At 43.0% G+C, this 72005-nt stretch overlaps 2 protein-coding genes and 1 long non-coding RNA gene across 5 annotated transcripts; all 3 read right to left on the bottom strand.

Annotated features, from left to right (window-relative positions):
- Positions 1-17796: 17796 nt before the first annotated feature.
- Positions 17797-34658, bottom strand: LOC100281183 (ATP-dependent RNA helicase DRS1). The gene is given in 19 exon segments (NM_001154102.2): positions 17797-17992; positions 18175-18455; positions 18730-18816; positions 18916-19011; positions 21293-21394; positions 21529-21571; positions 21645-21763; positions 22211-22307; positions 23082-23143; positions 23613-23675; positions 25025-25127; positions 25633-25728; positions 25929-26077; positions 26229-26402; positions 26955-27033; positions 31206-31312; positions 31394-31462; positions 33876-34049; positions 34230-34658. Coding segments are annotated over 19 exon segments (2313 nt in total). The 5' UTR covers positions 34623-34658; the 3' UTR covers positions 17797-17973.
- Positions 34659-42779: 8121 nt separating this feature from the next.
- Positions 42780-46448, bottom strand: LOC100502367 (ankyrin repeat domain-containing protein 2). 3 transcript variants are annotated; one of them, XM_035960707.1, is made up of 8 exons: positions 46151-46192; positions 45459-45503; positions 45049-45258; positions 44821-44969; positions 44562-44733; positions 43980-44072; positions 43202-43341; positions 42780-43118 (listed from the first exon to the last, which is right to left on the bottom strand). In XM_035960707.1, exons 2-8 carry the CDS (start codon positions 45501-45503, stop codon positions 43019-43021), a joined length of 909 nt encoding a protein of 302 aa, XP_035816600.1. In that variant the 5' UTR covers positions 46151-46192; the 3' UTR covers positions 42780-43018. The 3 variants fall into 3 exon arrangements, with proteins under 3 accessions (XP_035816600.1, NP_001183774.1, NP_001401377.1); NM_001196845.3 differs by lacking the exon at positions 46151-46192 and adding an exon at positions 46300-46448 and having other exon boundaries at positions 42787-43118; positions 45406-45503; NM_001414448.1 differs by lacking the exon at positions 46151-46192 and adding an exon at positions 46300-46448 and having other exon boundaries at positions 42787-43118.
- Positions 46449-47432: 984 nt separating this feature from the next.
- LOC118472977 (uncharacterized) lies at positions 47433-48894 on the bottom strand. Its single transcript, XR_004851535.1, has 2 exons — positions 48668-48894; positions 47433-47696 (listed from the first exon to the last, which is right to left on the bottom strand). It is a non-coding gene; the product is annotated as an uncharacterized lncRNA (long non-coding RNA).
- Between the last annotated feature and the right edge of the window lie 23111 nt (positions 48895-72005).

The raw sequence follows: 72005 nt of genomic DNA, 5'->3' as shown, positions 1-72005 counted from the left end.
CGACCACGAAGTGGTAAATGTTATTTTAAGATCTCTCATTTTTCTAAATCCCACTCAAGTTCAATTGATTCGTGGTAATCCTAGATATACTAAAATGACCCCCGAGGAAGTTATCGGGCATTTTGTAAGTTTTGAGTGCATGATAGAAGGCTCGAGGAAAATCAACGAGCTTGGCGAGCCATCCGAAGCTCAACCCGTTGCATTCAAGGCGACGGAAGAAAAGAAGGAGGAGTCTACACCAAGCCGACAACCAATAGACGCCTCCAAGCTTGACAATGAGGAGATGGCGCTCGTCATCAAGAGCTTCCGCCAAATCCTCAAACAAAGGAGGGGGAAAGACTACAAGTCCCGCTCCAAGAAGGTTTGCTACAAATGTGGTAAGCCCGGTCATTTTATTGCTAAATGTCCTATGTCTAGTGACAGTGACCGAGGCGACGACAAGAAGGGGAGAAGAAAGGAGAAGAAAAGGCACTACAAGAAGAAGGGCGGCGATGCCCATGTTTGTCGGGAATGGGATTCCGACGAAAGCTCTAGCGACTCCTCCGACGACGAGGACGCCGCCAACATCGCCGTCACCAAGGGACTCCTCTTCCCAAACGTCGGCCACAAGTGCCTCATGGCAAAGGACGGCAAAAAGAAGAAGGTTAAATCTAACTCCTCCGCTAAATATGAATCTTCTAGTGATGATAATGCTAGTGATGAGGAGGATAATTTGCGTTCCCTTTTTGCCAACCTTAACATAGCTCAAAAAGAAAAGTTAAATGAATTAGTTAGTGCTATTCATGAAAAGGATGACCTTTTGGACTCCCAAGAGGATTGTCTAATTAAAGAAAACAAGAAACATGTTAAGGTTAAAAAGGCTTATGCTCTAGAAGTAGAAAAATGTGAAAAATTGTCTAGTGAGCTAAGCACTTGCCGTGAGATGATTGACAACCTTAGAAATGAAAATGCTATTTTAAATGCTAAGGTTGATTCACATGTTTGTAATGTTTCAATTCCCAATCTTAGAGATGATAACATTGACTTGCTTGCTAAGATTGATGAATTGAATGCATCTCTTGCTAGCCTTAGATTAGAGAATGAAAATTTAATTGCTAAGGCTAAAGATTTTGATGTTTGCAATGCTACTATTTCCGACCTTAGAACTAAGAATGAAATGTTGCATGCTAAGGTTGTAGAACTTAAATCTTGCAAACCCTCTACATCTAATCTTGAGCATGTTTCTATTTGCACTAGATGTAGAGATATTGATGTTAATGCTATTCTTGATCATATGGCTTTAATTAAACAACAAAATGATCATATAGCAAAATTAGATGCTAAAATTGCCGAGCACAACCTAGAAAATGAGAAATTTAAATTTGCTCGTAGCATGCTTTATAATGGGAGACGCCCTGGCATTAAGGATGGCATTGGCTTCCAAAGGGGAGACAATGTCAAACTTAATGCTCCTCCAAAGAACTTATCTAACTTTGTTAAGGGCAAGGCTCCCATGCCTCAGGATAACGAGGGTTACATTTTGTACCCTGCCGGCTATCCTGAGAGCAAAATTAGAAAGATTCATTCTAGGAAGTCTCACTCTGGCCCTAATCATGCTTATATGTATAAGGGTGAGACATCTAGCTCTAGGCAACCAACCCATGCTAAGTTGCCTAAGAAGAAAATTCCTAATGCATCAAATGATCATGCCATTTCATTTAAAACTTTTGATGCATCTTATGTGCTTACTAGCAAATCCGGCAAGGTAGTTGCCAAATTTGTTGGGGGCAAACACAAGGGTTCCAAGACTTGTGTTTGGGTACCCAAAGTTCTTGTTTCTAATGCCAAAGGACCCAAAACCGTTTGGGTACCTAAAGTCAAGAACTAAATTTGTTTTGTAGGTTTATGCATCCGGGGGCTCAAGTTGGATACTCGACAGCGGGTGCACAAACCACATGACCGGGGAGAAAAGGATGTTCTCCTCATATGAGAAAAACAAAGATCCCCAACGAGCTATCACATTCGGGGATGGAAATCAAGGTTTGGTCAAAGGATTGGGTAAAATTGCTATATCTCCTGACTATTCTATTTCCAATGTTTTTCTTGTTGATTCATTAGATTACAACTTGCTTTCTGTTTCTCAATTATGTCAAATGGGCTACAACTGTCTATTCACTGATGTAGGTGTCACTGTCTTTAGAAGAAGTGATGATTCAATAGCATTTAAGGGAGTATTAGAGGGTCAGCTATACTTGGTAGATTTTGATAGAGCTGAACTCGACACTTGCTTAATTGCTAAGACTAACATGGGTTGGCTCTGGCATCGCCGACTAGCCCATGTTGGAATGAAGAATCTTCATAAGCTTCTAAAGGGAGAGCACATTTTAGGATTAACAAATGTTCATTTTGAGAAAGACAGGATTTGTAGCGCATGCCAGGCGGGAAAGCAAGTTGGAGTCCATCATCCACACAAGAACATCATGACGACCGACAGGCCGCTTGAGCTGCTCCACATGGATCTATTCGGCCCGATTGCTTACATAAGCATCGGCGGGAGTAAGTATTGTCTTGTAATAGTGGATGATTATTCTCGCTTCACTTGGGTATTCTTTTTACAGGAAAAATCTCAAACCCAAGAGACTTTAAAAGGATTCTTGAGACGGGCTCAAAATGAGTTCGGCTTAAGGATCAAGAAAATAAGAAGCGACAATGGGACGGAGTTCAAGAACTCTCAAATTGAAGGCTTCCTTGAGGAGGAGGGCATCAAGCATGAGTTCTCTTCTCCCTACACACCTCAACAAAATGGTGTAGTGGAGAGGAAGAATCGAACTCTATTGGACATGGCAAGAACCATGCTTGATGAGTACAAGACACCGGACCGGTTTTGGGCCGAAGCGGTCAACACCGCCTGCTACGCCATCAACCGGTTATATCTTCACCGAATCCTCAAGAAGACATCATATGAACTCCTAACCGGTAAAAAGCCCAACATTTCATATTTTAGAGTTTTTGGTAGCAAATGCTTTATTCTTGTTAAAAGAGGAAGAAAATCTAAATTTGCTCCTAAAACTGTAGAAGGCTTTTTACTTGGTTATGACTCAAACACAAGGGCATATAGGGTCTTTAACAAGTCCACTGGACTAGTTGAAGTCTCATGTGACGTTGTGTTTGATGAAACTAACGGCTCTCAAGTAGAGCAAGTTGATCTTGATGAGATAGGTAATGAAGAGGCTCCATGCATAGCGCTTAGGAACATGTCCATTGGGGATGTGTGTCCTAGGGAATCCGAAGAGCCTCCAAATGCACAAGATCAACCATCCTCCTCCATGCAAGCATCTCCACCAACTCAAAATGAGGATGAGGCTCAAAATGATGAAGAGCAAAATCAAGAAGACGAGCCACCTCAAGATGATAGCAATGATCAAGGGGGAGATACAAATGATCAAGAAAAGGAGGATGAGGAAGAACCAAGACCGCCACACCCAAGAGTCCACCAAGCAATCCAACGAGATCACCCCGTCGACACCATCCTCGGCGACATTCATAAGGGGGTAACTACTCGATCTCGGGTTGCTCATTTTTGTGAACATTACTCTTTTGTTTCCTCTATTGAGCCACACAGGGTAGAGGAAGCTCTCCAAGATTCGGATTGGGTGGTGGCAATGCAAGAGGAGCTCAACAATTTCACAAGGAATGAGGTATGGCATTTAGTTCCACGTCCTAACTAAAATGTTGTAGGAACCAAATGGGTCTTCCGCAACAAGCAAGATGAGCATGGTGTGGTGACAAGGAACAAAGCTCGACTCGTGGCCAAAGGGTATTCACAAGTCGAAGGTTTGGATTTCGGTGAAACCTATGCACCCGTAGCTAGGCTTGAGTCAATTCGCATATTATTGGCCTATGCTACTTACCATGGCTTTAAGCTTTATCAAATGGACGTGAAAAGTGCCTTCCTCAACGGACCAATCAAGGAAGAGGTCTATGTTGAGCAACCTCCCGGCTTTGAAGACAGTGAGTACCCTAACCATGTTTATAGGCTCTCTAAGGCGCTTTATGGGCTCAAGCAAGCCCCAAGAGCATGGTATGAATGCCTTAGAGATTTCCTTATTGATAATGGCTTCAAAGTCGGCAAGGCCGATCCTACACTCTTTACTAAAACTCTTAAAAATGACTTGTTTGTATGCCAAATTTATGTTGATGATATTATATTTGGGTCTACTAACGAGTCTACATGTGAAGAGTTTAGTAGGATCATGACACAGAAATTCGAGATGTCGATGATGGGGGAGTTGAAGTATTTTCTAGGATTCCAAGTCAAGCAACTCCAAGAGGGCACCTTCATTAGCCAAACGAAGTACACTCAAGACATTCTTGCTAAGTTTGGGATGAAGGATGCCAAACCCATCAAGACACCCATGGGAACTAATGGGCATCTCGACCTCGACACGGGAGGTAAGTCCGTGGATCAAAAGGTATACCGGTCGATGATTGGTTCATTACTTTATTTATGTGCATCTCGACCGGACATTATGCTCTCCGTTTGCATGTGTGCAAGATTCCAATCCGACCCTAAGGAATCACACCTTACGGCCGTAAAACGAATCTTGAGATATTTGGCTTACACACCTAAGTTTGGGCTTTGGTACCCTCGGGGATCCACATTTGATTTGATTGGTTATTCGGATGCCGATTGGGCGGGGTGTAAAATCAATAGGAAGAGCACATCGGGGACTTGCCAGTTCTTGGGAAGATCCTTGGTGTCTTGGGCTTCAAAGAAGCAAAATTTGGTCGCTCTTTCCACCGCCGAAGCCGAGTATATTGCCGCAGGTCATTGTTGCGCGCAATTGCTTTGGATGAGGCAAACCCTGCGGGACTACGGTTACAAATTAACCAAAGTCCCTTTGCTATGTGATAATGAGAGTGCAATCAAAATGGCCGACAATCCCGTCGAGCATAGCCGCACTAAGCACATAGCCATTCGGTATCATTTTCTTAGGGATCACCAACAAAAGGGGGATATCGAGATTTCTTACATTAATACTAAAGATCAATTAGCCGATATCTTTACCAAGCCACTTGATGAACAATCTTTTACCAGACTTAGGCATGAGCTCAATATTCTTGATTCTAGAAATTTCTTTTGCTAGCTTGCACACATAGCTCTTTTGAATACCTTTGATCATATCTCTTTTATATGCTATGACTAAGGCTTCTACTCCGTAACTCATACTTCGCCATCACTCCAAGCAACTCTCTATCCTTTGGGGGAGAAATGAGCATCAAAGAAAAGGACTTCATCCCTGGGGGAGAGAGTAAAAGCTCAAAAGCAAAAGGACCGGACTTCATCTTTGGTATAATCTTAACTCATTCATTTATGACCAAAGAGGAGGAACTTACTTCAAGGGCTCTAATGATTCCGTTTTTGGCGATTCATGCCAAAAAGGGGGAGAAATGAGCCCAAAGCAAAAGGACCGCACCACCACCACCAAATTCAAAAACTTAGTGCTTTCCAAAAGTATTTATCATTTCGTATCCTATTGTGTTCAAAAGGGGGAGAAAGGAGTATTTAAAAAATGGTATATCAAAACCCTCTTGAACACTAAGAGGTGGATCTCTTTTAGGGGGAGTTTTGTTTAGTCAAAGGAAAAGCATTTGAAACAGGGGTAGACAATTTCAAATCTTGAAAATGCTTTGCAAACTCTTATTCATTTACGTTTGACTATTTGCAAAAGATCTTTGAAATGGATTTACAAAAAGAATTTGCAAAAACAAAACATGTGGTGCAAACGTGGTCCAAAATGTTATATAAGAAAGAAACATTCCTTGCATATCTTGTAAGTAGTTATATTGGCTTAATTCCAAGTAACCTTTTCACTTACATTATGCAAACTAGTTCAATTATGCACTTCTCTATTTGCTTTGGTTTGTGTTGGCATAAATCACCAAAAAGGGGGAGATTGAAAGGGAATTAGGCTTTCACCTAGTTCCTAAATAATTTTGGTGGTTGAATTGCCCAACACAAATCTTTGGACTAACTAGTTTGCCCAAGTGTATAGATTATACAGGTGTAAAAGGTTCACACTCAGCCAATAAAAAGACCAAGTTTTGGATTCAATAAAGGAGCAAAGGGGCAACCGAGGGCACCCCTGGTCTGGCGCACCGGACTGTCCGGTGTGCCACCGGACAGTGAACAGTACCTGTCCGGTGCACCAGGGGACTCAGACTCCAACTCTTCACTCTCGGGATCTCTCGGAAGCCGGCGCGCTATAATTCACCGGACTGTCCGGTGTGCACCGGACATGTCCGGTGCTCCAAGGAAGCTCGGCCTCCTGAACTCGCCAGCCTCGGGTTCGCGCGGCAGCCGCTCCGCTATAATTCACCGGACTGTCCGGTGAACACCGGACTGTCCGGTGTGCCAACGGAGCAACGGCTCCCTGCGGCGCCAACGGCTCCCTGCGGTGCATTAAATGCGCGCGCAGCGCGCGCAGAAGTCAGAATCGCCCATACCGGTGCACCGGACATCAAACAGTACATGTCCGGTGTGCACCGGACACCCAGGCGGGCCCACAAGTCAGAAGCTCCAACGGCTAGAATCCAACGGCAGTGATGACGTGGCAGGGGCACCGGACTGTCCGGTGTGCACCGGACTGTCCGGTGCGCCATCGAGCAGAAGCCTCCAGCCAACGGTCAAGTTGGTGGTTGGGGCTATAAATACCCCAACCACCCCACCATTCATTGCATCCAAGTTTTTCACTTCTCAACTACAACAAGAGCTCTAGCATTCAATTCTAGACACACTAAAGAGATCAAATCCTCTCCAATTCCACACAAAGCCCTAGTGACTAGTGAGAGTGATTTGCCGTGTTCATTTGAGCTCTTGCGCTTGGATTGCTTCTTTTCTTTCTCACTTGTTCTTGAGATCACAACTCCATTGTAATCAAGGCAAGAGGCACCAATTGTGTGGTGGCCCTTGCGGGGAAGTTTTGTTCCCGGCTTTGATTAGAGAAGAGAAGCTCACTCGGTCCGAGGGACCGTTTGAGAGAGGGAAGGGTTGAAAGAGACCCGGCCTTTGTGGCCTCCTCAACGGGGAGTAGGTTTGCAAGAACCGAACCTCGGTAAAACAAATCTCCGTGTCTCACTTGCTTATTCGCTTGGGATTTGTTTTGCGCCCTCTCTCGCGGACTCGTTTATATTTCTAACGCTAACCCGGCTTGTAGTTGTGTTTATATTTGTAAATTTCAGTTTCGCCCTATTCACCCCCCCTCTAGGCGACTATCAGATGGCGTAGTAGGCGGTGTTGACCGCCTTGGCCCAAAACCAATCTGAAGTCTTGTACTCATCAAGCATGGTTCTTGCCATGTCCAATAGAGTTCGATTCTTTCTCTCCACTACACCATTTTGTTGTGGGGTGTAGGGAGAAGAGAACTCATGCTTGATGCCCTCCTCCTCAAGGAAGCCTTCAATTTGAGAGTTCTTGAACTCCGTCCCGTTGTCGCTTCTAATTTTCTTGATCCTTAAGCCGAACTCATTTTGAGCTCGTCTCAAGAATCCCTTTAAGGTCTCTTGGGTATGAGATTTTTCTTGCAAAAAGAACACCCAAGTGAAGCGAGAATAATCATCCACAATAACTAGACAGTACTTACTCTCGTCGATGCTTATGTAAGTAATCGGGCCGAATAGATCCATGTGTAGGAGCTCCAGTGGCCTGTCGGTCGTCATGATGTTCTTGTGTGGATGATGAGCACCAACTTGCTTCCCTGCTTGGCATGCGCTACAGATCCTGTCTTTCTCAAAATGAACATTTGTTAATCCTAAAATGTGCTCTCCCTTTAGAAGCTTATGAAGATTCTTCATCCCAACGTGGGCTAGTCGGCGGTGCCAGAGCCAACCCATGTTAGTCTTAGCAATTAAGCAAGTGTCGAGTTCAGCTCTATCAAAGTCTACCAAGTATAACTGTCCCTCTAACACTCCCTTAAATGCTACTGAATCATCACTTCTTCTAAAGACAGTGACACCTATATCAGTGAATAGACAGTTGTAGCCCATTTGACATAATTGAGATACGGAAAGCAAATTGTAATCTAATGAATCAACAAGAAAAACATTGGAAATAGAATGGTCAGGAGATATAACAATTTTACCCAATCCTTTGACCAAACCTTGATTTCCATCCCCGAATGTGATAGCTCGTTGGGGATCTTGGTTTTTCTCATAGGAGGAGAACATTTTCTTCTCCCCTGTCATGTGGTTTGTGCACCCGCTGTTGATGATCCAACTTGAGCCCCCGGATGCATAAACCTATAAAACAATTTTAGTTCTTGACTTTAGGTACCCAAATGGTTTTGGGTCCTTTGGCATTAGACACAAGAACTTTGGGTACCCAAACACAAGTCTTTGACCCCTTGTGCTTGCCCCCAACATACTTGGCAACTACCTTGCCGGATTTGTTAGTTAAAACATAAGATGCATCAAAAGTTTTAAATGAAATGTCATGATCATTTGATGCACTAGGAGTTTTTCTCTTAGGCAACTTAGCACGGGTTGGTTGCCTAGAACTAGATGTCTCATCCTTATACATAAAAGCATGGTTAGGGCCAAAGTGAGACTTCCTAGAATGAATTCTCCTAATTTTGCTCTCAGGATAACCGGCAGGGTACAAAATGTAACCCTCGTTATCCTAAGGCATGGGAGCCTTGCCCTTAACAAAATTAGTCAATTTATTAGGAGGGGCATTAAGTTTGACATTGCCTCCCTGTTGGAAGCCAATGCCATCCTTAATGCCAGGGCGTCTCCCACTATAGAGCATACTACGAGCAAATTTAAATTTTTCATTTTCAAGTTCATGCTCGGCAATTTTAGCATCTAATTTTGCTATATGATCATTTTGTTGTTTTATTAGAGCCATGTGATCATGTATAGCATTAATATCAACATCTCTACATCTAGTGCAAATAGAAGTATGTTCAATGGTAGATGTAGAGGGTTTGCAAGATTTTAATTCTACAACCTTAGCATGTAATATATCATTTCTACTTCTAAGGTCGGAAATGGTAGCATTGCAAACATCAAAATCTTTAGCCTTAGCAATTAATTTCTCATTTTCAATCCTAAGGCTAGCAAGAGAAATGTTCAATTCTTCTATTTTAGCAAGCAACTCAACATTATCATTTGGAATTGAAACATTACAAACATTTGAATCAACCTTAGCTAACAAATTAGCATTCTCATTTCTAAGGTTGTCAATAGTCTCATGGCAAGTGCTTAGCTCGCTAGATAATTTTTCACATTTTTCAACTTCTGGAGCATAAGCATTTTTAACCTTAACATGCTTTTTGTTTTCCTTGATTAGGAAGTCCTCTTGGGTGTCCAAGAGGTCATCCTTCTCATGGATGGCACTAATTAATTCATTTAACTTTTCTTTTTGTTGCATGTTTAGGTTGGCAAAAAGGGTTTGCAAATTATCTTCCTCATCACTAGCATTATCATCGCTAGAGGACTCATATCTAGTAGAGGATTTGGATTTAACCTTCTTCTTTTTGCCGTCCTTTGCCATGAGGCACTTGTGGCCAACGTTGGGGAAGAGAAGGCCCTTGTTGATGGCGATGTTGGCGGCGTCCTCGTCGGAGGAGGAGTCGGAGGAGCTCTCGTCTGAGTCCCACTCGCGGCATACATGGGCGTCGCCACCCTTCTTCTTGTAATATTTCTTCTTCTCCTTTCTTCTCCCCTTCTTGTCGTCGCCCCTATCACTAGAAATAGGACATTTTGCTATAAAGTGACCGGGCTTACCACACTTGTAGCAAACCTTCTTGGAGCGGGGCTTATAATCTTTCCCCCTCCTTTGCTTGAGGATTTGGCGGAAGCTCTTGATGACGAGCGCCATTTCCTCATTGTCGAGCTTGGAGGCGTCGATGGGTGTTCTACTCGGTGTAGACTCCTCCTTCTTCTCCTCCGTTGCTTTGAATGCGATCGGTTGAGCTTCAGACGTGGAGGGATCATCTAGCTCATTGATTTTCTTTGAGCCCTTGATCATATACTCAAAGCTCACAAAATTCCCGATTACTTCCTCGGGAGTCATTAGTGTATATCTAGGATTACCGCGAATTAATTGAACTTGAGTAGGGTTAAGGAAAATAAGTGATCTAAGGATAACCTTAACCATCTCGTGGTCATCCCACTTTTTGCTCCCGAGGTTGCGCACTTGGTTCACCAAGGTTTTGAGCCGGTTGTACATGTCTTGTGGCTCTTCCCCTTTGTGAAGCCAGAAGCGACCGAGCTCCCCCTCGATCGTCTCCCGCTTGGTGATCTTGGTTAGCTCATCTCCCTCGTGCGCGGTCTTGAGCACGTCCCAAACTTCCTTGGCGCTCTTTAATCCTTGCACCTTGTTATACTCCTCTCGACTTAGAGAGGCGAGGAGTATAGTTGTGGCTTGGGAGTTGAAGTGCTCAATTTGGGCAACCTCGTCCTCATCATAATCCTCATCCCCTACGGATGGTACATGTGCTCCAAACTCAACAACATTCCATATACTTTTGTGGAGTGAGGTTAGGTGAAATTTCATCAAATCACTCCACCTAGCATAATCTTCACCGTCAAAGGTTGGCGGTTTGCCTAATGGAACGGAAAGTAATGGAGTATGTCTAGAAATGCGAGGGTAGTGTAAGGGGATCTTACTAAACTTCTTGCGCTCATGGCGCTTAGAAGTTACGGAGGGCGCGTCGGAGCCGGAGGTGGAAGGTGATGAAGTATCGGTCTCGTAGTAGACCACCTTCCTCATCTTCTTTTTCTTGTCGCCACTCCGATGCGTCTTGTGGGAAGAGGCTTTCTTTTCCTTCCTCTTCCCCTTTTTGCGGGACTCTTCCGATGAAGCCTTCCCGTGGCTTGTAGTGGGCTTGTCGCCGGTCTCCATCTCCTTCTTGGCATGATCTCTCGACATCACTTCGAGCGGTTAGGCTCTAATGAAGCACCGGGCTCTGATACCAATTGAAAGTCGCCTAGAGGGGGGGGGGGTAAATAGGGCGAAACTGAAATTTACAAAATTAATCACAACTACAAGCCGGGTTAGCGTTAGAAATATAATCGAGTCCGAGAGAGAGGATGCAAAACAAATCACAATCGAATAAAGAGTGTGACACGCGGATTTGTTTTACCGAGGTTCGGTTCTTGCAAATCTACTCCCCGTTGAGGTGGTCACAAAGACCGGGTCTCTTTCAACCCTTTCCCTCTCTCAAACGGTCCCTCGGACCGAGTGAGCTTTTCTTCTCAATCACTTGGAACACAAAGTTCCCACAAGGACCACCACAAGATTGGTGTCTCTTGCCTCAATTACAAGTGAGTTTGATCTCAAAACGAATGAGAAAGAAAGCAATCCAAGCGCAAGAGCTCAAAAGAACACAACAAATCTCTCTCACTTAACACTAAAGCTTTTGTGGAATTGGGAGAGGATTTGATTACTTGGGTGTGTCTAGAATTGAATGCTAGAGCTCTTGTAAGTAGTTGGAAAGTGGAAAACTTGGATGACTTGAATGTGGGGTGGTTGGGGGTATTTATAACCCCAACCACCAAACTAGCTGTTTGGTGGAGACTGTTGTCGCATGGCGCATCGGACAGTCCGGTGCTCCACCGGACACTGTCCGGTGCGCCAGCCACGTCACCAGGTCGTTGGGTTCCGATCGTTGGAGCTCTGACTGCTGGGCCCGCCTGGATGTCCGGTGGCACACCGGACATGTACTGTAGAGTGTCCGGTGCGCCACTTCGCGCGTGCCTAACTTCTGCGCGCTCTGGCGCGCATTAATTGCTTCTGCAGGTGACCGTTGGCGCGAAGTAGTCGTTGCTCCGCTGGATCACCGAACAGTCCGGTGTACACCAGACATGTCCGGTGAATTATAGCGGAGCGGATTCCCGAAGCTGGCGAGTTCAGAGTCGCTCTTCCTTGGAGCACCGGACACTGTCCGGTGTACACCGGACAGTCCGGTGAATTATAGCGGAGCGCCTCTGAGTTTTCCCGAAGGTGCAAAGTTTGGCTTGAAGTCCCCTGGTGCACCGGACACTGTCCGGTGGCACACCGGACAGTCCGGTGCGCCAGACTAGGGCACACTTCGGTTATCCCTTGCTCTCTTTGTGGAACCCTTTTCTTGGTCTTTTTATTGGCTTATTGTGAGCCTTTGGCACCTGTAGAACTTATAGACTAGAGCAAACTAGTTAGTCCAATTATTTGTGTTGGCTAATTCAACCACCAAAATTAATTAGGAAATAGGTGTGAGCCTAATTCCCTTTCAAAAACATAGAAATTTATTATATCTAATTCAACAATAGCTAGTTTCACAGATTAGTTGTAATAATCAGGATTTTACACATTTGGATATAATCCAGCCTTTTACACATTATTAAAACTTAATGGTTCCCCAAAACAAAGAATGATGATTGGAGATGATGTGATTGTTGGCCCATTAAACATAACTAGCTCATCACGATGAGATGGCTCTCCACCGCTTTTCTCATCCATATAACCAAAAAAAGAACCATTTTCCACTACTGCTTCACCTGACTCATTTTTAAGATGGTTACAACAATTTTCACTAAAATAGCTCTTGAAATGAGAATCTGCTTTCGGAAAGACCAACATCACACATCCGCAAAAGCTGGAATACTGGGTGCAAGCTTGTCATTGCATGCGAGGCGTAGGAACATAACAAGCTGGTCGACGTTTCCACACAACAACGTCTGGCAAGTAAGTTTTGAGATAAGTACGACCTACGAAACCAGCAACGGCACATGTCGAAACTGAGGATAGCTCTCGCAAGATCAATGAGACATCAGAAAACGGTAAGTTTCAATACATGATATGACAAAGTTTACAACAAGCAAATGCATGGTAACTACTTTTGCGGGTCTATTCGGGTTCGGTTCCTAAAATTATTTTGAAAATTTTGGTTCTCATTTTTCATAATCCGAAATTTCACAAACCCGAATAGACCGAACCGAATTACCACCTCTTAAACAAAGGAGTACAATTTGGTCATTTTACATTATTGGCTTGTCATATACTACTTTTCTTTTCCTTTCCTTGGTAGAGTTGACTGCTTTCATTGAGAACTGGCTCCAAAGCTTTGCCTCTTCGCCTTTCGGCTCTACACACCACCCAAAGCTCCAGTTATGCTTCGTGATCCAAAACTTCGTTTATTGAAGCCTTGCTTCGATCATTACCCTACGAGAATACTCGGACGATAATCCTCGTTAGCTGGAATCTTCAGCCAGAGACCTTCCTAGCACAAGTCATGTTTAAAACATAGAAATTTATTATATCTAATTCTACAATAGCTAGTTTCACAGATTAGTTGTAATAATCAAGATTTTACACATTTGGATATAATCCAGCCTTTTACACATTATTAAAACTTAATGGTTCCCCAAAACAAAGAATGATGATTGGAGATAATGTGATTGTTGGCCCATTAAACATAACTAGCTCATCACGATGAGATGGCTCTCCACCCCTTTTCTCATCCATATAACCAAAAAAAGAACCATTTTCCACTACTGCTTCGTCTGACTCATTTTTAAGATGGTTACAACAATTTTCACTAAAATAGCTCTTGGAATGAGAATCTGCTTTCGGAAAGACCAACATCACACGTCCACAAAAGCTGGAATACTGGGTGCAAGCTTGTCATTGCATTCGAGGCGTAGGAACATAACAAGCTGGTCGACGTTTCCACACAACAGCGTCTGGCAAGTAAGTTTTGAGATAAGTACGACCTACGAAACCAGCAACGGCACATGTCGAAACTGAGGATAGCTCTCGCAAGATCAATGAGACATCAGAAAACGGTAAGTTTCAATACATGATATGACAAAGTTTACAACAAGCAAACGCATGGTAACTGCTTTTGCGGGTCTATTCGGGTTCGGTTCCTAAAATTATTTTGAAAATTTTGGTTCTCATTTTTCATAATCTGAAATTTCACAAACCCGAATAGACCGAACCGAATTACCACCTCTTAAACAAAGGAGTACAATTTGGTCATTTTACATTATTGGCTTGTCATATACTACTTTTCTTTTCCTTTCCTTGGTAGAGTTGACTGCTTTCATTGAGAACTGGCTCCAAAGCTTTGCCTCTTCGCCTTTCGGCTCTACACACCACCCAAAGCTCCAGTTATGCTTCGTGATCCAAAACTTCGTTTATCGAAGCCTTGCTTCGATCATTACCCTACGAGAATACTCGGACAATAATCCTCGTTAGCTGGAATCTTCAGCCAGAGACCTTCCTAGCACAAGTCATGTTTAAAACATAGAAATTTATTATATCTAATTCTACCATAGCTAGTTTCACAGATTAGTTGTAATAATCAGGATTTTACACATTTGGATATAATCCAGCCTTTTACACATTATTAAAACTTAATGGTTCCCCAAAACAAAGAATGGTGATTGGAGATGATGTGATTGTTGGCCCATTAAACATAACTAGCTCATCACGATGAGATGGCTCTCCACCCCTTTTCTCATCCATATAAACAAAAAAAAGAACCATTTTCCACTACTGCTTCGCCTGACTCATTTTTAAGATGGTTACAACAATTTTCACTAAAATAGCTCTTGAAATGAGAATCTACTTTCGGAAAGACCAACATCACACATCCGCAAAAGCTGGAATACTGGGTGCAAGCTTGTCATTGCATTCGAGACGTAGGAACATAACAAGGTGGTCGACGTTTCCACACAACAGCGTCTGGCAAGTAAGTTTTGAGATAAGTACGACCTACGAAACCAGCAACGGCACATGTCGAAACTGAGGATAGCTCTCGCAAGATCAATGAGACATCAGAAAACGGTAAGTTTCAATACATGATATGACAAAGTTTACAACAAGCAAACGCATGGTAACTGCTTTTGCGGGTCTATTCGGGTTCGGTTCCTAAAATTATTTTGAAAATTTTGGTTCTCATTTTTCATAATTCGAAATTTCACAAACCCGAATAGACCGAACCGAATTACCACCTCTTAAACAAAGGAGTACAATTTGGTCATTTTACATTATTGACTTGTCATATACTACTTTTCTTTTCCTTTCCTTGGTAGAGTTGACTGCTTTCATTAAGAACTGGCTCCAAAGCTTTGCCTCTTCGCCTTTCAGCTCTACACACCACCCAAAGCTCCAGTTATGCTTCGTGATCCAAAACTTCGTTTATCGAAGCCTTGCTTCGATCATTACCCTACGAGAATACTCGGACGATAATCCTCGTTAGCTGGAATCTTCAGCTAGAGACATTCCTAGCACAAGTCATGTTTAAAACATAGAAATTTATTATATCTAATTCAACAATAGCTAGTTTCACAGATTAGTTGTAATAATCAGGATTTTACACATTTGGATATAATCCAGCCTTTTACACATTATTAAAACTTAATGGTTCCCCAAAACAAAGAATGATGATTGGAGATGATGTGATTGTTGGCCCATTAAACATAACTAGCTCATCACGATGAGATGGCTCTCCACCGCTTTTCTCATCCATATAACCAAAAAAAGAACCATTTTCCACTACTGCTTCACCTGACTCATTTTTAAGATGGTTACAACAATTTTCACTAAAATAGCTCTTGAAATGAGAATCTGCTTTCGGAAAGACCAACATCACACATCCGCAAAAGCTGGAATACTGGGTGCAAGCTTGTCATTGCATGCGAGGCGTAGGAACATAACAAGCTGGTCGACGTTTCCACACAACAGCGTCTGGCAAGTAAGTTTTGAGATAAGTACGACCTACGAAACCAGCAACGGCACATGTCGAAACTGAGGATAGCTCTCGCAAGATCAATGAGACATCAGAAAACGGTAAGTTTCAATACATGATATGACAAAGTTTACAACAAGCAAACGCATGGTAACTGCTTTTGCGGGTCTATTCGGGTTCGGTTCCTAAAATTATTTTGAAAATTTTGGTTCTCATTTTTCATAATCCGAAATTTCACAAACCCGAATAGACCGAACCGAATTACCACCTCTTAAACAAAGGAGTACAATTTGGTCATTTTACATTATTGGCTTGTCATATACTACTTTTCTTTTCCTTTCCTTGGTAGAGTTGACTGCTTTCATTGAGAACTGGCTCCAAAGCTTTGCCTCTTCGCCTTTCGGCTCTACACACCACCCAAAGCTCCAGTTATGCTTCGTGATCCAAAACTTCGTTTATCGAAACCTTGCTTCGATCATTACCCTACGAGAATACTCGGACAATAATCCTCGTTAGCTGGAATCTTCAGCCAGAGACCTTCCTAGCACAAGTCATGTTTAAAACATAGAAATTTATTATATCTAATTCTACCATAGCTAGTTTCACAGATTAGTTGTAATAATCAGGATTTTACACATTTGGATATAATCCAGCCTTTTACACATTATTAAAACTTAATGGTTCCCCAAAACAAAGAATGATGATTGGAGATGATGTGATTGTTGGCCCATTAAACATAACTAGCTCATCACGATGAGATGGCTCTCCACCCCTTTTCTCATCCATATAAACAAAAAAAAGAACCATTTTCCACTACTGCTTCGCCTGACTCATTTTTAAGATGGTTACAACAATTTTCACTAAAATAGCTCTTGAAATGAGAATCTACTTTCGGAAAGACCAACATCACACATCCGCAAAAGCTGGAATACTGGGTGCAAGCTTGTCATTGCATTCGAGACGTAGGAACATAACAAGCTGGTCGACGTTTCCACACAACAGCGTCTGGCAAGTAAGTTTTGAGATAAGTACGACCTACGAAACCAGCAACGGCACATGTCGAAACTGAGGATAGCTCTCGCAAGATCAATGAGACATCAGAAAACGGTAAGTTTCAATACATGATATGACAAAGTTTACAACAAGCAAACGCATGGTAACTGCTTTTGCGGGTCTATTCGGGTTCGGTTCCTAAAATTATTTTGAAAAATTTGGTTCTCATTTTTCATAATTCGAAATTTCACAAACCCGAATAGACCGAACCGAATTACCACCTCTTAAACAAAGGAGTACAATTTGGTCATTTTACATTATTGACTTGTCATATACTACTTTTCTTTTCCTTTCCTTGGTAGAGTTGACTGCTTTCATTAAGAACTGGCTCCAAAGCTTTGCCTCTTCGCCTTTCAGCTCTACACACCACCCAAAGCTCCAGTTATGCTTCGTGATCCAAAACTTCGTTTATCGAAGCCTTGCTTCGATCATTACCCTACGAGAATACTCGGACGATAATCCTCGTTAGCTGGAATCTTCAGCTAGAGACATTCCTAGCACAAGTCATGTTTAAAACATAGAAATTTATTATATCTAATTCAACAATAGCTAGTTTCACAGATTAGTTGTAATAATCAGGATTTTAGACATTTGGATATAATCCAGCCTTTTACACATTATTAAAACTCAATGGTTCCCCAAAACAAAGAATGATGATTGGAGATGATGTGATTGTTGGCCCATTCAACATAACTAGCTCATCACGATGAGATGGCTCTCAACCCCTTTTCTTATCCATATAACCAAAAAAAAGAATCATTTTCCACTACTGCTTCGCCTGACCCATTTTTAAGATGGTTACAACAATTTTCACTAAAATAGCTCTTGAAATGAGAATCTGCTTTCGAAAAGACCAACATCACACATCCACAAAATCTGGAATACTGGGTGCAAGCTTGTCATTGCATTCGAGGCGTAGGAACATAACAAGCTGGTCGACGTTTCCACACAACAACGTCTGGCAAGTAAGTTTTGAGATAAGTACGACCTACGAAACCAGCAACGGCACATGTCGAAACTGAGGATAGCTCTCCCAAGATCAATGAGACATCAGAAAACGGTAAGTTTCAATACATGATATGACGAAGTTTACAACAAGCAAACGCATGGTAACTGGAAACATCTGGATCCCAGAGATTTCTTCAGGGTCAGTCAGTCAAAACTGAGACGAGAATGTAAATAAATCCGGGGATGGCCGAGTCTTCTATTTGCGGCGCTTGTATCTGCGAAAAATGAAGGAAAAAACTAAATTACAAATTCTGTAGCACCTAACGTTTTCAACACAAGCAAAAACTTGTTAGACAGCCTCATGTAGTCACAAGAGCTCAATCAGGACATTTTACCCATTTCCATTTACAGTGGACTGGCAATGCAAACAGTTCTAATTTAAACTATTGCTGCATACCTTGCTTTGCTATTAAAAGCTTTTGATTTTTTGTGCGCGAAATTGTTGTTTTTCTTTGAGGAGCGTCCCTGTTTCCATTCACTCATATCATTCTGGAACAGCTCACGCATCTCCTCATGCCTGTTAGGAGTCTTCTCAGAATATTGTCTTGCATTCTTCTCTTTCTTTCCTTTGCTTGCACCAGGACCCCGTTTGCTAGCCGCCTTCAATGACTTTGCCTTTCGGTAAGCAGCATCCACTAGAGACTGGCCTTTCTTCAGTTTCTTCCCTCTATCACTTTCCTGTAATAGATTCTTCAATGCTTAGAATTGAATGGAGTGACCTATGTACATGTATTTGTTTTGAAGCTTGCATTTCCCTCACTATGTAGGGGGTTCTACAGTCACCAAGCGTACATACACCTATTCGTATATTGGCCCATGGATCATATGTGATTGATGATATAGCATCGACATCATGGTTCAATTAACTAATTTACAAGTTACTTGCATCAAATTCATGGGGATAATTAGCAATCAGCAGAGGCAGATAACAAAATAACTCAAAGAACCGAACCTTTGCTTCCTCGTCATCTTCATCCTCATCTTCCAGCATCTCTCGCTGGGCCTCTAATCTTCGGCGTTTCTTCCTTGGTAGGTCCTTCTGTAAAACGAAGATGAGAATGATAATGTCAGTATAAACAAACCACATGCACATTATTAATGCATTATCTAAACATCACTTCATAAGCATACTGCAAACCTCATGCTCTCGTCTCTTTTTCTCCTTCAGACGGAGGTCTTCAGCCTGCTTAGCACTAATAATTCCAGAGGTACTCTTACCTTGACCCAAAGATTCCTTGATGGAAAAAACAAACACAGATCAGTGATATAGTAATGTGCAGAGGATTTACGAGATACCTTCGAACTAAGGATAAAGAAAGAATTTCAGCCCCATCTAAGTGGGAAGAAAAAAGAACTTGCTTCTAAGAAAGGAAATTTTAGCAATAACAAACAAGACAGCATTTAAGAACATTGTAAGATAAATATTTCCATAGAAATTTGCAAAGCAAGGTCTATTGGTGCATCAGATAAGTGTATGAATATAGTCAGCGGCGACTACAAGCAACCGGGGGATACCCCATAGACCAAAAGTTGAAGCATGCAAGTAAACATTATTTCTTTATCCTTAAACTAGTAACCTGAAGCAGGCCAAGTTGTTGCAAGAGGTCCAATGTGGAGTTGTGGACACCCAAGTGGACTTTAGATTGGGCCTAGACAATACTGGTCTTTCAGGGATTCTCTTCTTCCCATACTGAAGTGCAATTTCTATACCAAAATACAAGATTATTGCGCTGCTCCAAGCAAAGTGAACCAGCATGGAACTGGCAGGTTGGAGGGAATGTGATGGAGATGTGGCTGTGGGATAGTGATTGGGGAATGGAGGAATGGGATGGACTTGGGGCCAGCAGGTGGCTCTTCAAAGAGTTTCATCTGAGCCTGAGTGAGCCTGCAAGGTTAGGCACAAGGAATAGTAGATCAAATATAGAGATATGGTGTTACACATATATAGCCAAGGATGGCCGAGGGTCTATAGAAACAGAACAAATCAACGAGATCCTTGCCTAATAGAGATCTATCTATCTATCTTAACCATATAGGCACTAGGCTCAACAAGAGGCGTGCAGGCCCAGTAAGGGGCTGCCACACCCTCCGTCTAACATCCCTGCAGACAATGCGGCAGCTCTGCAAACGTTGAGACTGGATTTGAACTCAGTGAATACAGAACTAGGAAGCCAACTGATGAAGATGTCTGCAAAACTGCGACATTGTGGGAACATGCAGAACCTTGGTGTCACCTTCAGCACAGTTGTCCATTCCCCACATTCCTGGAAGTCCGAAACGACCTGCTGCTGGAGGAACTGAACCAGACGAATCAGTCAATCACACCCTCCCACCACCTGGTGGTGGCTGCCAGTGCCAGCACACCACGTGCTCCCTCCTACACCCCCGTCAGAAGCAGTCGCCTCCACCATCCTCGAGACCAACTGGTTCTGGAGGTGTTCCTCCCAATAATCGGCAAGGCAAATGTGGCGGCAAACAGAGTGGGCAACCCACTACTGCACCCACTGGTGACACCCCGACAGGCGGTGCACCCTGGCCCTCCTACCTCCACCCATGGGCTGGCTCCATATAAATGCATGGGCCCTGTCCTCTTGCGTCCATCCCCACCGGTCCGCCCCAACAGGCTTCTGCACAGGCACACTTCCAGTAGTCAACTTCTCCGCACACCCTTCTAGCTGGTGTGCAGAACAGTTGGGCACCGTCTCCACCTCTGGGGTTCAATCCTTGGGCCAGCCTAGGATGGGACCAGCCAGACCTCACCTGCTCCTTCAACACTATGATGCTGCATCAGTAACCACAATAGGGCTGGTACTTCGATTCAGGGGCCACCTCGCACATTTCCGATGCTGGTACTCTCACACGCCTCCCCTCAGTACCATGTTCCATCTTCAATTGTTGTCGTTTGGTTCTCTTCTTCCCGTTACCTCTACTAGCGCAACAACCCTCCCAGGTCACCTTCATCTTAATAATGTTCTTGTCTCTCCCAAACTTATTAAGAATCTTATGGTGTTACACATATATAGGCAAGGATGTCCAAGGGTTTATACAAACAGAATTAATCAATGGAGATCTTTGCCTAATAAAAGCACTAGACCCAACTAAAGGCATGCAGGCCTGGCAAGGGGCTGCCACACCCTCTGTCTAAGAGAGCCGATCAAGAAATGGGCTCACATACTCCAAAAAGTAGGTGGCACCATGCTCCAATGAAGTGTCATTTCCAACAGTATTTTTGTATAGGAAACATCAACAGTCTCTTTCAATATAAATAAATTAACACAAGCATTATAAGACATCAAATCCCATGTGTATAATATATTCAAGCACAAGATAGGTGATTTTGCAACTGAAAATGAAAAACTACAAGAGCAAGCAAATAACAGCTCAATCAAAACCAAAACGTAGAAATCGCGTAAATGCATGCGTGAAAGTGCAATAGGCAAAAAAATATTAAATTAGAAGAATAAATGCATAACGTCTTGCCCAAAGAAGTGCACAAGAATTTCAGATATGCTTACTTTAGCAGCTGCTACCAAAAGCTTCTTTTCCCTTTCAGTAGCAAACCAGGTTCTCTTTGGCCGTGAGTATATCTCATCCTTATGAGCTATCATATTTTCTGCCTTGTATATTCAAATATGTAATGGCAAAGGTACAAATGTATTGAGAATTCTGAAGTGCGGATCAGTTAAAGTAATTGAAATTCACAAAAAAAAATCAATTTATTTACGTAAAACTGAACTTTAAAATATATAACCTTTGCAATTTCCATTTCAGCTTTTCTCGCTTCTCTTTCCACCCTAAAACGCAAGGGCATAAATATCATTATCGATGGAGCTTACAAAAGCTAAGAGCTTCCAACATGAAACTAACTTTTCTTCTCGAATGATGATGGAAATCTGATCTTCTAGTTGCTCAATCAGTTGTGCACACTCAGCCACAGGTTTCTCTGCAACAATGCGGCTTTTCAGTTGTGAACCAGCCTTCTTTGCCTGAAAGGTAGGTCAAATAAAACGAATAAGCAACAACCCAGGCCAAAAAAACACCAAAACTCAGAAGAGCTCGACAGATCAATAGATGAGTGTATTTCTGTTATTCGTTTGGCACAGAAAAAATTAAAAGCCATGTGACTCACGGAACCGGTCTCTGCAACCTGTTTGGTATGTTTCCCATGTACTACAAGTATATAATAAGTAGGTCGTGATCAAAATGCAAACAGCCCACATGGAAATATCATGTTCTCTATGTTACACAAATAATCAAGCTTTAGAATGAAGAAAATTACAAAAATATTGTCAATGACAGGCTAAGTCTTCAAAAAGGTTGTAATTCTATAATCAGAGGGTTGCTTAAGCAATCCGAATAAAAGAATTACAACACATCTGCTAGCACATCTATTCCAAAGAATTACAACAATTTTCAGCATTTAAAATACTTACAATTGCTTTCAAGAGGGATCTATCATCATCGGTTACAAATGTTACGGCATAGCCTTCTCTTCCTGCCCGTGCTGTGCGGCCAACACGATGAAGATAACTATAACATAAAGAATGTACAGACTTATGGAATAGTGTGGCTAAAATCAGAAATAAGACTAGAACTAGGAAGCAAAAAAACGAGTAGCATTATTAAAATTTGCGGTTCAAAGTTCTTTTAACAAAAAAGGCTGTGGCTATGGAATGAGATCAAGCAAGTCTGCATGTATAGATCAAGCAAGTAAGAAATTCATGGTGCAAACAGGACAATGACAAAATGTGGTATAAGAAAAAAAACATGCCACATGTACAAGACCAAATCGCAGGGACACCTTTAGGAACCATGAAAAAATAACTTTGAGAACAGATAATGGTAATAAATACACCTATTTCTAGAACAATAAACTCTCTCATTAATCAGTTCATAATATACAAACATAACTTCGGTATAAACACATCAATGGAATAATTTAAGAGAAGGTTGGTTACTAAAATTTTGGTAATTGAACTAGAAGGCATGCCACTGAAGGTGACCTAAACTTCACAAGGGCTTAGATAGCACATATTGGAAAAGTTGATAAATAATCTTAACTAAAACTTCCGGTTATGTTTACTGAAAAATGGTAAAGCAAAGCACCTAAGTATAATAACAATGGATAAATTAGAGGTGCAGTGTTTCTAAGTGAATAATGAACCAGAGTCAACTCAATAATCATTATTGGACAATGTCTGCATCAATAGCTTTGCCCTAGGACAGGAAAGTTGAACATGAATCAAGTAGATATCAACAATACAGAATAAAATTTACAGGAAAAAGGTCAATTGTAGCACTTACGTTTTCACATCTCTTGGGCATGCAAAATTTATTACAGTCTGAACACCAACAATATCAATCCCCTAAAAGTTAAACCAACAGTTTATCAAAAAATCCTTTGAATAGTGATTTGTATAACTTCAATTGTTTAATATCATTCATTACAATACAGTGATCTTTTTTGTTAAATTACTAGCACCAAACAGTACAACATCTCAAAAAAAGGACAGATCCAGTGATGGAGGCTCCCACATAAAGGGCTTGTTCGTTTCACCCTAAATCCATATGGATTGGGTGGTATTGAGTCATTTTAAATCCATAGTAAGTCAAAATCCACCCAAATCCATTCTAATACACTCCAATTGGAATAACCGAACAAGGCCTAAGTGAAGTCGAGAGAAGAGATAAACCGAGGCAAACCTCCCCCCGCACCCCAGCAAATGCAGAGAGGGTGTTCCTGAGACAGCTCTCACCACTGCACCAGGTCTGCCCTTCAATGGCTCATCGAAGTAAAAGATAAATAACAATGTGGGAAGTACAAAAGTCACTTACACGAGCAGCGACATCAGTTGCAATCAGAAAATCTACTTCTTGTTTCCTGAAAAGTTCCAGAGCCTGTAATAATATATAAAACAACATAATTCTCTATCAGACCAGTGATAAGATATACAATAATTAAATTCGTTTAACATAAAATCTCAGAATTGCATGATCCATGAAAAACATTGTAAGAGCCTAAGAGGTTACCCAAAAAAATTGACACGTTGTCAGATATAACATCCAATCTAAATCTTCCAATTTCAACGACTTATAGCTTAGATTATCCAGGCAGAAATATATGCTGGATCCCTGGTAATAGATTGCCATGCTGTGATCCAAAAGCGTCCAGTTGGGCCCAGACAGTGACAGAAATCAATTTATGCAGTTCCTTCATTGGAGTAACCGTGTAATGTATTATAACTGTTAGTGTACTGTTAGGGTTTCGGGGCTAGTCCCTGTGTAAACCTGTATACCCTCAGTGTAATGGGCTTGGTCCAATTACTCAGCTTATATATATATATATATATATATATATATATATATATATATATATATATATATATATATATATATATATATATATATATATATATATATATATATATATATATATATATATATAAGGTCAGGGTTTCACACAATAACTATCTATGTGGTGCGGGACAAAGTCAGAATGTGGGTTGTGGATCTTTTCTTCACTAAGTTGAGGTAATGTGCTTTGGTTTTACAACCCTACGAAATTAGCGGAGCATAACTCGGATCAAGGTATTAAATTGTGTCCAGCAGATCGTGTATATATATGGTCGTGCAAAACGCTGTTTTGCACTGTAGATAACACTTTTTGCAGAGTGGGGTTTGAAATATGTGGTGGGACAGGGAATGTGATAGGAGAGCTGCTAGAGACAGCTTAAGCTCAACCATCACACTGTCAGTTATCATCGGAACTGTTCAATAAGCTGAGGTGTGGAGCACATTATGTGGTCTACAGAACCAAAAGGATCATAAATCGCATGTAAGCTGATTTTACAACCGAGAGTTCATACATAATATGACAAGTTATACCATAACAACAGTTATCCAGCATCTTTGAGTGAACACATTGAAATAGGGCTGACGTGGCGGCTGGCTGGTGCCAAGGGGCTTTCCTTTTTGGCCAGCCAAACTACCTAGCTCCTAGGGCTGTAGTGTTTTTTGTCCAGTTTATGGATAGCTTTGTGTACGCTTGTTTCTGGCCTCCATAAGGAGTGCTTGTACCTGGGTCATTATGGCCCTTTATTTTCCCTCTACTTTAATATATGGGTGCGCAGTCCTCCTGCGCTCTTTCGAGAAAAAAAAACACATTGAAATAGCAAATTCTGTAACATTACGATTGATATCATATACCCAAAGTAAAAACAAGGGAAACCTATAACAAATAAAATCACCTCAAGCCGCTGGGCCTGTGTAAGGTTGCCATGAAGTTCAGCTGCTTTCATGCCAGAGAGACCAAATATTATTTTTAACCTGTGTGCGGATTGCTTTGTGCCACTGCAGGGGGAGAGACATGACATATCAATATGATGATACATGATATAAATAGTAAAATAGACTATCAAATATTACCAATCATGTATCCAAACAATACATAATAAAAAATCAGGGGTGATAACAGCACGCAAGAGTGCTTGAACTGATGTGTTGTATAAAAATATAATCATGGTATACATGCACATACACCAAATCCCTTTTACTCTGATAACATTGCATGAATGGGTGCTGAACCGATGTGTGATATAAAAATAGAATTATGATATACATACACATGCATCAAACCTTTCGATGGACTAGAACAAAATTGCATGAATGAATATCTTGTGTTTATGGCATTATCTTTTCAGCCACAAAACTAGACATAGACACTGGTTCAACATGATTCTAGATATACAAGGTTAACACAATGAGTAGAACAGCTAGTGTTGAATGTGTCCCCTGTAAAGGATCCCTAAATTTCATATCAAAAGGTTACCAAGTTATAATTATACAGAACACAGACCTAAAAATGATAACACTTCGCTTGAAAGTCTTCAAACAGAGCGCAAGAAGAACCGCTTCTTGATTTGACTCACGTGCTCGTCGTATCCTAACAACCCTGTGTAAAATTGGGAGCAAACATGATACTATAGCAAGTTCTATATATATTCAGTAATATATATTGAGCAGATGAAGATGTTGAGACTCACAAGACATAACAGCCACAGATCATACAGGAATAATTTTTATATTTTTTTGGGGGGGTGGGTTAGGGGCAGGGAGGACTAAAGAGAAATAACTATAGAGGTGGAAGCATACTCTTCAGTCAACGTTGCAGGCCGCTTCAGAGAAGGATCAGCTTCAAGACGTACAGGTTTGTTTAGTGAAAGTTTTATAAGTTCATCAATTTCTTCTGTCATTGTAGCAGAGAAAAGCATAGTCTGCCTCCTTTTAGGACACATACGAATCTGCAATGATTATTAGGCAAAGTGCATCAGGAATGAAAACGACACAAAGAAAAACAAAGACTCTTAGTGTCAATTCCAGTATCTGAATGATGAATACTACCACAAAAGCCAATGCAAAAAGAAACCAGCAAAACCAGAGTTCAACAGTTACCAGTTCTTGAATTTCAGCACTGAAACCCAATTCTAGCAAGCGATCAGCCTCATCAAGGATCACAACAGCTAGATCTTCAAGCCCAACAGAAAGAGAGTTGCGTAAATGGTCTATTATACGCCCAGGGGTTGCTACAACGATGTCAGGCATTGATCTTAGAGCAACTTCTTGAACCTGAATATAGAATTTCATCAGCAAGACCATAAAATTGAACATCAGGATGCACTAAAAAATAGTAGTGGGCAATAACAGAAGAATGCAAAATGAAAACTATGGCCACAGAAGTGCAACATTGTAGTATTCAAATCAAACAATGGAAGCTTGTACAGATAGCAACACAGAAATAGCAAGACAGATGTCAAAACTGTAAGTTCTATAAGAATACTACTATATACCATGACTATTCAGGAATTATACTTTCATGATGGTAGAGAACAATTCAAGCAAGAAAAACATCTCTGTTTTTCCAAGTTTCAACAAAGGTAACCCACTACTACAGTAGATCAGATCCATATCCTCCTTACGCAAAAAAAGAAGGGCAAGCAAATAGAATACCTGGAAACCACACTAGCTTAACATGCAGTCATAACTTAGACAGAATTAGAGTACATACACACCCTAACTCACATAAAACGTTGTGTTCTGCACAAGAATATCAAAGGCTATAGGGCTAAAACCATATGAAAACATCAAAAACTTAATAGAACTCAATGCAAGCAAGAAAACCTTAGTTGAAAGACCACCAACGATGAGACAACATCTGATATCAGTGAATTGGGCTAACTTCTCGATCATACTATGAACCCTGCATATGTAGGGGAAGAAATGTTAGTCATTAAGTAAATGGTAACTTATACTGATTGGAGAAATTTTAACATTACTGATTATTTAATAAATTACTTGTTTTAATGAATTAAGACAACTTTATATAGCAAAGTAAACAACAAAGAAGAATAGAGTAGCTCTGTTCTGCTAGCATACTGGATATTCTCATTGAATATTATATACAATGTTTTTTTTTTCTCGAAAGCGCAGGGGAACTGCGCCTTAAAATATATTAAGAAGAGGAAAAAAGGTCTAAAATAGACCATGGTTACAACATTAAGCTCCTTACGGAGGCCAGTACCTCATATAAGTGAAAGAGTCCAATAGAGCCAGACTCAAAAAACTACTAAAATAGAAACAGCAGGATTCAGCCATTAGTCAAGGAAGCTGCCAAAAAAGAGAGGCCCTTGGCCCCAGCTAATGCCCACAGTCTTCTCTCATCATCAGCCTGCCGAAGGATAGAGGGGAGACTGGGAGTTTGTCCATCAAAAACGCATCTGTTACGGTGGTTCCAGATCATCCAGGCCCCCAAGGAGATCAGTGAATTCAGACCTTTCTTGACCATTCCCTGAACAGTTTCAGAAATCATCTCCCACCAATCCAGGAAGGAAGTCAGGCCCGGCTGGGGGGCCAAGATATCCAACCCGAACTTTCTGAGCAGATTATACCAGAAAAGCCTTGCAAACACACATGAGACCAGCAGGTGATTAATAGTTTCAGGTTCCTGATCACACAATGGGCAACTGCTAGGATGATTGAGCCCCCTTTTTGCTAATCTGTCAGCAGTCCAGCACCTGTTTTGGGCCACCAGCCAGAGGAAGAAACGGCATTTTGATGGAGCCCAAGATTTCCAAACCCTCTTGTAGTGTCCAAATGCACATGATCCCAGGAAGAGACCCTTGTAAGCTGCCTTCGCTGAATATTGTCCATCTGGGGCTATGCTAAAGATGTGTCTGTCTTCAATGAGGGGGTGCAGTTCCAAACCAGAGAGACAGTCCCAGAGCTTAAAATAATCTGCCAGAACTCCCACAGTTAGACCACCTCGAATATCATAAATCCATCTGTTGTTTGACAAGGCCTCATAGACCGTTCTACTTTTAGCTATCTTCTTTGGGATTACAGAAAATAGGCTCGGGGTAATGATCGAGATGTTTTTGCCCTGCAACCAGTTATCAGACCAGAAGAGGGTCTCTAGCTGAGTTGGTTAGCAGTTTGAGTAGCACTCCTTAGGTCCCGGCTTCGAATCTCCGTGGGAGCGAATTTCAGGCTAAGGTTAAAAAAAGACACTTGTTGGATCCCTTGGTCGGCATGGATGAACAGACCTATGATGGGCAGGCCCTCGTGTAAGAGACTGATCGTGTGGGTTTGGCCTCAATGCATGGGTCAAGGCCCAAACCATAGGGGGACGCATTCCCCTGTATGAGGGGGCCAATTTCGTGGTTTTTCTCGGCCAGCCTCCGGTTGAGCTCTTCTTAGTGAAGTGTTGTGGGGGCGGTCTTTCCCCCACCGGCCGAGTTTTTTTATGATAGTATCTGATTCCATTGTTTTCCCTTTTTCCAATTACTCCAAAATATTGTTGAGATTTTTTTCATCGCAAATATCAAATTGATGCACTATGCCCAGCACAAATAAACAAAAGATTCCAAATAAAGCTGTAAAGTTACAGCTACGCAAACAGCCCAATAAATCCAAAGTAGATACCATATGAAAGGGTCAATAGAGAATAACCGAGTAACATAAAAAATATAACTTCCCCCATGATGTTCATCCTTTTTATGGATATCCTAGGATTTTTATTTCATAAGGCAGAAGAGGCAGGATTATTACAGCAACTCTCAATGAGGAAGAAACTTCACAGAATCTCCATATATGCAGATGATGTAGCCTTATTTTTACATCCTACAGCCTCTGATATCTCTGTGACTTTGGATGTCCTTCAGCTCTTTGGGGATGCATCTGGTCTTCATAATAATGCACAGAAATCAAATATCTATTCAATCAGATGTCCTGATGAGACCTTACTGGAGGTTCAATCCTTGCTGCCATGCGAAGTCGCTTATTTTCCTTGTAGATATCTGGGTCTCCCACTGTCCTTACACAAGCTGAGCAAGCATCATTTTCAGCCCTTTGTTGAAAAAATCGCTGACCAGCTTCCAAACTGGAAGGCTGACTTAATGACCAGGGCTGGAAGAAGGATTCTGGTGCAGCATGTTCTTACCGGCATGGCAATCTATGTTGCTATGGCAGTGGACATTCCTCAAGGAACTTTGGATGCTATTGATAAAATAAGGAAAGGATTCCTCTGGAGAGGAAGGAAAGAAGTGAGGGGTGGCGCGATATGGCCTCTAGCGTAATAGTTAAGGCATCCGAGTAGGACCTCCAGGTCCTGGGTTCGATCCCCCTCGGGGGCAAATTTCGGGCTTGGTTAACAAAATCCCCTTGTTGTACCCCGCTCGCTCTCGGAGATTGATATCTTGCGCGCCACCCTCCGGCTGGGCCGTTGCAGAGTGGACAGTTCATCGGCCCGTTAGTGATGGGGGCCAGGGTTCGAGGGTTTTCTCGGCCGAGACCATGTTTCGGTCTCTTCTTAATATAATAACGGGAGGGCAGTCTTTCCCTCCCCGGCCGAGTTTTTTTTAAGATGTGAGGGGTGGTTGGGTGGGCACTGTTTAGTGGCTTGGGGAAAAGTCTGTAGGCCTCTACAGCTAGAAATTGGGCATCTCTAGTCTTAAAGAACTTTGTTGGGCTCTAAAAATGAGATGGCTTTGGCTAAAGAAAACTGATCAGCATCGCTCTTGGTCAGGGCTGGCAATTCATGTGCCTGGTAAAGCTCGAGCTTTCTTTTCCAGAGTTCAGATTTCTGAGGTGGGAGATGGCTCAAATACTATGTTTTGGACAGACAAATGGCTACATGGGAGAAGGATCTCTGACTTGGCCCCTCGTTTGTTTCAAATAATCCCAAAGAAATATGTCAACAAGAGAACTGTCCAAGAGGCTTTATCAAATAGGAGTTTGATTTCAGATATTAAAGATGCACTCACTGTTGGTGCTCTAATAGATTATCTTCATTTATGGGAGGTTCTCTCAGAGTTTGAACTGCAACCTGGAAGGGAAGATAAACATATATTCAGTGTTGCATCTGATGGCATATATTCAGCAAAGAGTGCTTATAAGGGTCTCTTTCTGGGATCAAGTACCTTCGGTCGCTATAGAAGGATGTGGAAAACTTGGGCCCCTTCAAAGTGCAAGTTCTTCATTTGGCTTGTGGCCCATAACAGATGCTGGACAACTGACAGGTTAGCCAAGAGAGGTCTGAACCACCCAAACAGATGTCCTTTTTGTGACCAGGAAGCTGAAACAATAAGTCTGCTGGCGTCATGTGTGTTTGCACTTCTCTTCTGGTACAAGCTGCTGAGAAAGTATGGAATACATTCCCTAGCTCCTCAGCCAGGGACTATTCACTTTCTGGATTGGTGGGAAGATGCTTCGGACGCAGTAAATGGGTTCATCAGGAAGGGAGTGGATTCCCTAATTATCTTAGGTGCCTGGATGCTCTAGAATCACCGTAATAGATGTGTTTTTGACCACTTGACACCCAGCCTAACTCTGCTCCTTAGGCTTGCTGATGATGGAGAAAGTGGGAAATTGCTAGGGCCAAGGGGATATCTCACCTTGTTGCCCCGCTGCCAGATTCTTGATGGCTGCTGTGAGAGCGACCTTCTAGGAGTGGTTTTTTTCCTTATGGGTTATTTCTTGTATGCTTGTTCCTGGCCCCCGTAATGGGGTTCTTTTGTATCTGGGCATTTCTAAGGCCCTTTCAACCTTTTCTTCTTAATATACAAAGATGCGCAGTTCTCTTGCGCTTTCAAGGGAAAAAAAACATAAAAAATATATCCAAGGACCAAAAGAGCAAAGTTTTAACAGAAAACATTGAGAAGAGAACAAGGTTAAAGAAATCCAGCATTCATATCTCAGACTCAGAGAATATAACACACCACCAAAACATTGGCAGCCTGATGATAAAAATGAAAGATAGGAAATGGACCATGCTAAGATAATACTAGTGTAATTTTAATTATGCCTGATAGGCTAACAACATAATGAAGTAAGATGAAAGATGATCATATCAAACAATGAATTTATAGGACTTACTGAGCAGCCAGCTCTCTAGTTGGAGTAAGAATAAGCACCCTAATTGCAGGTACACGTTTTGGACGAAAAAGTAGACGTTCCAGCACAGGCAAAGAGAAAGCAGCTGTCTAACTTAAAGAGATTAGTCAGCCTAAATATATACTACTGCAAAATACCACACAAATAATATTGGCACTCATTTGAGATACCTTTCCAGATCCTGTAATAGCACTACCACAGATGTCCCTTCCAGTTAATGCCAGAGGTATACAAGCAGCCTGCAATATGAAGAGAGTTGAGCAAAAATGATTTTGGAAACCAAATTACATTGCAAGTTTCAGTAATTACCATATTTTACTAAACAATGGGATGTAATATAAACACATGTAACCAAGAGAATGAATGTGGTGGATATGGATATCTGGGTGTTTACCAAATGGCAGTCAGGTGTATATGGAGTGGGGCTAGCAGCAATATGTTGGGCCATTTGGAGAACAAGGAACTCTTTGTTTTGATGTAAAGCAAATTTAAACCCCCACAGAGACTATATGTATGAGTTCCTCTTTATTGACATATTGGACAGGGCTTCATAAGGGCATGGTTGCATCTCAAGTGGAGCATTGCACAGAAATCCTGAAGTCAGCGCCACTCTTCTTCCATCAGCAAGGTCAGATGGATGCTGGAGACAACCGTATCGTGATCGTCTGAGCTGGATGTCCGTTGTGCACAAGGATGGTGACTAACTGGTCTGGACTATGATCAGACTGTGTGCTGCTTTTCGCCGATCTGGACGTGTTTTTTATGCTGCTTGGATAGCAGTCAGAACTTCTGAACGATTTGTTAAGGTCACGGGAGGGTTAAAACTTTTGATTTTTACTTAGAATGTTATTGCCGGTTGGATGGACCCTTCGAGTCCATTTCATCTGGGCAGGGGTTTACACTGTGGTCGTTTTATTTCGTTTTAAAAACTATTGTAATTTTGTTGCTCCTGGGTAATGAAATTTGGTTCCTCCATCGTGGAAAGAAAATGAATGTGATCAAAAGGAAACTTTACTACTAAAAAAAATCGGCCGGGGCGAGGGAGAGACCGCCCTTCCGATATTATATTAAGAAGAGACCAAAACATGTCCCGGCCGAGAAAACCCTCGAACCGTAGCCCCCCCCCCCCCCCCTCACTAACGAGCCGATCAATTGCCCACTTTGTAACGACCCAGACGGAGGGTGGCGCGCAGGATATCGATCTATCAAGTACCAACTCTTCAAGCTCAGTTTTATCATATTCATATCTCCTGTTACAATGTTCCACTCAATATGAAGTGACCAATACATATAGAGCCAATAAGGTCGGTCCTTAACTTTTAAAGCACAATGACTGGATATAGAAACAGGTGAACAACATACAGACACAAAGGTCAACTAATGAGACCAATGGCTAGAAAAGAGTCAGTGTGAAAATTAACTCATTCTCATACCCATTGTTCATGTTACAGGAACATAGCATCTTCATTCTAAACAATCTTTGGAATTTTAGGCACTTAAGAAAGAGATAGTAATGCCACTCATCCACTAAGTCCTCAAAATAAACAAATAAAATGTGAAGATGCTTGAACCCATAGACTACATCCAACAATCACATATACTTTGAACAACCACAATAACTCATTATATAATACGTTCACAAGACTTACATCTGTACTTTAATTTAAAGTAGAAAGGAAAAGTGTACATAGAACACTAATTGATTTGGAATAATTATTCTAAGAAATGCCTTTATCAAACTATAAGTGAGTGCAATATCAATTTAAGTACTGAATTTCTACAATTGTTGACTTTTCCCTACAACTAAATATCTGCTATAGAGAACACACTGGTAGGGTGGTGGTAGCGCATCCAGTTGTGACAAACCAACCAGGTTCAACCCTGGGTCTCGGAAAAGGGAGAGGGGCTCGCTCGCTGAGATATGGCACTTCCAACGTGTTCCTTCCTTTCTGGGCTGTCAAGCCTTCGCTCCCTTTTCTCGCCTTGTATTGATACCGTGTTCTTAATGCAACAATTCAGGCAAGGTATTTCCCCCAGGGATCATTTTTTAAATGCCCTGCTACAGTTTGAATCTCATCTATCAACAAGTTTGACCTAATAATAACTCTTGAGATGTGTAAGGGAAGGAGATTATGGATCGTGGAGAAAACTGCATTTTTTTACTCCTGATCTGACACATTACTTGGCGAAAATATTTGAATAACTATAGGGTTGATTTCACAATCACAAGATGTGCCAGTATAAATCACAACAATGGGATAAGAGTAACCATCACAAGAACAAATCCCATTGAATCATCACCTCTCCTGGAATAACTGGTGGCAATTGACCCAAAAAATTATATCACCGGTCCCTTATAAATTCGTGTTCCTACAGAGCAACTACAGAACAAGATACTTCAAAAACTAGAAGTCTATATTTAAATTATTTCCAGTTAGCTTAACAGACAGGATGCCGAAATGAAAGATGCGGGTGAAGCTTTTCTTAGATTTTAACATGTGAAATTAGCAATTGGAGTAGTATCGTACAGTTAATCTCTGGTGGTTAGAGAACCTGAAATGTCTCTAGGACTGTAAGAAGTCAGATTTAGGCATTTGGTGCCTATAATTAATTTTAGCCATGACCAAGTAATAAAGAGTTGCAAGTGCAAACCTGAATCGGAGTTGGCTTCTGGTAGCCAAGTGCTTCACAAGCTCGAACTAGCGGACGAGACAAGTTAAGCTCAAGGAACGAATTTGCATGAAAAGTTGCCCCCTCTGAAGAAGCGAAAAAATTAGAAGGATCAACTGGTCCACTCGTTTCATTCTGCTCGACCGTATCTTCTTCCTGCCGTTACAGTTAATAGGCGTTTTACACTTTCAAAGACAGTACAAATGAAGTGGTGATGGATACATAAACATCATGGTCTAAATGGCTTGCCATCCTAACGAATTCTATAGATCGTCATGTGAAGAGCACAGCCTCAGCAACTAAACTGAACAGAAAAAAAAAACGTGGTGAGCATACCTCATGGGCATCTTTCTCTTCTCCCAGCTCGCTTCCTCCCTCCTCACCCCCCTCCCGATCTCCGCTCTCCTCCTCGTCGCCAACCCCCTCGATCTCCCGCTCGTCCTCCTCGTCACCGCTCTCCTCCTCTATCTCCTTCTCGTTGCTGTCATCCTCCCCGCTGCCGCTCACGTCGCTCTCCGAGCCATCGGAGAGGACCGGCTTCCCGCATCCCTGGCGCAGGTGCAAGATCTTCTCGTCGATAGAGGTGGTGCGGCGCCGCGCGTGCTCCGCCGCCACGGACTCCGCGTACAAGGAGAACTCCCACGGCGACTGCGCCAGGCGACCCCGGGCTGGGGCACCCGACGCCTCATCGTCGGAGCTGTCCGGGTCGAACCGGAAGCTGGGGTCCATGGCGAAGAGTGGGAGGGAGATACGCGGTCTGTGAATAAACTCGTTTTTCCGGCGCCGGGAGGGAGAAGAATGGAGGGACGATGGTTTAGTCAGGGTTTCGAGTCATGGACAAGCATCCGAGCGACAGGCTGGGCTGGGTCTTAATTTGGTCCTGAGGACGGTGTTGTGCGGGTTGGATATGGCCCAAACAAGAAATATGCAAATACAAATGGAATAAATCTAGTTTATTTTTCTCAAGGTCATTCGATAGGGGCTTAGTCGGGGTTTCATGTCCTTCATGTCCTCGAGGAGAGCATCCGAACTACGTAGCGATGGGTTGGGTCTTAATTTGGCCCTGAGGATAGAGACACAGTGTTGTGCCGATTGGGTATGGCCCAAGCAAGAAATATGCAAATACACAGGGAAGAAATCTAGTTTACTTTCCTCAATGCCATCTGATAGGGGCTTAGTCAGGGTTTCGTGTCTTGGAGGAGAGCATCCGAGCAACGTAGCAATGGGGTGGGTCTTAATTTGCCCCTGAGGATAGAGACACAATGTTGTGCGGATTGGGTATGTCCCAAGCAAGAAATATGCAAACACACGTGGAAGAAATCTAGTTTATTTTCCTCAAGGCCATTTGATAGGGGCTTAGTCAGGGTTTCGTGTCCTGGAGGAGAGCGTTCGAGCGACGTAGCGATGGGCTAGGTCTTAACTTGGCCCTGAGGATAGAGACATAGTGTTGTGCAGATTGGGTATGGCCCAAGCAAGAAATATGCAAATACACATGGAAGAAATCTAGTTTATTTTCTTCAAGGCCATCCGATAGGGGCTTAGTCAGGATTTTGTGTCCTGGAGGAGAGCATCCGAGCAACGTAGCGATGGGCTGGGTCTTAATTTGGCCCTGGGGATAGAGACACATTGTTTGTGCAGATTGGGTATGGCTCAAGTAAGAAATATGCAAATACATGTGGAATAATTCTAGTTTATTTTCCTCAAGGTCATCCGATAGAGGCTTGTTCGGTTGCACAGGGATCAGAGAAAACAGAGGATTGATTTAATGACCAGTTAAATTGAGGGCAGATTTTCAGTAGTAAGGGATTCCTCTCCATGGTCCCCTCCAATTCCCTTGTCACCAAACCAGCACTGATGCTTTGTTTGGTTCCTCTAGTTTCACCACAATCCACGTGTATTAAGGTGGATTGAGGTGTAAATTACTCTAGTTTTCACATTGTCGATGTTTTGTACCTCACTCTGACAAGTAAATGTATTGTGCGCATTCCGGGCTCTCCAGAAGGTGTGCGCGAAGGGTGCAAGATTTATATTGGTTCGGGAAGAATGTTCCTACTTCTAGTCGTCGGTGGCTTGCGCTACCGGCACCATTGATGATCAAACTCGTAGTAGGGGTTACAAGCAGACGAGAGAGGGAGGAGAGTCTCTTAGATCTCTTATCGGGGTAGAAGTGGAGCTTAGAAGCTACAATATGGAGTCCTAGATAAGCCTTGACTTGGCGGTGGAGCAGGCGGCCTAAGGCGGGCGGCCCGTCCGCAACCTGAGGGGGCAATGGAATAGGGTTTTGGGAAGGGAGAGGGTGATGCCCTGGGAAGAAGGTCGGAGAGGAGTCCAACGACGGGGCGTAGATCGAGCATCACGACGTCTGCTCCGGGCACAACATTACGACACCCACCTCCCGCATCCTAGGTGAAAGCATCTAGGCCTCTGGTTGGTTTTAGTGATTAATGACAATGTAACATTATACGTGACTAACGTGTGTTTTGCAGAGACAATGGTAAGTTAGGTCGCAATACAGGAAGATGTACTACAACGGTGAAACAATCCCCGAGATAAGGACTTGAAGCGACGGCTGAAACGACGAAAGAAAAGATGAAGGTCTTCGTATTCCGAGTGTCAAGGGGTTGCGGACACTCGGTATAGTCGTACTATAAATAGGGGTTGTCAATGAGTAGTTTGACCAGGAGAGTTCTAGTGTAGTGTTGGTGAATATTCACACTCACATCTAGTGTTAGGTGTCACTCTATAACACACTCACGAGTTAGAACGAAAATGGATTCGAAAAACAGAATTAAAAAGGAGTTAGGGTTTCTGCCCTTGGGACACCGGACTGTCCGGTGCGCCCTCTGACAATGGGGCCAGTCTGACCCGGGGAAGAAGTTTTTCCCCGTAGAAACCTGAGAGCGACGAGTTCAGAAATCAAATTTTAGCCGGCACACCAGACCGTCCGGTGTGCACCGGACAATGACTGTTCACTGTCCGGTGTGCCAACTGCCCAACGGCTAACTGTCAAAACTAGTCGTTGGAAGTGACCGTTGGCGCACCAGTGGCGCACCGGACTGTTCGGTGCGCCATACGTAGTCAGGGTTGGTAACAGCTAATTGTTGGATGAGGGCTATTTATACCCCCTCCACCCACCATATTGAATGTCTTGCTGCCCACATTTACTCCCATACATTGCTAGAGCATTGCAAGCGCCACAAAGCATAGTGAGGTGATTAGAAAATCTTAATCCCACATTAGGACCTCATTAGTGCAAGCGAGAGCCACCTAGAGCACACACTGCATGCATTAGGCTTCTCTTGGTTAAGTGAAAGTCTACGACTTGTTACTCTTGTTGATCAGCATCACCTAGACGGCTTGGTGGCGTTGGGAGCACGGTGATCACCTTGGAGGACTTGTTGGTGATCCGGCTCGAAATTGTAAGCGTTCGTGAGGGATCCACTGTGCCGGAGTGGCAAAGGATCACCTCATAGTGAGCACTTGGTTCTTGCGAGGACCAAGGGGGAGCGATACCCTTGCGCGGGTGCTCCAATGAGGACTAGGGGAGAGTGCCGAGTCTTCGATACCTCGGGAAAAATTAGAGGAGTCTTCTAAACTTTACTTTACATTCCGCATTTAAATTCAAGCATTTTACCTGGTGCATTTGTTTAGCAAGTAATTGAAGCATTGTCTTAGTATTGTTGTATTTCTAGAAATATTCTCTTATTGTTAGTTGTTGGGTGAAGTTGGGCTCTTAATTAGGGTTTAATTGTTGTAGAAAAGCCCAATTCACCCCATCTTGGGCATCGTGATCCTTTCACTAGGGATGGCAATGGGTACCCAAAAACCGGTACCCGATGAGTAAAAACCCTATTAGCTTTCTTGCCTTCTGTCGACTGGCGCACCGGACAGTCCGGTGCACCACCGGACACTGTTCGGTGCGGATCTCTTTCCTTATTTGGCGAAGCCGACCGTTGGCACCTTGGAGCCGTTGGCGCACCGGACACTGTCCGGTGCACACCGGACAGTCTGGTGCCCCCTTCTAGCCGTTGGCTCGGCCACGCGTCGCGCCCGGATTAAGCGGCCGACCGTTGGCCCGGCGACCGTTGGCTCACCGGACAGTCCGGTGAATTATAGCCGTACGCCGTTAATCATTTCCCGAGAGCAGCAAGTTCGCCTGAGCCAGCCTGGCGCACCGGACACTGTCCGGTGCACCACCGGACAGTCCGGTGCACCCAGACAAAGCTGACTTTTGGCTGAACAAAGCTATCTCTCTTCCAATTCGATTTTTCTTGTTTCCAGCACTTAGACACAATACATTAGTCTCTAAAACAATGTACTAAGTCTGAGAAACATACCTTTATATTTGATTTGTACTTTGTCCACCATTTGACACTTAGGCACTTGTGTTGGACACTAAATCACCAAAACACTTAGAAATAGCCCAATGGCACATTTCCCTTTCACCAGCTCAGAGGGACCCTGCAACGGCAGATCTTTTCAGTACCAGGATTCAGGAATCCTTCTACCGAGCACAGTTGTCAGCGCAGATCGCCCTGTGAGCGCACCGACTCTTAGATCTACATGCCTTTCTGCTAGCAGCCGGTGCCGATTCAAAGGTGCATCTCTCCTATCTGTCGGGACTTCTCTCTCTACTGACTACGAGTGGCAGATACGTTGAGGAGTGGGTCAGAGTATTTTATGCTTCAGTGTGGATAGACCCGGATCATCAGTGGATGAGGTTTCATTTCGAGCGAGAGGATGTCACATTACATGCCAGCCAGATACGCCAGTTGTTTGGATTTCCAGAGTCGTCGACTCGTCTTCACAGTCTATGCTATGGTACATCAGGTCCTCCTCGAAGCCCTCATGGTGGAGTAGCTCCAGCCACTGCTCACGTCGTGGCCCTGTTTAGATCGCCTTTCACAAATGGGTCACGACGCTCTCCCGCAGACTTCACCCTGCAGCAAAGTATCTCTATCAGGTGATGAGACGGACACTGTTGCCCACGATGGGTTACAGAGAGGCCACGACTTACATTCAGTTATGGCTACATGGTGCTTTGATCTCACACTCTGAGTTTGATGTGGTTGATTTTCTTATTTGTGAGATCGAAGACACAATATTAGATGGTCTTCGTGCTCGCCGACAGCTGCCGTATGCGCACTACCTCTGTTACATCTTCGCGTAGCTGATCAGGCTGCCTTAGTTCTAGGGCACCCTCGAGGCCTCACGCCTCCAGTATGGATCATATCATCCAGCCCCTGCAGACCCAGTCCCAGTGCCAGACATTCAGGCTGAGGATGAGGCATTCAGACAGTTCGAGACCCAGGGCACAGCTGTCGCTGATGATGATGATGATGATGATGACTTTGGGATCCCGCCACTGCCTCCTATGACTCCTCGCTCACATGATCACGAGGCAGGGAGTTCCAGTGCTGCCCCTGCTGCTCCTCCTGCCATTGATCCTGCTCTGGCTACAATACTCTAGTCCCTTACTCAGCAGCAGGCTCATCTGACAGCCGAGCAGGCTCGACAGGCAGCGATCCGGTAGGAGATGTTCAAGCGGATGCTATCCATGTTTTAGACCATTCTGCAGCAGCAGCTTTTGGCAGACAGGGCTGAGCATCGGGCTTTCATGACTCATATCATTCAACATACGTGTGTTCAGCTCCCACCTGTTCAGTCTGTCCCTCCTCTGGCTCTTTAGGCAGCCATTGTGCCAGCAATTCAGGCAGGACCCCCACTACCTCCTTTTGGTCCTTCTCTCTCTCCGCTCCGGGTAGTCACTCTGGATTTCTCGTTGCTGATCGTTGGATTCGTCAGTGCTCAGTCGCCAGTGCCACCGGCGCATGCTGTTTCCACTACTACTGTGGCGGTGTCTGTGACCACTTCTGCTCCGGCGGATCCTGCAGCGCAGCCTCTGTCAAAGTCAGTATCAACTCTAGCTTCTACGACAGATCCTAGATCCAAGACTGACTCCGACCCAGCTTGTGTTTGCGCTTCTGCCTCGACCGCGACCGGATGCACCCCCGCCTCCTCCTTCCTCCTCTGGACTGTAGGTTCGGGTTACCCTTTTGGTGTTTGACGCCAAAGGGGAGAGATATGAAAATTGTGAGAGCTAGGGGGAGTTAGGGAGTTAGTTGAGAGTACCTTTTGTATTTTGATGTAATATATGTGCTTGATACTCTATGTACTAGCTCCACTTTTGTATGACGCTTACTCACAAACTCTATAATATGCTCTCGATGTTTACTTTGACTCTGTGTGTATTATATTTTTACCTAATATGTTATCACCAGTCTTTTAGTTCTTGTTCATCGATTTCATTTCATTCTTATATGAACAAGAAACTTACGTCGTGTATGTGCCTATTCTTATTATTATTTTACACGCTCTTTCTGTCAAAATTATTGAGTATAACTAACCATCTTCTCTATTGACAGAAAACAAATAAAGTAATCTCACACTCTTGTAGGGTTGTCATCAATCACCAAAAAGGGGGAGATTGAAAGCATCTAGGCCCCTGGTTGGTTTTAGTGATTAATGACAACATAATATTATATGTGACTAACGTGTGTTTTGCAGAGACAATGGTAAGTTAGGTCGCATTACAGAAAGATGTACTACAACAGTGAAAACAATCCCCGAGATAAGAACTTGAAGCGACGACTGAAACGTCGAAACAAAAGATGAAGGTCTTCGTATTCCGAGTGTCAAGAGAGTTCTAGTCGTACTATAAAGAGGGGTTGTCGATGAGTAGTTTGACCAAGAGAGTTCTAGTGTAGTGTTGGTGTATATTCACACTCACATCTAGTGTTAGGTGTCACTCTATAACACACTCACGAGTTAGAACGAAAACGAATTCGAAAAACAAAATTAAAAAGGAGTTAGGGTTCTGCCCCAAGGCACCAGACTATCCGGTGTGCACTAGAATGTCCGGTGCGCCCTCTGACAGTGGGGCCAGTCTGGCCCGGGGAAGAAGTTTCTCCCCGCAAAAACCCGAGAGCGACGAGTTCAGAAATCAAATTTTAGCCGGCAGGCTAGCTGTCAGAACTAGCCGTTGGAAGTGACCGTTGGCACACTGGTGGCGCATCGGACTGTCCGGTGCGCCCATGCGCAGTCAGGGTTGGTAACGACTAGTTGGTGGGTGAGGACTATTTATACCCCCTCCACCCACCATATTGAATGTCTTACTGTCCATATTTACTCTCATACATTGCTAGAGCATTGCAAGCACCACAAAACATAGTGAGGTGATTAGAAAATCTTAATCCCGCATTAGGACCTCATTAGTGCAAGCGAGAGCCACCTAGAGGACACACCACATGCATTAGGCTTCTCTTGGTCAAGTGAAAGTCTACGACTTGTTACTCTTGGTGATCGGCATCACCTAGACGGCTTGGTGATGTTGGGAGCACGGTGATCACCTTGGAGGACTTGTTGGTGACCCGGCTCGAGATTGTAAGCGGCCGTGGGGGATCCACCGTGTCGGAGTGGCAAAGGATCACCTCATAGTGAGCACTTGGTTCTTGCGAGGACCAAGGGGGAGTGATACCCTTGCGCGGGTGCTCCAATTAGGACTAGGGAAGAGTGCCGACTCTTCGACACCTTGGGAAAAATTGGAGGAGTCTTCTAAACTTTGCTTTACATTTCGCATTTAAATTCAAGCATTTTACCTTGTGCATTTGTTTAGCAAGTAATTGAAGCATTGTCTTAGTATTGTTATATTTCTAGAAGTATTCTCTTATTGTTAGTTGTTGGGTGAAGTTGGGCTCTTGATTAGGGTTTAATTGTTGTTGATTTTTAGAAAAGCTCAATTCACCCCCCTTCTTGGGCATCGTGATCCTTTCACTAGGGATGGCAATGGGTACCCAAAACCCGGTACCCGATGAGTAAAAACCTATTAGGTTATGGGTATGGCGGTTTTTGATAACCATGGGTAGTTTATTGGGTCATTTCTTATACCTATCGGGTTGTGTGGGCATGGGTATGTTATCTCTTGCACCATACCCGCTATCCGATGGGAAACCCGCTAACATATGACATATGGGTCCAGATTAAGGGGGTTGTTCTCTCTCATGCATGGACATGTATGATGTTGTCATTTAATGTTGAATGTTGTTGACCTTGTGATAAAATTATGTGGGTTTGATGAATTTGTCATGCTGCACAGAGATAATATATTATTTTAGCATCTTGCAATATTGATGAGGTATGAGGTTTCAACATTTTGTGTTGGTAATTGCTTTTGCGATTCAAATGATCATGCCTACTATAATGTTAGTGGGTATGAGTACCCGCTATCCGTGGTGGATATGAGTATGTTTAATTTTGTACCTGCGATGGATAGTGGGTATGCCGTATTTTTTTTCTATTGAGTACGGGTATAGTTTTGTGTGCCCATTGGTACCTTATCCACTGACATCCCTACCCCATCCACAACGAGGGCAGCTTGGAGAAGCCAGCATTGACGGCGGAGGAGGTAGGTGCATCCTTGTCTTCGGCCTGGGGAGGAGACCCAAGGGGATGAGAAGGTGACAGACGGGATGGCGGGTGTCGCCCACAAGAGTGATGGAACGCGAAAGCTGGTGGCAGTCGGACCTAGGGGCTGGCGGTTGTGGGGTGAGAGAATGAAAATCTAGTTAATACCATGTAAGATAATGAGATGCTTGTTGTTTTATATGTAAGATATATATATACATATATAGACTCAAGGAATCCTAAATCTAATGACTCGCGGTCCAACAGTAGTGCCATCCCATCTACACATACATATAGGAACACACACATGCTCGATGAAGATTATCCACCAAGGGATTGCCTTTTTATCATTAAGAACGTTAATGGTTCGATCTGTACTACACGAGTCTATTTGGTTAGATCTCATAATTTAGAATGGGAACGGAGGAAATAGCCTTGAAAATAACTGTAATCAATTCTTGACAAGTGTGAAAGATTCATATATGGAGGACAAGAACAAGCCTAGGTACTTCTTACACAAGTACTGGTTCAAAAACGGCATTCGCTATGAAAAGAACATCAAATTCACAAGCTACAGACAACCATACCAGACCGAGATAAATAAACCAATGCAAAACCAATAGTTTGACGGCTTGATACACTTTATTCGGCGGTTCTCTTCTCTATAGGAAAGCGTCCTTCTCTAGCAACTTGAGAACCTCATCTTGACTGTTGAGTTTGGCAACCTCGATGGGGGTTTTCCCGTCCAGATTCTGGAGCGTGCTGTAATCGTCTTGACAAGTCAAACACAACTACATATTGGAATTGCCAATGTTAAGAAATAAGGAAACAGATGGTTGACTTACACAGCAGCACCATACTTCAACAGAAGATCCACACATTCCTTCCGACCATACCCAGCAGCATAGTGCAACGGAGTGTTCTTGTTCTTATCTAGGGCATCAACTGCGGCCCCCGCCTCAAGGAGAATTTCTGCACACTTCAACTAAATATACAGAACACCACTCAATTAGTTGCCACTAATATAGATATCTAAATATGCAAATAAACAAACAAACGCATCACTACACCGCATGCTCTCGACTGTATTTGTGATCACACATTGAAACCTAATTAACTCCACCTATGTTAACATAGCAGGTCCCAAACACTAGTAAAGGAGGATTGTGATAGACTCGACTAGATAACGTTGAATTTAGTCATTCTAGTGGAGACAAAACCCGAAAGAACATTGAAACGTAATTCTATTAGACATGTCAGTATGTCACGATATAACCACATGTGGCACTGGCCACTAAATCAGAACACTACATATATCTACAACTATACAACAACACAGAAATACCACAACAAAGGATTAAAAAATGCAGCAAATTCCTTGCAATAAAATATTTGTTTAAATGAAGAAATTGCATAACACAAATTAATAGAATTGAGCAGCAACAAGAAGACCTGGTAAAAATAAAATTTCAACCAAACAATATTTTTAGTCATGGAACATACAAATAGTAGTGACAAAAAAAACATAACAAATGGTGGTCGTCCTGCTGCATCAGGATATTCACATTAGCTGCATGTTGTGTAATCTATTTCCGTTTAACAAAGTATAACAGATTCACTTACCTCACCATAGCCACATGCAAAATGTAAAGCCCGTCTTCCCTCGGCATCTTCTTCATCCTTGTCTGCTCCACCTTCTAAAGCTTTCTTCAAACCCTGTTGTGTTACCGGAATTGTAAATGCAGCCTTAAAAAAGGAGTACAAGCATTTAAAGGGCATCTGGGCATATAAAAGATTGATTGTTTTATTAAAAAAAATGCGCAGGAAAAATATCCATTTATGAAATAAACAACAATTAGTAGTTTCAGAGAATTCGTTCATTCCAAATGGGCACAAACACTGCTAACCAGATGATTTAACCACATATTTTCCTAATTCAAAAAAAAGGAAAGGACTGAATTTATCAGATACAAGCATAGGCAAGATCTACTGTGATTGAAGGAATGAAGACTGACTTGCAGGATCCACACCAAATAAGCAGGATTTACAGTTTTGAACGCCCATTTAGAAACAAGACCCAAAGAGATAAACGCCCAAAAAGCCAGTTATAACATAAATCTATCTACAGAAACAGGCCCCAACTCACATATGCTAACACTGTTCATTCCTTTAGAAGTCAGATAAAAAGACACTTTTACTCATTACCTCTTCATCACCAACACTTGCAGTGTGATGAACAATGGACTCATCGTCATCCCCTCCTTCCTCCTCAGTCTCTTCAGGTCCAGAGAGCACAGTGGACACACTAGAATCTCCGGGAAGGTTAACACCCATTGCCTGGCCAATCTTTTGAAGAACCTCAGGGTCATTCCAATACCTAAATTTAGTCAATAAAATTATATCAACAATTTAAAGCTACCAGATCTCGTGGATAGTAATAGTAGACAACAGTAACAACACTTACTTCACCATTGCAGATGGACCCCCATTCTCTATCTCATCAAGAATTGGCTTCAAGGATGGATCTTCCTTGATACGGGCCATCCTCTCCTCAAGCTGCTCCTTATGAGCTGGACTGGTCAAGTTCTCAAGCATACTGGACATAGCAGGATCCTATAAAAAAAGGAGAGAGCATAAGGGAAATCATCATCTAGGGATAACCCTACCAACAAGTGGGGACAAAACATGGTACCTGCATAAGGGCATTCCCAAGACGCTCTGCCATTGACACAAACTGAGGGTTTTGCATGACTTGTTGCATTGTTTCCATATACTGTTGAGGATCCAATGCAGGAATACCCTGTTCTCCAGCACCCTGAGCACTTTTCTGAAGCTGTTCAGCCATCTGGTTGAACACAGGGTCACTTGCAATTTGCTCAGCCATCTCTCTTATCGATGGGTCCTGCACATGACGAGCATACAACACTATAGTAAAATTAACAATTCCAAATGAATCTGAATGTGGTTCAGCCGGCAGAAAAAACTATGTACAACATAAGCATCTTAAATTCTTAATCAAAACATATTAAGGCAATAGCAAGAGAGATACATTGAGCAAGTTGCTCATAGAAGAAAAATCAAACGGATTGGGGAGGCCTGCACCAGCTGCTGAAGATGGCTTCTCTGGTTTTGAATTTTTGCTCTCATCTGAAAGATAATTGGGTAGACCAAAAGGGAGAATATTAGAGACCATATTACCTACTACTATTAGAAACAATACACACACGACCATCACTTCTTGTAGCCTAATCATTCACACAGCCAAAGTGCAAAAGTGGCATACTCAACAATTCTAACATGTAGCGAACTACAGTAGAATTTAATGCCCGCATATATTATTATTTATTACTATAGTTCCCCAGATCAAAAAGCTCCAAGGTGCATCAAGCAACATCACAGATTGGTTCGATTTTTCCCCCCAACTAGACCTGTACTGATTACCAGGATGTAAGCAAGTTTATGAAGCTTCCATTAACTAAGCACACTGATAATTTTTTTGCATACACGTCATATAACAAAAACCGCCCATTATTGATAAAACAATCAGTGAACGGAACCACTGTAAGATGTAAGAAAGCCGATAAGTGACACATGGAATTTGCACCAAGGTAAATCCCAAATCCACCACCACATGCCAACTACCTCTCTCCTACTGATTCAATCAGCACGCAGATAAATTACACGACCCAGAAACGTTGTCCCCTACCATTCCCTCCCCCGCCGCACCGCTCTAAACCTATCCTTACAAATCAAATGCCCCAAACCAAGCAAAAAGAACTAAAAACATAAAGCACCGTGCGGATCTATGTTGCAGGTAGCACGCCAAGGAACCACACGCACAACCAAGCAAAACACCACAATAGAAAGAACAGCGAGAGCTGCAGGGACTGGTGGTGGTGCGGTGGGGGGGGGGGGGGGGGGGGCGCTCGGGGGTAGCAGATACCGGAAGCCATGGCGGAATCGGACGGCCCGGCGAGAGGGCGATGCCTGCGAAGGCGATGATGAGTGGTTGAGAGGCCAGGGAGGACTCGGAGAGGAAAACGCTTGTGGGCTTGTCGACAAAAGACGATGACTGATTACAGAATCTATACCACTTTATTAAAAACCTAATGTGGCCCTAGTTACTGACATATTAGTGGAGTATTTAGTTTAAGGAATGTGTTAGTCCATCATCTTCCTATTCCTTATTTTTTTTATTTGTGAAATGAAATGAGTTGATCTATCAGCACCTCATTCCTTATAGTTAGTTAGTACTAATACGAGGAATATGGCTATCCCACCAAATTTAATAAATGAGTTCATAACGCACCACTTCGTTTTAGATTTCATTTTAGATTGAGTGATTATTCAAACCAAACACCCCTAGGTTCGCCCACATGTTCTTGCCCCACTTCGACGTTGTGTCATGTGAGTAGTGAGCACATGTCCAGCACCCGCGCAGCCAGCTACTGCACCTGTCCAGCACTCGACCCCACAGCGATGTACCCTTTGGACCCCATGTACAACGCCCGCGCAGCCCGCTACTGCGTCTGCCCAACATCCGACCCACCCGCACAGCTACCACACCGCGTAGAAAATAGTGCAAATTGAGCATTCGAACTCATGCCCCTGCTCTAAAAATTTGGGACCAACCACTAAATCATATGTACTTTAGTGTTTAAAAATAAACAATAATTATATTTGAATAAATATCTTAATAACTATTTATATGACTAGTTGAGTGCCCGTGTGTTGCAACGGAACCGTATAATAACAAGGCAGGCTTATCTTCTAAATGGAGCGAAATCATAAACCCAAAATAGCAGTCAAATCTGTTCAAACAAAATTCCCTAACAATATCATACTTTCTGAACCACACACAGTTCGGTCAGTGTAATGGATTAAGAAAATGAACCCTAGCAGTTAGTAAAGTGGACCATTAGCAATGTAGCCGGGAGCGTAGAGCGCGCGGACCACCTAAAATGTGTAGCTGAAGTAATCGACTTTAAAAAAATGGGAACTGCACCAATTCCCTGATGAAGTTTTATATTCTTATCAGTACTCATTAAACATATACATAAACTTGTAGAGCTGCTCTTTCCAAAAATGTGATGGGTAGATCATTTGGCCAATAGTGCAAAGTAATTTCAGAATAAGCATACAAATAGAAGAGTAAGGACAAAATAATTTCAGATCACATTTACTCTATAGGCTATAAAATGTAATGTAGTGCTTGAAAAGATGGACCGACTTCAGTCATTTTTTGCCTGGAGACTGAAAATATTATTCCTTTCCTCCTCTAGAACCTTCGTATGTCCTTGCAGCTGCTTCTGTAATTGATGTTTTTCCTTGCAGCTGCTTCTGTATATAAACCAGGCAATAAGTTTCAGTGTAAGATTACAGGATTCGCTGTTTCGCACAATATTACACAAAGTTCAATTTGACTATCCAAAATTATCATATGGACATACTAATCTCCATGTCCAGTCCACAACTCCACATTATTAACTTTGTTGAGGTCTTAGGAGCAGGCAATAAAAAATTAAGAAAACATAATAAAAGTATAAAACAATATACTTTGTACATAAATTACATTTCACATTTTGTGTTGACTTTCTTTACAATGGTTTTGATTTTAAGTTATTTGTGCTTCTCTGATTTATATACAAATCATTGTGATCAGGAAAGGGAATCAAAATAGATGAACACCAAAGTTATAAGGTCAAGCTAATTAAACTTTCATGCAATAAATATTGCCTTATGAAGCATAAACACTAATTTATATAAGTCATACAAAATTATAATGAGCACAAATAAAGGGACATGCCAACAACAGGAGTAACAATGTAGACTATGGTAAATTAATATTTTTTAGGACCACAAAACATATCTGAAACAAAAACAATTAAGAAAATTATGTTTTTTGGGGTCCACAACTATATAAGGCCTAAAGATCTATACAGAGCAAAATGTTTCTCCCGAAATACTAAGAGTTTTGAGCTAATAAATTTTAACAAGAATCTAGATCATGGCGCTTGACTTAAAATATTCAAACAAATGATTATATATAGTTGTCTTCATCAGAATTGAAAGGATTATTTTCTACCAAAAAAAGGAACCAATAATAGGTAAATAAGAATGGTATGGTTAGCATTGGTTGTTCTTAGGTTGACCTATAGGCAATTTCTAATAAACTGGAGAAATAAAATTTAGAAAATATAGTCAGTGTTCATCTATTTTTACCTGGCATGAATCACATGCTAGTCTTAATGACAACTTCTAGGCAATATCGACAACATTTACAAAAAGAAACAGATAAAATAATGGCTCACCATCCCCTTGTAGTTGTGAACACAAATGAAGTTGAGCAAGTGGTACATGCTCTCCTTGTCATGTAAGAGGCTTTGATGACAGGTGCCCGCTGAGGGACTGCACACCATTGCCAATGGACTTTGACAGAGAAGAAAGGGGAAGGAGGCATTGGATAGCTCAAGTCCAGCTCAAGAACAAACGCCAACCTTTTCATCAACTTGATCCTGATAATGTTCATAGAATGGTTTAACCAACAGAGAAAGCATTATATCTAGAAAAAAATGGTAAGTTTAGTATGGACTATGCATATTGAGCTATCATAAAAGAACAGTACATCCAAACATTTATCCAGAAATACTTTACAGAACTCACCAATGTAGACGAGCGTAAGAAAGTTGAAGAGCATTCCAACAAATGAAACCAGCCACAAAATCAATATCATCTTTTGTACTAAGGAGAGCAGGAAAAGGTAAGAGCATATATAGTTAGGAAAAATATACATTAGAGAGTGTGTGAGAAACTGAGAAGCTTAAAGAAAGAGAGACCTTTATAAAACTTTCCTATCTGTCTTGATGGTGATGTCATGACCGACAACCAACAGCCTATTGATCCATACAAGAGCATAATCTGTAGCTTTTTCAACAACTGCATTTGAAACCTCAAGGTTAGGAAGAGGCCTGTGGAGGAACCAAAACAATCGTTTAAGTTAAATTAAAATTAAACTGTACATTGTTTATAACAGAATATGATGCAAGATCACAAAAATCTAATACTAATTAGGGACATTGAAAAATGATGAACAAGTCAATTGCTGGACAGACTTCACCTGAAGGCTTCGGCCACCTTGATTGCTGAAAAGGTACTTGTCTGCCATTGAACTGTACCAGCAAATTCTAAAAGGCCGCTTTTGGTGTTAATGGTAACAATTTTTTTGTTTCACTCTACTTTCGACAGCTCTTGCTCTGTCAAGATGGCCACTCCAAAAGGCCTTTTTCGTACCTACAAATTTCACATCATGTAGTGACCTATGCTGGAAAAAAATAGTAGGAGCCTATGTACTGCCAGGAATTGAAAACATTGATGAATAATCTAAATTGTCAATACTTATGAGTACTCTTTTTGTGTACCTAGATAATGCTTCCCTTTGAATACACAAATACAATGTATTTTTTAGATTATGCATTTGGTCTCTCAGCCAGCATTGCCATTTCAAGCTGAAACATTTTTCTTTCTGCTCTCCATAGGTTTTCTTTCTGAAAAACTGCATGTTCACACTTTGCATAAAGATCATTTACATATATTTCATCTTAATAGTGCTGGAATATCAGGTCAAACAAAAAAATTGTACTCCAAACATATATCGATAGCAAGCAAAATGGTAGCAGTAAAGTTGAACGCATTTTCCCCAAAATAAAAAGAGAGATCTAAAGTCAAAATGTACAATATCTGCTAAACAAAGGAGGAAATTCGCACAAGTTACTCATAATAACTTGGGTAAAGGGTAATGGTGGGAATTCTTTATCGGTAAGCGAATGTCGAGCACACATCAAGGTTCTCTGTATCTGATTTTAAGGATTCATCTCAACTTGGAGTGATGCAATATCTTTATAGAGATGTAGAAGAAAAAAACTGACCTGTTATGCTTCTCAGAGACAGCACATTACCCCTTGTGTTTGCCAACATAATCAATAAAGTTTATGCGTAACATACAAGTGAATGCACGACAATTTGATGTATCGCTGCCCCTAAAAAGTCACCGACGCAACAGAAAATGTCATTGTTCACCAAATTTCACCAAATGTCATTGCACACCATGCCACCGAGCCATCAGAAACAAGAAATGTTCAAACTGATGCTTACCAGTGCATAGGCGACAGTGCCCACCGGAACAATAACTTCTTATACTGTTTGGATAATTTGAGTTTATTCGACTAATGAGGCTCAAAGGTTTGTGACATCATTCTGCCATCATGCAAGATCCAGAAACAAGGTTGTATCAATTTCCATCAGAAATCTTTAGAGCTGGATGTGTCCATAATGACAACGCGAGATTCACCACGACAAAGCATGTGGTGCATCATTTATCCATCTCCCAGATAATGCCACTGTCCTCTGGATGAAGCAATGAACAAGAGTTAGAAGATGCATAGAATATCATTAGTACAAGTACATCAGCAGGTATGCAATCCTAATATATGCTTTCTGCAGTACAACTCATAATCCAATAATAGAAGAGAACACCTCATAACCTTAAGTTTCCCAGATACAGTCCTAAGGTACGAAAATCAAGTAGTCTTTTTGATCTTTCTCCTGCTATGAAATGCAGGAATATACCTTTGATCTTTTGTTTATCCAAACCTCAAGAAGCATCTCTGCACCAAAGCTAGCAGCACATACAACACCGTAGGTTGTCAGTGCAGAAGGCCAGGACCGACGAGGGAGAAAATAGCAGTCAGTGACTTCTCTGATTTTCTTTGGGAGACCCTTCTTAACAATTGGATAAACAAAAAGACCCACCACGATGAGCGTCGTGGGGCTGTTCTCCCTCTACATCTTGGTGAGCGCCAGCTCCAGCGCGATCCCGAACGGCGTCGTCGTGGAGAAGAAGAACACCAGCCCCGCCTTCATCCTCGCGACGTACTTCGCCTGCAGGATGCAGCCGCCGAGTCCCATGCCCTCGGAGAGCTGGTGGAAGCACATCGCCATCACCAGCGGCCGGATGGTGCACACGTTCTACGATTTGGGGGCGCAGGGCCGCGGACCTTCCATCCGCGCATCCGAGGAGGAGGTGGCGGCGCAGTGAGGGGGAGAGGAGGAGGAGGAGGTGGCGTAGGGGCTGCGGACGCGCGGACCTTCCATGCGGATATGCGATTTGGGGGGCGGGATCCGGATCTGGGGTGACGACACCTCGCCGGACGGCACGGAGGACGACGTTGAGGCGACTGCCACGAGCCACTCCCCCCGAGCTTGGTGACGAACCGGCTGTGCAGGTGCAGCCGCCGCACCTGAGGAGTGTGCCAGCGGCGGATGTTTTGCAGATCTAGTGCAGGCATGGCGGGGGCAGGGGGAGCGCGAAAGCTGTTGCATGCCAGGGGAGCGCGAAAGCTAGTTGAGCGGCGTTGGCGGCGTGGGCGTGGGCTGCAGGGAGAGGGGAACGTCAGGCGGGGGGCGCTCGGCCGGGGGCACGACCTCGCAGGCGGGGGCGCGGGCGAGAAGAAACTGGCAGAGGTTGCGGATGGGAGGGTGAGGGTGGGCGGAGGTGTGGTGAAGGTATGCGGGCGTTGCGGGGTGGCTTGCGCGGTTCACTTACCCGACGGCGGGCATCACGGCGTGCGAGGGAGGCGGGCGGGATTACCGGCGGTGAGGGCGACGCGCGCGAGGCGTGATTCGCGGGCGGAGGAAGACAAGCGTGGGGGCCCAAAATCGCGGGCGGGGGCACGGTGCGGTGGTGGACGCCCTCCGTCCACCCTTAAGGATTAGTAAAGATATATAATAACTGTAATAAATCACGAACAACTAAATAATACAGTGCAATTTGCTTGTTTATTAGACGGAGATAATTATTCATGGGCACGCATGGCTCGTGCTACAACGTCAAATAAGTTGGACTGTATTAGATCAGGCTTTGTTCACCCCAAGACGGGCCTCCATGAGCCTCAGATTTACATAATAGGGATATACAAGTTTGCATAAAACATACTTCTTTCATCCTAATTTTTAATTTATTTAACTTTTTTTATTAAATTGAACTATCTCGTCTTATAAAAAATTACAATTCTAATTAATTTTTATTGCAACATCGTTTAGCATAGAAATATACTTTAAGTATGGCTTTAATATTTTTTTTCAAAAATTAAATACAATCTAGTTAAATTTGGTAATAAGGTTAAATGAATTATAAATTAAAACGGAGATAGTATTAATTTAGATTTTGGACCCTAAGATTTAAAACATCACATTCAGACTAAAAAAACTTTTATCAAAATTTACCATAATTTATTACAGATCATTCAATGTGAGAGCACCTAGAGAGGGGGTGAATAGTATGTGTTTGGTTTTGGAACGACCTGGGTAGGGTCGGAGCCGACCCATTTTTCTGGGTTGGGTCGGACCCGTTTCTTGTTTGGTTTCAGGGACAGGTTGAACCTAGTTTCTTGTTTGATTACAGGGTTAAAGTGGGTTGGAGCTGCACCACATCTTGTTTGGTTTCGTGATGGGGGATGAATGAGTGATGAACTGAATATGGCCATCTTCCTGGTCATATTACCATACTCAGAATGATATCTTCAATTCCAAACGAGATAACAACATTAAAATTAAATGATACCGACACTATTTTAGTATTTGAGAAATCCATAAGCGCAAGATATATATAAATTGAAGTCATTAATAACAAAGTCATAAAATTTCGGTGATGAGGTCTCCTGCGCTGGTGTCGTCCTGTCGAGTGAGGATAACACAGGTAACAGGCGGGTGGGAGGAACTGGGTCGAAGTGGTCCGGTTGTTTTTGAGGAACCACTAGAACCCGCATTTTAAAGGAAAATTCTGACCCGGAACCAACCTAACCTGAAAACCTTTTGAACCAAACACGGGTTGATGCGGGTTGAACCCATTCCAACCCGCATCAACCCATTAACCAAACACAGCCTATGTGATCCTGTAAAACTTGAAACTTAATGCCACAAAACTTGATTAGGAGTTAGCACAATAAAGCCAAGTGGCTAGAGAGGAGTTCTTGCAAGACACGATAACCACAAGAAAATCAACACAGATAGGCACAGTGGTTTATCCCGTGGTTCGGCCAAGTCCAACACTTGCCTACTCCACGTTGTGGCGTCCCAACGGACGAGGGTTGCAATCAACCCCTCTCAAGCGGTTCAAAGACCCACTTGAATACCACGGTGTTTTGCTTTCACTTTACTATATCCCGCTTGCGAGGAATCTCCATAACTTGGAGCCTCTCGCCCTTACAATTAGATGTTCACAAAGAAGCACTGAAGTAAGGCTGGGACGAGAAACGCACACAAGACACAAAATCAGAGCACAAACACGCACACAAGTCACAACTCGAGCTCTCAACACAACTCAAAGAGTTCTCTACTCAAAAGGAGCTCTAGTTGCTATCACAAAGAATCGAATGCGCGGAATTGGAGTCTTGGTGCTCAAGAATGCTTAGATAATGCTTGGTGTGCTCCTCCATGCGCCTAGGGGTCCCTTTTATAGCCCCAAGGCAGCTAGGAGCCGTTGAGAGCATTCCAGGAAGGCAATTCTTGTCTTCTGTCGCCTGGCGCACCGGACAGTCTGGTGCACCACCGGACACTGTCCGGTGCAGATTTCTTTCCTTCTTTGACGAAGCCGACCGCTAGAGATTCGGAGCCGTTCACCGGACAGTCCGGTGCCCCCTTCTGACCGTTGGCTTTGCCACGCGTCACGCGCGGATTACGCGGCCGACCGTTGGCCCGGTCGACTGTTGGCTCACCGGACAGTCCGGTGCACCACCGGACAGTCCGGTGAATTTTAGCCGTACGCCGTCGATGATTTCCCGAGAGCGGCCTGTTCACCAGAGCCAGCCTGGCGCACCGGACACTGTCCGGTGCACCACCGGACAGTTCGGTGCACCCAGACCGAGCAGTCTTTTGGTTGTACACAGCCAACTTCTCCATAATTGTTTCTCTTGTTTCTAGCACTTAGATACAATACATTAGTCTTCAAAACAATGTACTAAGTCTAGAAACATACCTTTAATCTTGATTTGCACTTCTTGAGTCCTTGGCACAATTTAACACTTAGGCACTTGCGTTGGACACTTAATCACCAAAATACTTAGAAATGGCCCAAGGGCACATTTCCCTTTCAATCTCCCCCTTTTTGGTGATTTATGCCAACAAAACAAAAAGCAACTAAAAGAAGTGCAACATCAATGCAAATGAGAACACAAATTTGTTTTGGTTCAAATTTGCCATATTTGGATCATTCTTTGCCACCACTTGATTTGTTTTTGCAAATCAAACTCAATTTCCTATCTCTAAGTCAAATGCACATGTTGAGGCATAGAGAAAGGTATTCCAAGAGAAATTGATCAAAGTTTCAAAAAACTCCCCCTTTTTCCCATAATCAAACATTCTCCCCACAAGAGACCAATTTTTGACAAAAAGAGACATTTAGAATTTTGACAAATCAAAAGTCCTAACTCTACTATTTTCAAAATTCTCAAGTGGTAGTTGATCCATTTATTGCTTTGGCCTTATTTTCTCCCCCTTTGGCATCAAGCACCAAAACGGGATCAATCTTGGCCCTTAAACCCCATTGCCTCACCAAAATCTTCAACCAAGAGTAAAAAGGCAATAAGAGCATGGAAATGAACTTGGAGTTAGTGTAATACTCAAAAGTGTAATAAAGGTGGATAGAGAAAAACTCATTTGTTGTGGCCTCTACTATTCATTGCATGTGATCAACACTAGTTAAGTGAGCAATTAGAACCAAGAAAACCTAAATAACTTGTGCATCATGCTGGATCTTACCTTGTGTGCATTTTGTGATGATATAAAAATATGGTAAACAAAAAAAAATAACATTATTAATTATGTGAATACCCCAATGGGAAGTTAAATCCTAAAAGAAATTCCAGAGTTTGGAAAATAAGAAAAGGAGAAATGATATAAAAACATATATATATATATATAATAGATATCCTTAAACTTACTACTGTTAACTATACAAATACAGTGTAAATGATGAGCCATCAAGTTTGAATACAAACTTGAATTCAATTGGATTTTGAAAATGAAGAAAATAGAAAGATAAAGATAAAAGAAAAAGAATAAAGAGCCAGCTGGGCCTCAGATCCCTAATTCGGCCCACAATTCATCTCCACCGCGCGGCCCATTCGGCCACCTCCCCGCGCGCGTTGCTCGCTCTGACAACGGGGGGCCACTGGCCAGCCGTCTTCCGCGCCCATGTCGTGACCGGGGATTACGCTGCACCGTGGGACCGACTCGTCAGGGCATTCGTTTCTTCGCTCGGTGTGGCTTACGGGTGGGTCCCGACTGGTCGTGTGGCCTCCGTCGCTGCTGCGTGGGTCCCGCACGTCAGGTTCTTCCCTTTTCTCGCGGCGGACGGTTGCAACGGATCCGCGCGCTCCCACCGAATGAATCGGAATCCGCGGCACGCACAGCTCCATGATTTAAGGCCTCGACTCCTTACCCGACTGCATCCCTACCCCTCTGTGGTTCTCGCCCTACTAGCCGCCACCATATTTTCTCGCAGCTCGCCATTGCCGAAAGGGCAGAGAGTGCCGCCGCCAGTGAGTCTCATCGTTGCTGGGCCTCGGTCATCGGAGTGGGGCTGAGGGGGATACTACTCGTCTACGGAAGCTTTCTGCGCCAGCAATTTGGTGGGGCGGACCGCGTGGCAACGGCAATTGCTCGCCGGCGTCGCGCTGCCTTGGTTTTCCGCCGTGCGCCGCGGGCGTGCCTCCTGGTGACCAAATTCCCGGTATTGATCCCTTAACCGAACTCGCTATCGCGTCAATTTCGTTTTGCGCTCATCAGAACTAGTGGTGGTTCACCGTGGGGCGCGAATGAGCTCCGGCGTGTGCGCCGCCGTGCGGTGTCCTGCACCTCGTGTGCCAGCGTCGAAGGAAGGCGATGGCTCTCTGACCGTCGATTCGAGATGAACGGCTGTGATCTGATCACAGGCTGCCGGGTCAATAGGATGATCTGGAACGTTCATTTTGAATCAAACGCGCACGCTTCGATCTAGGTTCATAAAACTAGGGCCGTTGATCCTTGATCTTGTGGTCTCGATGTCATACCGGTTCACGGGGGTTGTGGTTTAATCTGGGCGCTCGGCTTATAATCCAACGGCCAGGTCGTTTTGCAGAAGAGCCCTCGAATTTTAAGGGATTCCACCCGCAGTCCACTGGGACTGTTCGCGGGGTCTTGGGAACACTTGCACCGAGACCCCTAGGTTTTCTGGAATTTGAGGCCCAATCCAGGGAACTTTGAAAATCAGAAATTAATATCAAAAATCAATTTTTAGTGCATAAATAAATGTTAAAACTTGTTTAATTCATAGTAAATGCATATGAACTCCAAATTGGTCCATTCCAGTTCCTAAATTTTTGTAATAATATTGTCTACCCATTAGTGCCTCTGTTCTGTCATGACAAACACAGTAAAATTATTCTTTCACTTAATCTTGTATTAAATGCATAAAACCTTAGAAAATCCATAACTTAAAATATATAACTCCAAATTTAATGATTCCAGTTCCAGTGATCTTATTTTAATGTCTAGTTTATTACTGTATATTCTATTTGCATGTTTGATGTGATGTTAATTTATGCTATGCTATGTATGTATTGTATTGATGCGAGTAGACGAGCAAGCCACTGTGGAATATGAGGTTCAACAAGTAGAGATAGCTGAGCAGGAGCTCATTGAAGGCAAGTTGTGCCCTTGATCACTTCTTTTACCTATTCATGTTCTTATTAATCATAATGATCTGCATAGGAGAATTTTGCTGGGACCCAATAGGATACCCTAGATTTGACTATTTTTATACCTTGCTTCACCACTGGTTTTACTACTAAAGTTTTGGGTAGTACATGCTATCGCTTTATGTGGATTTGGGTATAAAGATATTCATCACTCATTTTTATACCTGTTATTATCTGTTCATTATTTTCTGTTCATGATAAGATCATTATGTTAATGGGAACATGGAGAACCACCCGGGAAAACAGTGCTACCACAAGGGTTTAATGGGACGCCCTTGACTGATTAACTAGGAAAGCTAGTGGAGGGCTACCTTACCCGAAAGGGGCAAGGGCAGTAGGGGAGTGGTCAGTGTAGGGAGGTCCCTGGTTGATTTTGCTGCGATGGCAGTCAGTCAGGAACCCTGCACTGGAGCTTCCTATAAACTGTAGCGGGTAGTCTGAAGCTAGTGGAACTTTGTAAAGGCCTCGTAGTGGTACCCTGCCTCGCTTCCTAGGTAGAGGTGTATGGAGTCTGATCAACTCCGTGGCAAATGGGTAACACGACTTGTGGGTAAAGATGCGCAACCTCTGCAGAGTGTAAAACTGGTATACTAGCCGTGCTCACGGTCATGAGCGGCTCGGACACTCACATGATTAATTTATGGAACTTAAACTTAATTTGTCATTTCATTGCATCTGGGATTATTTTATTATTACTTTTACTTATTATTATAATGGTTTGGTATTTACTTACACTTAGTAATTGCTAATAAAATTTTGACCAACTTAAAAGCAATGCTCAGCTTCAGCCTTTATTTCATTGATCAGCCTTACACTTCATGGACTCCCACCTTTGGAGAGTTCATGCCACATTATTCCCCACAACTTGTTGAGCGATGAACGTATGTGAGCTCACTCTTGCTGTCTCACACCCCCCCACAGGAGAAGAACAGGTGGTTCAGGAGGAGCCGTCTAACACTGAGGAGTTCGATCTGATCTAGGTGGCGTTTCTCAGTTGACATTTGCGCCGACGATCCTTAGTTCGTTTTATATTCATTACTTTATTTTGTAATAAGTCTTCCGCTATGTAATAAATACTCTGATTATTATGACATTTATCTCTATACACTCTGTTATTATATATGTTGTCTTCTTGGCGCATGTATGAGATGCACCTGGCTTTGTTCCTTAAAGCCGGGTGTGACAGAAGTGGTATCAGAGGAAATGTTGACTGTAGGACGAAACCTAGATAGAAATGGATAAAACCCTTACCTACTTATCTTATTCTGAATCCTTCTAAACTTACCTTACTCTGATTCTCTCTATACTTATCTTGATCCTGTCTCATCTTCTACTGTTCTACTCTGATCATTCTTATCTTCTCTATTCTAAGACAAGTCGGATTTCACACCTTGGAATCCCTACCCCTGTGACATTTTTAAGAGATAGGAAGCCTAAGACGAAAATAAAATTATTTTCTCTATTTTTAAAAAAATGTTGGTTGATTGTTCTGATGACAAATGCCTGATTTGCTTCTTTGATTGATTGAAACATTATAGTTGGGCATCTTAGCATGTACCACCATAAGGTAATGTATTAGCTTTAGTGGATAACACACTACTCTACTTAGCCAATAAATCCCCCGCAGTAACATTTATCGTAAATAATCGCCTTGTCTACAATTCTTTCTTTCTTACCCTATATTCCTAACCCAAATGTGCTACCCCTATACTGTTAGAAGAGAGCAGTATAGATTTGATCCTTGGTATGTCATGGTTAAGAAAGGCAAAGACAGTTTATACACTGTGCTAAAGGAACCGTAGAACTCACCAGTTCCAAAGGACAAAGATTTGAAGTTGAAGTTGCAGTAACCATCACCATCGGACTAGTGACATTCTTAGTAGATGAGAAGTTGGTGGGTGACAACATCCGTACAGTTAGAGATTTTCCGGATGTCTTTCCAGAGGAGTTACCAGGGATGCCACCTGATAGAGAAGTTGAGTTTGTTATTGATCTCTTACCTGGAACCGCCCCTATTTCTAAACGGCCATATAGAATGTCCGTAGAGGAGTTGAAGGAACTGAAGAAGCAGTTGACGGAGTTACAAGAGGCTGGTTATATTCGTTCGAATTATTCACCTTATGGAGCACCAGTTCTATTTGTACAGAAGAAAGAAGGATCGTAAGGGATGTGTGTGGATTATAGGACCCTTAATGATGTCACTGTGAAGAACAAGTATCCATTACCCCGCATTGAAGATTTATTTGATTAGATGAGAGGTGCAAGGGTATTCTCGAAGATTGATCTCTGATCGGGTTACCATCAAATGAAGATTAGGCCATCGGATATTTCCAAGACGAATTTCTCAACCCGATATGGATTATATGAGTTCACTGTTATGTCGTTTGGATTAGCCAATGCACCAGGCTATTTTATGGGTCTAAAGAATAAGGTGTTCACAATCTGGACAGATTCGTCATGGTTTTCATCGACGATATTTTTATTTGTTCCAAGAGTGCTAGTGATCATCTAAGATTGGTGCTATAGAAACTATGAGACAATCAACTCTATGCCAAGTATAGAAAATGCGTGTTTTGGATTGATAAGGTGTCATTCCTTGGACATATTATTTCTAATGGAGGAATAGCAGTGGATCCTGCTAAGGTTAAGGAGATAATGGAGTGGAGAGTACCCACTACAGTTACTGAGATTCGAAGTTTCTTGGGTCTAGCAGGATATTATCGGAGATTTATTGAAGGATTTTCTAAGATTGCCAAGCCTATGACCTCGCTGCTGGAGAAAGGAAGAGAATTTAAGTGGGATGAGAAATGCCAAGAAAGCTTTGAACAATTAAAGGAGAGATTAATGTCTCCACCGGTGTTGGTTATGCCAGATCTACAGAAAGGATTTGACATTTATTGTGATGCATGTGGACAAGGATTGGGATGTGTACTCATGCAAGAAGGACACGTGATCGCCTTTGCATCTCGTCAGTTGCGGAAACATGAATTGAACTACCCCACTCAAGACTTAGAACTGACAGCCATTGTGCATACGCTTAGGATTTGGAGACATTATAATATTGGAATCAAGTGTCAAGTATACGCGGATCATAAGAGTTTGAAGTATATCTTCACTCAGAAGGATCTCAACCTTAGACAACGTAGTTGGTTGGAGCTCATTAAGGATTATGATTTGGAGATTCACTATCACCCGGGCAAGGCGAATTTGGTTGCAGAGGCCTTGAGTCGGAAGGAGCATGTTCACTCCGCTTTCGTTGTCCAGCTACCTGATGAATTAGCAAAAGACTTTGAGAGACTCAATTTGGGAATTGTTACTCACACTGAAGGAGTCACCATTGAATTGGAACCTACCTTGGAGCAAGAGATTCGTAAAGGTCAGGTTGGTGATGCTAAGATTCAAGAGATCAAGGATCTTATTACCGAAGGAAGAGTTCCGAAATTCACGGAGGATGAGCAAGGTACTATATGGTTCAAAGATCGGATATGTGTTCCAGAGATTGATAGCCTCTGTGAGATTATATTGGAAGAGGCCCATGATTCTGATTATTCTATCCACCCTGGTAGCACTAAGATGTATCAGGATTTGAAGCGGAAGTATTGGTGGTATGGATTGAAGAGAGTTGTGGCTGCACATGTGGCTATGTGCGATGTGTGTCAAAGAGTTAAGGCAGAACACCAAAGACAAGCTGGACTATTATACCCATTAAAGATACCCGAGTGGAAGTGGGAAGAGATTGGTATGGATTTTATTACTGGGTTGCCTCACACCTCGAAAGGATATGATTCTATATGGGTTATTATGGATAGCCTAACCAAAATGGCTCATTTCATTCCGGTCAAGACTACTTATAAGTAATCTCAATTGGTTTAAGTTATATATGGCTCGGATTATGTCTCTACACTGTGTACCAAAGATCGTTTTGGATAGAGGATCACAGTTTACCTCCAGATTTTGGAAAAGTTTTCAAGAGAATGTGGATACAAAGTTGAATTCTAGTTCGGCCATCCTCAGACTGATGGACAGACTGAAGGGACTAATCAAGTATGGGAGGACATGTTGAGAACTTGTGCCCTTCAGCATGGTAGTAGTTGGGACAAGAGTCTACCTTATGCTTATTCATATAATAATAGTTACCAGGCCAGTCTGAAGATGTCACCGTTCGAGGCTTTATACGGCAGAAATGCAGGACTCCTCTATTTTTGGACCAGACTAGAGGAAGACAAATCTTTGGACCTTAACTTATTCAAGAGGCGGAAGAACAAGTCCGTATAATTCGGGAGGATTTAAGATAGCTCAGACCAGACAAAAGAGCTACGTTGATAACAGAAGAAGACCATTGGAATTTGAGGAAGGAGATCATGTGTACCACAAGATGTCACCACTTCGTGGAATGAGGAGATTTAAAGTTAAAGGAAAGTTGTCCCCTCGCTTCATTGGACCTTTCTTGATCTTAAAGCGAGTGGGAGAAGTTGCATATCAACTGGAGTTACCCGATCATCTATCTAATGTGCATAATGTATTCCATGTGTCTCAACTTAAGAGGTGTCTCCGTGTCCCTAAGGAACAACTACCAATGGAGGACCTTAGTGTTCAAGATGATCTAACTTATGTGGAATACCCTATCAAGATTCTCGATACACTGACTCGAGTTACAAGAAATAAGGTTATAAAGATGTGCAAAGTTCAATGGAGTCACCACGGTGAAGATGAAGCAACGTGGGAAAGAGAAGAAGAGCTTCGTATAGACTTCCCCCATCTTTTCCCTAGATCTTCTTAAATCTCGAGGACGAGATTATTTTTAAGGGGGGTAGGATTTGTAATACTCAAAAGTGTAATAAAGGTGGATAGAGAAAAACTCATTTGTTGTGGCCTCTACTATTCATTGCATGTGATCAACACTAGTTAAGTGAGCAATTAGAACCAAGAAAACCTAAATAACTTGTGCATCATGCTGGATCTTACCTTGTGTGCATTTTGTGATGATATAAAAATATGGTAAACAAAAAAAAATAACATTATTAATTATGTGAATACCCCAATGGGAAGTTAAATCCTAAAAGAAATTCCAGAGTTTGGAAAATAAGAAAAGGAGAAATGATATAAAAACATATATATATATATAAAATAGATATCCTTAAACTTACTACTGTTAACTATACAAATACAGTGTAAATGATGAGCCATCAAGTTTGAATACAAACTTGAATTCAATTGGATTTTGAAAATGAAGAAAATAGAAAGATAAAGATAAAAGAAAAAGAATAAAGAGCCAGCTGGGCCTCAGATCCCTAATTCGGCCCACAATTCATCTCCACCGCGCGGCCCATTCGGCCACCTCCCCGCGCGCGTTGCTCGCTCTGACAACGGGGGGCCACTGGCCAGCCGTCTTCCGCGCCCATGTCGTGACCGGGGATTACGCTGCACCGTGGGACCGACTCGTCAGGGCATTCGTTTCTTCGCTCGGTGTGGCTTACGGGTGGGTCCCGACTGGTCGTGTGGCCTCCGTCGCTGCTGCGTGGGTCCCGCATGTCAGGTTCTTCCCTTTTCTCGCGGCGGACGGTTGCAACGGATCCGCGCGCTCCCACCGAATGAATCGGAATCCGCGGCACGCACAGCTCCATGATTTAAGGCCTCGACTCCTTACCCGACTGCATCCCTACCCCTCTGTGGTTCTCGCCCTACTAGCCGCCACCATATTTTCTCGCAGCTCGCCATTGCCGAAAGGGCAGAGAGTGCCGCCGCCAGTGAGTCTCATCGTTGCTGGGCCTCGGTCATCGGAGTGGGGCTGAGGGGGATACTACTCGTCTACGGAAGCTTTCTGCGCCAGCAATTTGGTGGGGCGGACCGCGTGGCAACGGCAATTGCTCGCCGGCATCGCGCTGCCTTGGTTTTCCGCCGTGCGCCGCGGGCGTGCCTCCTGGTGACCAAATTCCCGGTATTGATCCCTTAACCGAACTCGCTATCGCGTCAATTTCGTTTTGCGCTCATCAGAACTAGTGGTGGTTCACCGTGGGGCGCGAATGAGCTCCGGCGTGTGCGCCGCCGTGCGGTGTCCTGCACCTCGTGTGCCAGCGTCGAAGGAAGGCGATGGCTCTCTGACCGTCGATTCGAGATGAACGGCTGTGATCTGATCGCAGGCTGCCGGGTCAATAGGATGATCTGGAACGTTCATTTTGAATCAAACGCGCACGCTTCGATCTAGGTTCATAAAACTAGGGCCGTTGATCCTTGATCTTGTGGTCTCGATGTCATACCGGTTCACGGGGGTTGTGGTTTAATCTGGGCGCTCGGCTTATAATCCAACGACCGGGTCGTTTTGCAGAAGAGCCCTCGAATTTTAAGGGATTCCACCCGCAGTCCACTGGGACTGTTCGCGGGGTCTTGGGAACACTTGCACCGAGACCCCTTGGTTTTCTGGAATTTGAGGCCCAATCCAGGGAACTTTGAAAATCAGAAATTAATATCAGAAATCAATTTTTAGTGCATAAATAAATGTTAAAACTTGTTTAATTCATAGTAAATGCATATGAACTCCAAATTGGTCCATTCCAGTTCCTAAATTTTTGTAATAATATTGTCTACCCATTAGTGCCTCTGTTCTGTCATGACAAACACAGTAAAATTATTCTTTCACTTAATCTTGTATTAAATGCATAAAACCTTAGAAAATCCATAACTTAAAATATATAACTCCAAATTTAATGATTCCAGTTCCAGTGATCTTATTTTAATGTCTAGTTTATTACTGTATATTCTATTTGCATGTTTGATGTGATGTTAATTTATGCTATGCTATGTATGTATTGTATTGATGCGAGTAGACGAGCAAGCCACTGTGGAATATGAGGTTCAACAAGTAGAGATAGCTGAGCAGGAGCTCATTGAAGGCAAGTTGTGCCCTTGATCACTTCTTTTACCTATTCATGTTCTTATTAATCATAATGATCTGCATAGGAGAATTTTGCTGGGACCCAATAGGATACCCTAGATTTGACTATCTTTATACCTTGCTTCACCACTGGTTTTACTACTAAAGTTTTGGGTAGTACATGCTATTGCTTTATGTGGATTTGGGTATAAAGATATTCATCACTCATTTTTATACCTGTTATTATCTGTTCATTATTTTCTGTTCATGATAAGATCATTATGTTAATGGGAACATGGAGAACCACCCGGGAAAACAGTGCTACCACAAGGGTTTAATGGGACGCCCTTGGCTGATTAACTAGGAAAGCTAGTGGAGGGCTACCTTACCCGAAAGGGGCAAGGGCAGTAGGGGAGTGGTCAGTGTAGGGAGGTCCCTGGTTGATTTTGCTGCGATGGCAGTCAGTCAGGAACCCTGCACTGGAGCTTCCTATAAACTGTAGCGGGTAGTCTGAAGCTAGTGGAACTTTGTAAAGGCCTCGTAGTGGTACCCTGCCTCGCTTCCTAGGTAGAGGTGTATGGAGTCTGATCAACTCCGTGGCAAATGGGTAACACGACTTGTGGGTAAAGATGCGCAACCTCTGCAGAGTGTAAAACTGGTATACTAGCCGTGCTCACGGTCATGAGCGGCTCGGACACTCACATGATTAATTTGTGGAACTTAAACTTAATTTGTCATTTCATTGCATCTGGGATTATTTTATTATTACTTTTACTTATTATTATAATGGTTTGGTATTTACTTACACTTAGTAATTGCTAATAAAATTTTGACCAACTTAAAAGCAATGCTCAGCTTCAGCCTTTATTTCATTGATCAGCCTTACACTTCATGGACTCCCACCTTTGGAGAGTTCATGCCACATTATTCCCCACAACTTGTTGAGCGATGAACGTATGTGAGCTCACTCTTGCTGTCTCACACCCCCCCCACAGGAGAAGAACAGGTGGTTCAGGAGGAGCCGTCTAACACTGAGGAGTTCGATCTGATCTAGGTGGCGTTTCTCAGTTGACATTTGCGCCGACGATCCTTAGTTCGTTTTATATTCATTACTTTATTTTGTAATAAGTCTTCCGCTATGTAATAAATACTCTGATTATTATGACATTTATCTCTATACACTCTGTTATTATATATGTTGTCTTCTTGGCGCATGTATGAGATGCACCTGGCTTTGTTCCTTAAAGCCGGGTGTGACAGTTAGTTACTCTTTCATCGGAGTGCAGTGGAAGTCTTTCATGGTCCAAGTCCAACATTCCCTTTCAATCCACCTTTGAGACCGAATCAAGCAAACTCAAGTACACAGTTAGTCTCAAAGGGTCAAGTTGTAGCACATCTCCCCCTAAATATGTGCATCACTCACACATGGACTTTTGAGGTCCGGGAAGTGTTTGTACAACTTGAGCACCATAAATATACAACAATATGCATAAGGAACATGATCAAAGGCATAAAACACATGTATGCTATAAATCAATCCAAGTTCCGCGAATCTAAGACATTTAGCTCACTACGCAGCCTGCAAAAGGTCGACTCATCTAGAGGCTTGGTAAAGATATCGGCTAGCTGGTTCTCGGTGCTAACATAAAACACTTCGATATCTCCCTTTTGCTGGTGGTCTCTCAAAAAGTGATGCCGGATGTCTATGTGCTTTGTGCGGCTGTGTTCAACAGGATTATCCGCCATGCGGATAGCACTCTCATTATCACATAGGAGTGGGACTTTGATCAGATTGTAGCCAAAGTCCCTGAGGGTTTGCCTCATCCAAAGTAGTTGCGCGCAACACTGTCCTGCGGCAACGTACTCGGCCTCAGCGGTGGATAGGGCAACAGAAGTTTGTTTCTTAGAACTCCATGACACCAGGGACCTTTCTAAGAATTGGCACGTCCCCGATGTACTCTTCCTATCGACCTTACATCCAGCATAATCGGAGTCTGAATATCCAATCAAGTCAAAGGTAGACCCCTTTGGATACCAGATCCCGAAGCAAGGCGTAGCGACTAAATATCTAAGAATTCGCTTCACTGCCACTAAGTGACACTCCCTTGGGTCGGATTGAAATCTAGCACAAATGCATACACTAAGCATAATATACGGTCTACTCGCACATAAATAAAGTAAAGACCCTATCATAGACCGGTATGCCTTTTGATCAACAAACTTACCTCCTTTGTTGAGGTCGACGTGTCCGTCGGTTCACATTGGAGTCTTAGCGGGCTTGGCGTCCTTCACCCCAAACCTCTTGAGCAAGTCTTGTGTATACTTCGTTTGTGAGATGAAGGTGCCATCCTTGAGTTGCTTCACTTGGAACCCAAGGAAGTAGTTCAACTCGCCCATCATCGACATCTCAAATTTTTGAGTCATCACCCTCCTAAACTCTTCACAAGACTTTTGGTTAGTAGAACCAAATATTATGTCATCGACATAAATTTGGCACACAAATAAGTCACCATCACATGTCTTAGTGAAAAGAGTTGGATCGGCTTTCCCAACCTTGAAAGCATTAGCAATTAAAAAGTCTCTAAGGCATTCATACCATGCTCTTGGGGCTTGCTTAAGTCCATAGAGCGCCTTAGAGAGCTTACACACATGGTCGGGGTATCGTTCATCCTCAAAGCCAGGGGGTTGCTCTACGTACACCTCCTCCTTGATTGGCCCGTTGAGAAAAACACTCTTTACGTCCATTTGGAACAACCTAAAAGAATGGTGAGCGGCATATGCTAGCAAAATACGAATGGACTCTAACCTAGCCACAGGAGCAAACGTCTCCTCAAAGTCCAAACCTGCGACTTGGGCATAACCTTTTGCCACAAGTCGAGCCTTGTTCCTTGTCACCACTCTGTGCTCGTCTTGTTTGTTGCGGAACACCCACTTGGTTCCCACAACGTTTTGCTTGGGACGAGGCACCAACGTCCAAACTTCATTTCTTTTGAAGTTATTGAGCTCTTCCTGCATGGCCAACACCCAGTCCAGATCTAGCAAGGCTTCTTCTACCCTGAAAGGCTCAATAGAAGAGACAAAAGAGTAATGCTCACAAAAATTAACTAATCTAGAGCGAGTAGTTACTCCCTTGCTAATGTCACCCAAAATCTGGTCGACGGGATGATTCCTTTGAATCGTCGTTCGAACTTGAGTTGGAGGGGCTTGTTGTGCTTCTTCCTCCATTACTTGATCATCTTGTGCCCCCCTTGATCACATGCCTCCTTTTGATGAACCTGTTCATCATCTTTAGTTGGGGATTGCACCATTGTTGATGAGGAAGGTTGATCTTGATCCTTCTGTTCCTGTGGCCTCACTTCTCCAATCGCCATGGTGCGTATTGCGGCCGTTGGAACCTCTTCTTCATCTACATCATCAAGATCAACAATTTGCTCTCTTGGAGAGCCATTAGTCTCATCAAATACAACGTCGCTAGAGACTTCAACCAAACCCGATGATTTGTTGAAAACCCTATACGCCTTTGTGTTTGAGTCATAACCTAACAAAAACCCTTCTACTGCTTTGGGAGCAAACTTAGAATTTCTACCTTTCTTCACAAGAATATAACATTTGCTCCCAAATACACGAAAGTAAGACACATTGGGTTTGTTACCGGTTAGAAGCTCATACGAAGTCTTCTTGAGGAGGCGATGAAGGTACACCCGGTTTATGGCGTGACAGGCCGTGTTCACGGCTTCCGACCAAAATCGCTCGGGCGTCTTGAATTATCCAAGCATTGTCCTCGCCATGTCAATGAGCGTCCTGTTCTTCCTCTCTACCACACCGTTTTGCTGTGGTGTGTAGGGAGCGGAGAACTCGTGCTTGATCCCTTCCTCCTCAAGGTACTCCTCCACTTGAAGGTTCTTGAACTCGGACCCGTTGTTGCTCCTTATCTTCTTCACCTTGAGCTCAAACTCATTTTGAGCTCTCCTTAGGAAGCGCTTGAGGGTCCCTTGGGTTTCAGATTTATCCTGCAAAAAGAATACCCAAGTGAAGCGGGAAAAATCATCAACTATAACAAGACCATACTTACTTCCTCCTATGCTTAGATAGGCGACAGGTCCGAAGAGGTCCATATGAAGCAACTCCAAAGGTCTTGATGTGGTCATCACATTTTTGGTATGATGAGAGCTTCCCACCTGTTTGCCTGCTTGACAAGCTGCACAAGGTCTATCTTTTTCAAAAGTAACATTTGTTAGACCTATCACATGTTCTCCCTTTAGAAGTTTGTGAAGGTTCTTCATCCCCACATGTGCTAAGCGGCGATGCCACAGCCAGCCCATGCTAGTCTTAGCAATTAAGCATGCATCTAGACCGGTCGCCTCTTTTGCAAAATCAACTAAATAGAGTTTGCCGTCTAATACACCCTTAAAGGCTAATGAACCATCACTCCTTCTAAAGACAGACACATCTACATTTGTGAATAAGTAGTTATATCCCATATTACAAAGCTGACTCACAGACAACAAGTTATATCCAAGCGACTCAACTAAAACACATTGGAAATGGAGTGCTCGGATGAAATAGCTATTTTTCCTAACCCTTTCACCTTGCCTTGATTCCCGTCACCGAATATGATTGAGTCTTGGGAATATTTGTTCTTGACGTAGGAGGTGAACATCTTCTTCTCCCCCGTCATGTGGTTTGTGCATCCGCTGTCGATAATCCAGCTTGATCCCCCGGATGCATAAACCTGCAAGGCAAATTTAGGCTTGGGTCTTAGGTACCCAACTCTTGTTGGGTCCTACAAGGTTAGTGACAATATTCTTAGGGACCCAAATGCAAGTTTTATCTCCCTTGCATTTTGCCCCTAATTTCCTAGCAATCACCTTTCTATCCTTTCTACAAATTGCAAAAGAAGCATTGCAAGCATGATAAATTGTAGAAGGTTCATTAATTTTCCTAGGAATATGAGCAACATTTCTCCTAGGCATATGATGAATGACATTTCTCCTAGGCATATCTCTACTATGTACATAGGACGAACTTGAAGCAAACATTGCATTTGAATCATAAGCATTACAACTCCTATCATGATGAACATTTCTAGAAAATTTCCTATCATAAATAAATGCATGATTCTTTTGAGCACTACTAGCCATAGGGGCCTTCCCTTTCTCCTTGGTGGATATGGGAGCCTTATGGCTTGTTAAGTTCTTGGCTTCCTTCTTAAAGCAAAGCTCATCCTTAATTGAGGGGTGTCTACCAATAGTGTAGGCATCCCTTGCAAATTTTAGTTTGTCAAATTCACTCTTGCTAGTCTTAAGTTGGGCATTAAGACTAGCCACTTCATCATTTAACTTTGCAATAGAAACTAGGTGTTCACTACAAGTATCAACATTAAAATCTTTACACCTATTGCAAATCACAACATGTTCTACACAAGAGTTAGATCTATTTGCTACTTCTACTTTAGCATTCAAGTCATCATTAATACTCTTTAAGTTAGAAATAGACTCATGGCATGTAGATAGTTCACATGAAAGCATTTCATTTCTTTTGACTTCTAGAGCAAGAGAATTTTGCGCACTAATAAATTTATCATGCTCTTCATACAAAAGATCCTCTTGCTTTTCTAACAATCTATTCTTATCATTTAAAGCATCAATCAATTCATTAATCTTATCAATCTTAGTTCTATCTAAGCCTTTGAATAAACTAGAATAGTCTATTTCATCATCATCACTAGACTCATCATCACTTGAAGAAGCATAAGTAGTATTGTTTCGAGTACATACCTTCTTCTCCTTCGCCATAAGGCATGTGTGACACTCGTTGGGGAAGAGGGATGATTTGTTGAAGGCCGATGCAGCAAGTCCTTCGTTGTCGGAATCGGACGACGAGCAATCCGAGTCCCACTCCTTGCCAAGGTGTGCCTCGCCTTTAGCCTTCTTGTAAGCCTTCTTCTTTTCCCTCTTCTTATCTTGTTCCTGGTCACTATTATTATCGGGACAATTAGCGATAAAATGACCAATCTTACCACATTTGAAGCAGGAGCGCTTCCCCTTTGTCTTGTTCTTGTTGGGGTGCTCCTTGCGACCCTTTAGCGCCGTTTTGAACCGCTTGATGATGAGGGCCATTTCTTCCTCATTAAGCCCAGCCGCCTCAACTTGTGCCACCTTGCTAGGTAGCGCCTCCTTGCTCCTTGTTGCTTTGAGAGCCATGGTTTGAGGCTCGTGGATTGGGCCATTCAATGCATCATCGACGTATCTTGCCTCCTTGATCATCATCCGCCCGCTTACAAACTTCCCAAGTACTTCTTCGGGTGACATCTTGGTGTACCTGGGATTCTCACGAATATTGTTTACAAGATGTGGATCAAGGACAGTAAAAGACCTTAGCAGTAGGCGGACGACGTCGTGGTCCGTCCATCGTGTGCTTCCATAGCTCCTTATTTTGTTGATGAGGGTCTTGAGCCGGTTGTACGTTTGGGTTGGCTCCTCTCCCCTGATCATGGAAAATCTTCCAAGTTCGCCCTCCACCAACTCCATCTTGGTGAGCATGGTGACGTCATTTCCCTCATGTGATATCTTGAGGGTGTCCCAGATCTGCTTGGCATTGTCCAAGCCGCTCACCTTATTGTATTCTTCCCTGCACAAAGATGCTAAAAGGACAGTAGTAGCTTGTGCATTTTTATGGATTTGTTCATTGATGAACATGGGACTATCTATACTCTCAAAGTGCATTCCATTTTCTACTATCTCCCATATACTTGGATGGAGAGAGAACAAGTGGCTACGCATTTTGTGACTCCAAAATCCGTAGTCCTCTCCATCAAAGTGAGGGGGTTTACCGAGGGGAATGGAAAGCAAATGAGTGTTGGAACTTTGCGGAATACGAGAATAATCAAAGGAAAAATTTGAATTAACCGTCTTCTTTTTCTCGTAGTCGTTGTCGTCGTCCTTTTGGAAAGAAGAGGATTCGTCACTGTTGTTGTAGTAGACGATCTCCTTGATGCGCCTCGTTTTCTACTTCTTCCCGTCTTTTCTTTTGTGACTCGCGCCCGAGTCAGTAGGCTTGTCATCCTTTGGATCATTGACGAAGGACTCCTTCTCCTTATCATTGACCACCATCCCCTTGCCCTTAAGATCCATCTCTTCGGGCGATTAGTCCCTTACGTGAAGAGAACGACTCTAATACCAATTGAGAGCGCCTAGAGGGGAGGTGAATAGGTGATCCTGTAAAACTTGAAACTTAATGCCACAAAACTTGAATAGGAGTTAGCACAATAAAGCCAAGTGGCTAGAGAGGAGTTCTTGCAAGACACGATAACCACAAGAAAATCAACACAGATAGGCACATTGGTTTATCCCATGGTTCGGCCAAGTCCAACACTTGCCTACTCCACGTTGTGGCGTCCCAACGGACGAGGGTTGCAATCAACCCCTCTCAAGCGGTCCAAAGACCCACTTGAATACCACGGTGTTTTGCTTTCACTTTACTATATCCCGCTTGCGAGGAATCTCCACAACTTGGAGCCTCTCGCCCTTACAATTAGATGTTCACAAAGAAGCACGGAAGTAAGGCTGGGATGAGCAACGCACACAAGACACAAAATCAGAGCACAAACACGCACACAAGTCACAACTCGAGCTCTCAACACAACCCAAAGAGTTCTCTACTCAAAAGGAGCTCTAGTTGCTATCACAAAGAATCGAATACGCGGAATTGGAGTCTTGGTGCTCAAGAATGTTTAGAGAATGCTTGGTGTGCTCCTCCATGCGCCTAGGGGTCCCTTTTATAGCCCCAAGGCAGTTAAGAGCCGTTGAGAGCATTCCAGGAAGGCAATTCTTGCCTTCTGTCGCTTGGCGCACCGGACAGTCCGGTGCACCATCGGACACTGTCCGGTGCGGATTTCTTTCCTTATTTGACGAAGCCGACCGTTGGAGATTCGGAGGCGTTGGCGCACCGGACACTGTCCGGTGCACACCGGACAGTCCGGTGCCC

The sequence above is a fragment of the Zea mays genome, chromosome 7 (assembly GCF_902167145.1).
Source record: "Zea mays cultivar B73 chromosome 7, Zm-B73-REFERENCE-NAM-5.0, whole genome shotgun sequence".
Lineage (NCBI taxonomy): Eukaryota > Viridiplantae > Streptophyta > Magnoliopsida > Poales > Poaceae > Zea > Zea mays.
Note: the sequence above shows the minus strand (reverse complement) of the source record. Positions and strands in the feature narration are given on the sequence as shown.

Coding starts and splice junctions, on each gene's coding strand:
- LOC100502367 (NM_001196845.3), bottom strand. Junction 44,970..45,048: donor TTGGGAATGCCCTTATGCAG/GTACCATGTTTT, acceptor CTTTTTTTATAG/GATCCTGCTATGTCCAGTAT. Junction 43,119..43,201: donor TTGAAGTATGGTGCTGCTGT/GTAAGTCAACCA, acceptor AGACGATTACAG/CACGCTCCAGAATCTGGACG.